Below are 72,089 nucleotides of genomic sequence, written 5' to 3' on the forward strand. Positions count from 1 at the left end.
ACTTTGCGGTGGTGGACAAAGATTATGTGGCAACAGATGCTACAATCCGTTTACGCAGGGATGTTACGTAAATGGAGTTGTCTGTGGCGGTGGAGAAAGAGCTTGTGGCAACAGATGCTATAGTCCGTTTTCTCAGACTTGTAATCCAGGAGGAATCGTTTGTGGCGGTGGACAAAGAGTTTGTGGTAATACTTGTTACAATCCGTTTATCCAAAATTGTAATGTGTAATATGAAGGAGTACAGTGTACATTGTTCACGTTTCTTAAGTTTCATTTTGCTATTAAAACGATCATTCAATGTTTGTTTGTGTTTTGGTAATATCAACGCACCATGCAGTTCCGTATCCAGATTTCAAAGATACAAATTCACGCCGTAAGTGCGGTCGAAATTCAAAATGGAAAGCACGGGATTTACATGATGACGGGGAGAGGATACAAAGAATCACAGAGTCTGTGTTTCGTGATTGGGTTTACCGGTTTACCCGATCGTCAAAAACTGATACATCTAATAAATCTAATGACCACGAATGATATCATCAGCCTTATGCATTACAAGGTAAATTATCAACAGGATCCTTGCTATATTCAGTGGAAAGCTGATCAGAATGCAAAATTATTTGGATTATTGAAACAAAGAGATCAACTAGAAAGTATTATTAGAACCAAATCAAAAGGGAAAATCAGGCAAGGGAACGAGTCAATGGAGCAGTTAATGTTCTCAGTAGTGGTAAATTAAAGAAAGAAAAGCCAAAAAAATCGAGTCAGTCCGTTATCTTACCCGATTTATTTTCAGCGCTCCATTTTTTTCTGAACCAACTTCACTCACAACATTTTCCGAATGCTTACCAGAGAGAAGTGATCACCAAAAACTATGGCCGGTGCCAACGAAGGTTGCCTAATTGCCTCTAGCTTGATATATATGGCGTGTAACTTCCGGTGTACATAAGCTCAAGGCCAGGTTATTCCGTTATGCATCGCTTAATGTTGAAATGTAAAGCGCCTTAACCTGGCCTTACCCGGGTAAAAAAAAAGTGAATGTGAGACCCCTTTTGAGACCGTTTTTTTTGTATGGAGGTGAGACGTCTCTTTTCGAACCTTTGAGACTGGTTTCTTCTCATATACTGATGAATTGATGATGATGATTATTGCGAAACCGATGAGAAGTCTCGTTTTAAATGTTTTAATAGACTGTATGAGACTGACTGAGTGGTCTCTTCTTCTGTATTTTACGAGACTGACCGAGTGGTCTCTTCTACTGTATTTTACGAGACCGACCGAGTGGTCTCTTCTTCTGTATTTTGCGAGACTGACCGAGTGGTCTCTTCTTCTGTATTTTACGAGACTGATCGAGTGGTCTCTTCTCCTGTATTTTACGAGACCGACCGAGTGGTCTCTTCTTCTGTATTTTACGAGACCGACCGAGTGGTCTCTTCTTCTATATTTTACGAGACCGACCGAATGGTCTCTTCTTCTGTATTTTACGAGACTGTCCGAGGAGTCTCTTCTTCTGTATTTTACGAGACTGACCGAGTGGTCTCTTCTTCTGTATTTTACGAGACCGACCGAGTGGTCTCTTCTTCTGTTTTTTACGAGACTGTCCGAGGAGTCTCCTCTTCTGTATTTTACGAGACCGACCGAGTGGTCTCTTTTTTAATAATTTGCGAGACCGACTGAGTGGTCTCTTTTCAAAATAGTTTACGAGACCGACTGAGTGGTCTCTTTTTTAGATTTGACTATGTTTGAGACTCAAAATATTTTTGAGACTCTTTGAGAAGTCTTATTTCAGTTTTTTTCCATATCCTTTTAGAGGCCATCTGAGAACTCTCACTTTCTTTTCGACGTCTTTTGAGACTATCTGAGAACTCTCACTTTCTTTTCGAAATTTTTTGAAGTTATTTGAGACGTCTTATTTTAATTTTTTTCGAGATCCTTTTGAGGCCATCTGAGAACTATCACTTTCTTTTCGACATTTTCTGAGACCATCTGAGAACTCTCATTTCCATTTTCCATCTGTGAGATATTTCATTGTCTTTATTTCGAACCGTTGTTACAAAAACTTTGAGACCGACCGAGTGGTCTTTCTTGAATTATTTTTCGTAGGACTTTAGGAGACTGACCGAGAAGTCTCGTTTTGAATATTTTACGAGAATGTAAGAGAGCGACCGAGTGGTCTTTCCTGGATTGTTTTTCGTTAGACTTTGGGAGACTGACGTCTCGTTTTGAATATTTTACGAGAATGTAAGAGACCGACCGAGTGGTCTTTCTTGGATTATTTTTCGTTGGACTTTGGGAGACTGACCGAGAAGTCTCGTTTATGAACATTTTACGAGAATGAAATAGACCGACCGAGTGGTCTTTCCTGGATTATTTTTCGTTGGACTTTGGGAGACTGATCGAGAAGTCTCGTTTTGAATATTTTACGAGAATGTAAGAGACCGACCGAGTGGTCTTTCTTGGATTATTTTTCGTTGGACTTTAGGAGACTGACCGAGAAGTCTCGTTTTGAATATTTTACGAGAATGTAAGAGAGCGACCGAGTGGTCTTTCCTGGATTATTTTTCGTTAGACTTTGGGAGACTGACCGAGTGGTCTCGTTTTGAATATTTTACGAGAATGTAAGAGACCGACCGAGTGGTCTTTCTTGGATTATTTTTCGTTGGACTTTGGGAGACTGACCGAGAAGTCTCGTTTATGAACATTTTACGAGAATGAAAGAGACCGACCGAGTGGTCTTTCCTGGATTATTTTTCGTTGGACTTTGGGAGACTGATCGAGAAGTCTCGTTTTGAATATTTTACGAGAATGTAAGAGACCGACCGAGTGGTCTTTCTTGGATTATTTTTCGTTGGACTTTAGGAGACTGACCGAGATGTCTCGTTTATGAACATTTTACGAGAATGTAAGAGACCGAACGAGTGGTCTTTCTTGTATTATTTTCGTTGGACTTGAGGAGACTGACCGAGAAGTCTCCTTTTTGAACATTTACGAGAATATAAGAGACCGAACGAGTAGTCTTTTCGGATTATTTTTCATTGGACTTTATGAGACTGGCGGAGTAGTCTCGTTTTTGAATATTTTATGAGAATGTAAGAGACCGAACGAATGGTCTTTCTTGGATTTTTTTTCGTTGGACTTTATGAGACTGACCGAGTGGTCTCATTTCAAGAACATATTTTTTCGAAATGCAGAGACCAACTGAGTGGTCTCATTTCAAGAACATATTTTTTCGAAATGCAGTGACCAACTGCTCTCATTTCAAGAACATATTTTTTCGAAATGCAGAGACCGACTGAGTGGTCTCATTTCAAGAACATATTTTTTCGAAATAAAGGGACCAACTGTTTCAATTTTTGACATTCGTTGACTCTGACCCACTGCAGAGACCTTTGAGAGTTCTCCTTAGAACTAAACTTTTGTTTTATCTAATTATTTAAATTATTTGTGAGACTAATGATACAGTAATGATGAGAGTAATAAAGTTTTTTAGAAAATAGTTACGAAACCAATACCAGCTGATCAAAATAAATACGCCGTCGAAATGGCTACTTGTTCAAAGAACTCGATGCAAACACAGCAGCAAAACTTGATAGAAACAAAATTGCGTTTATAATTAAAAGTTAAGTTCAAAAGAGAACCCTCATAGGTCTCTGCAGTCGGTCAGAGTCAAAGTATGTCAAATATTGAAAAAGAGACCGCTCAGTTGTTTTCTATTTCAAAAAAAATGAGACCGCTGATTTGGTCTCTGTATTTCAAAAAAATATTTTCTGAAGTGAGACCACTCGGTCAGTCTCCCAAAGTCCAACGAAAAATAATCCAGGAAAGACCACTCGGTCGGTCTCTTACATTCTCGTAAAATATTCAAAACGAGACCACTCGGTCAGTCTCCCAAAGTCCAACGAAAAATAATCCAGGAAAGACCACTCGTTCGGTCTCTTACATTCTCGTAAAATGTTCAAAAACGAGACTTCTCGGTCAGTCTCCTAAAGTCCAGCGGAAAATAATCCAAGAAAGACCACTCGTTCGGTCTCTTACATTCTCGTAAAATGTTCAAAAACGAGACTTCTCGGTCAGTCTCCCAAAGTCCAACGAAAAATAATCCAGGAAAGACCACTCGGTCGGTCTCTTTCATTCTCGTAAAATATTCAAAACGAGACCACTCGGTCAGTCTCCCAAAGTCCAACGAAAAATGATCCAGGAAAGACCACTCATTCGGTCTCTTACATTCTCGTAAAATGTTCATAAACGAGACTTCTCGGTGAGTCTCCCAAAGTCCAACGAAAAATAATCCAGGAAAGACCACTCGTTCGGTCTCTTACATTCTCGTAAAATGTTCAAAAACGAGACTTCTCGGTCAGTCTCCTAAAGTCCAGCGGAAAATAATCCAAGAAAGACCACTCGGTCGGTCTCTTACATTCTCGTAAAATATTCAAAACGAGACCACTCGGTCAGTCTCCCAAAGTCCAACGAAAAATGATCCAGGAAAGACCACTCGTTCGGTCTTTTACATTCTCGTAAAATGTTCATAAACGAGACTTCTCGGTCAGTCTCCTAAAGTCCAACGAAAAATAATCCAGGAAAGACCACTCGTTCGGTCTCTTACATTCTCGTAAAATGTTCAAAACGAGACTTCTCGGTCAGTCTCCTCAAGTCCAACGAAAATAATCCAAGAAAGACCACTCGTTCGGTCTCTTACATTCTCGTAAAATGTTCAAAAACGAGACTTCTCGGTCAGTCTCCTAAAGTCCAGCGGAAAATAATCCAAGAAAGACCACTCGGTCGGTCTCTTACATTCTCGTAAAATATTCAAAACGAGACCACTCGGTCAGTCTCCCAAAGTCCAACGAAAAATAATCCAGGAAAGACCACTCGGTCGCTCTCTTACATTCTCGTAAAATATTCAAAACGAGACTTCTCGGTCAGTCTCCCAAAGTCCAAAGAAAAATAATCCAGGAAAGACCACTCGGTCGCTCTCTTACATTCTCGTAAAATATTCAAAACGAGACCACTCGGTCAGTCTCCCAAAGTCCAACGAAAAATGATCCAGGAAAGACCACTCGTTCGGTCTTTTACATTCTCGTAAAATGTTCATAAACGAGACTTCTCGGTCAGTCTCCTAAAGTCCAACGAAAAATAATCCAGGAAAGACCACTCGTTCGGTCTCTTACATTCTCGTAAAATGTTCAAAACGAGACTTCTCGGTCAGTCTCCTCAAGTCCAACGAAAATAATCCAAGAAAGACCACTCGTTCGGTCTCTTACATTCTCGTAAAATGTTCAAAAACGAGACTTCTCGGTCAGTCTCCTAAAGTCCAGCGGAAAATAATCCAAGAAAGACCACTCGGTCGGTCTCTTACATTCTCGTAAAATATTCAAAACGAGACCACTCGGTCAGTCTCCCAAAGTCCAACGAAAAATAATCCAGGAAAGACCACTCGGTCGGTCTCTTACATTCTCGTAAAATATTCAAAACGAGACCACTCGGTCAGTCTCCCAAAGTCCAACGAAAAATAATCCAGGAAAGACCACTCGGTCGCTCTCTTACATTCTCGTAAAATATTCAAAACGAGACCACTCGGTCAGTCTCCCAAAGTCCAACGAAAAATAATCCAGGAAAGACCACTCGGTCGCTCTCTTACATTCTCGTAAAATATTCAAAACGAGACTTCTCGGTCAGTCTCCCAAAGTCCAAAGAAAAATAATCCAAGAAAGACCACTCGGTCGGTCTCAAAAATCTGATAAAATATTGAAAAAGAGACCACTCGGTCAGTCTCCTAAAGTCCTACGAAAAATAATCCAAGGAAGACCACTCGGTCGGTCTCAAAAATCTCATAAAATATTGAAAAAGAGACCACTCGGTCAGTCTCGTTCAGCCAAAGTTCAACAATCATCAAAGAAATAAAATATTGAGAATGAAATGAGACTGAAAACGTAATGAGACTGAAATGAGACCGTTGATCATGCTCATTTTACAGTCTCACTGAGACCTTAATTTTCACCCGGGTAAATAGACTAAAAATTAAAATGAAATGGAGTTCGATCAATTCGAATGAAGTAATCGATTTTCTCTTGTATAGCTTGTTCAATTACCGATGAATTTTTGATTACATTGTTTCTTATACATCCACGCAAAATACTTCATCTGCGGGTAAGCCAATCCCATCATCAAAGATCAAAAATTGAATTGAGTCAACGTTTCTCAATAGAATACATTCGCGGTTGGTTACCATCTCAGTGAATTAAAATAATAATTTTTTCCCTTCCATTGTTCGTTCCCAAATGCGATACATTCAGATAAAAGTTTCTGGAATTAACACTCTCGGCGGCGGTATTTTATATTTATACATCAACAAATCGTGCTTCGAATTCAAAACGAAATATATTTAATTTATCCATTCAAGTATATCGGTTGAGGTTTTTCTGGATATTGTTTGCGTTTAAAATGATTTTGTAACAAGACAAAAACGACAACGATTCATTAATCAATAAAAATGTATTTAATACAAATGTATCTTTACCCTGGCTGGCGCAAGAGGAAAAAAGCTATTCACTATATAACCGAAAAATTAATTAATGATATCTTTGATCAGGCATCAAACATTTTCTGTGTGTAGAATGAAACTGAGGCACACACACACACACCCACCAAATAATATTATACAGCGCTAACTATTCCACGCACAGTCGAGTAATTTTTCAACATTACTTTCAGAAAATTATTTTCGATATCTTTTTAAAAGGAACATTAATCATGTAATGTCTAAATAAAAGATATTTTATAACGTGTATTCGGCTTCTGGATTTTGATTTTTAATGAAAAAAAAAATATGCGCAACCATCAAAAGGCATCCATCATTTTGGCTGTGACGTGCTCCACATATAGGTATATATATATCGGGTCTATATATATACGAAAAGTATTTTACGTATTCCATTTTAGCCTCCACTCTCGGAGCACTCTGTGCACTGTGTGGTTCTAACAAAACTTTTCTGCTTTTTTTTAGGATAGTCTTTTTAAAAACGCTTTAAAAAAGTATGACATACATCGATTGATCTTGAAACGTTAATAAATTCCACTAACATAATGAATTTCAGTATAACGAAAAAAAAAAAAAATTGAACAAAAATGTTCATCCATCGTTATATTTTGTGCTTTGATCTTTTTGGTAAGGAAACCGTTTAATATGAATCAATAAATGAATGTAAATTTTTGTTTCGTTCGGTTGACATTTTATCTTTTAACAATAAGTGGCAATAAATTAAAGACTTTTTTTTTGTGTACGCCAGCATAATAGCAATATATACCTTTTGCCAAAATAGTCAATTGTTTATTTTATTATAAATGAATAATATGGCAACATAACACCGATCTCTTTCCGACCGCCTATTGCCATTTTTCTAACTTCTAAGAATTATTTTTTTTACGGTTTTCTTATACACTCCTTTTTGACTCAAAAACGTTTCGTGCCGTTTTGGTTGTTTCAATAGAAATGACACACAGAAATATTGTTGGCTCAATGGATTTGCAGTGATTAATGAACTTTGGACTAAGGGTTTTTGAACAATAGAGAAATTATTCACTAAGTATCATACCGTGAATTGTGATTATTGGGTGTATGTATATACACAAATGAACGTTACAATGTAACACTAATGGACGTGTGTAATCGGTTACATCGACTTTGCTATCTGGAAGCAAAAAAAAACTCGAAAAACCTATTTTCCTAACGAAAAACGAAAGTTAATATCCTTCATAGAAACTGCACGCACACTCTACGGTTCGCTTCTGATTTTTTCTTATGAACTGACCTTCTGTTACCTTAACCATCAATAGAATTCAGAATTGAGCCATTAAACCCAGCTGAATTTCATGATCTATAGTTCTAGTATAAGGACGATAGTGGACTATGTTGATGTCACTTTTTTAGGAACTGACCTCTGGTGACCTCAAACTTATTAAAAGTCAGAAAAAAATGGCCAAAAAGTTTTTGGCAAAAACTTAAGAAATATCTTGTGACCAGAACTAAGAAGTAGAAGGAACGTCAAGATTGTACAATATTTTGAATGAGTTTCACCTTAAACCGTCGAAGAAATAATTTCATTGAGGAACCAGATCAATGAAGTATTTACTATATCACACGAAAAAGCTTTCGTCAAAGTACATTGCAAGGAAAATTGTCAGTAAAGTCCCAAAAATGGAACTTTCCATAATCCTTGAACAGAAATGAAAAAAAAGGGAATTAGTAATTAGCAAGAAACACTAAAAACAGTATCCTAAATTATGGCTATACATCTCTTATTGATTAAGGAAAAACTTTCGGCTAATCATCTGTTGTCGACAGCAGTGATACAAATGACTGATATCCTCTGCAAAATGTGGTTTTATTTAACAAAATGAACGTTAAAACAAATTAGTAAAAGATTTTTGTATCGAAAGCTTTAACAATAGAAGTAGCAGATTTAATGATTTTATCATGCCGGCCGGGCCATAACGTGAATTCAGGCGATTTCTGTAGGAACTTTGTGATTTTTGTATGATTTTTTTTTAATCTCTTTCTAACCAGTGCTGCACTGCTGAATAGAAATCAACAATAGATCTGTCGACAGAAAATAAGGTTACGATATAATGGAAGCGGTCACTGTAGTAAATCACTTTTGACATTAATTTCAGATTATGTTATCACGTCAAGCTATCTAGTATCTCTACATCTACACAAGCTATAAGTAGAGATAGAAAAACGTGTGCGAGTGTATTCCATACAGTGACATAATATTATGTCATTGATTCCATATCACAGATACAACTCCGCTCCATCCAGTTCGAATAACCGAACAACAATAATCACATTGGATTAACGCCGAACCGATCAGTTCGATCAATATTTCAAACTTGATAATGAAGCAATAAAAAATTAACGAATGAAGATCTAGTGGTCATTTCTCTGCCTCTGAAATTGAAAAAAATAGTATCAGTAACGCCATCTAAGTTTGTCCTTTACAATCGGAGACGACAGATTCTTGACGTCATTTCGATGGAGCTTTGTTGACAGAATAGAATTACAGAACCTCAATTTGTGCTGCTAAAAAAAGTGAAACGAAATTACACACATACTCCGACTCCCTCAATTGATCATAGAAACATGGTAATTGCAAATTGTCTTAGTCAACCATCAAAACAGTTTTTATTAAATGGCAAACGAGCTTTTGCACCGGGGCCAACATTCTTTCTAACATTCCTGACATTTTCATTCGATTACAGCGTGACAAGCGAAAGAGAAATCACTCAAAAACAGCGGGCTGTTCGGAGTTCAAGAAAATCATAGGCCATCGAACAAGAGGCGACAGGGTAACCCAATCCCCGAAAGTTTATTTTGTCCTGGAAATCAAAAGTTAATTTGCCAAATTTCCTAGACGTATTACAAGGTGCAATGGGAAGGGCAACAATTGCACACATGGGAATTGGAAAAAAACCTGGATGCTGACAAAGTTGCCGAATACAAACGAAAAACAGCTTCTGGTGAACAATCTCCTCCAGAAACGAAAGAAAAACCGAGGATTGGCTTTCAACGTGGTCTGGAGCCGAAACGCATTGTTGGTAATGAGAAGCGTACAATTTCGTTCCAATTCGACCAAATTCTAAACAGTTGCTTTCAGGTATGTACGAAGTGGGTGAGACCAATGCACTTATGTTCAAAATTGAATGGAACGGATGCAAGACACGTGATTTGGTTACTGTGGACGAGGCGAAGGAGAAATGTCCACAACTTGTGATCGAATTCTACGAGAAACGGATCTCTTGGGTCTGAACGTACATCAACGACTGTTGTGGCATCCGCATTGCCCTTTACTTATTTTATTTTTGAATTTATGAACTTGTCCTAGAAGAGAAATGAACTAGTTTTGTGTCAATCAATTGTTGGCTTCATTCGTGATGCAGATGAAGATAAGGCTAACTGTGAGCGAGTAAGTACTGACAGTGATTTAGGACGTTTCTAGGAAATGTTTACAAACAATTCGATCAATTCGTTCAACATATTTCCGTGCGGAATAGTATCCGCTATTCACAACATACATTTCGAGAGTTGTCGCTTCATCTACGGATCTTATATCCCTGATATTAATAGTAATTTCGCTTCAATATTCTTTGATGAACTTCGGAAGAAATGAAGAAAGATGTTTGAGTTATGCGAAGCTTTACTATCCAGTTTTCATTGAAATCGAGGTCTGAGCACACTGTCATATGCAATTGAGAAGATTAGCTTAGTTTCACATTGACTTCAAGCTTTATTAAAGACTCAGTCTTCTTTCAGTTCACAATTAATGTATTCGTGTGGGACTGGTAATCACATCTAACTGCTGTTTAGATCACAATGTACCACCTTCCTATTACCTCCCTTCGGTTTCGAGTTAAATTGAAGAGAAAGGCAATTTAACGATAAATTGTCTCGGTGAAAATGCTTATATCAATGCTTATTTCAGTGTTCTACTAGAATACTTTTTTGTAATTTTTGTACCACTAGTTCCATCCAGCAAGCATAGTAACAGTTTTACTATTCAAACTATTATTTCATTTGATCGAAGATTTTCAGAAACTGATTTCAGAAATCTTTTACTTCATTTGTTTTGCACATTATTTTTGCTATAAAACCTCATTCGTCAGAACTTGTCGTTTATTATTGCTGTCGTTGACGATAACAGATGACAACAGTCTGTAATATGTCCTTGCTTTGTGAAGATTTTCAAATTTTCAGAAAGGTCAATTTAAGGATTCAATGGGATCTGAGATCTCCCATTAGTACTTTTAAGGATTATGGTTAAATAATAAAGAAAATATAATAAATTGCTCTTAGATAACACAACATTCGTTAGAGCTAATCGCTTACCTCTGATGCGGTTGTAGATAACAGATGACAAAGTTGTCAACCTATCACTATCACTATCACTATCACTATCACTTCCAGCCGCTTTCAGCAATTTGATGTTTAAAATTTTTCTAAAAATTCCATTCAGTTTCTAAAATGTTCGTTTTGAAATTTCACTTTACCCTGTGAAATCATTTATTCGATTCGTCTCCCCCCTCGACATTTCCGCAAACCGCAAATTTCTATTCTATTCAAAAGGGGTTCAATCTGCCCTGAGCATACAGACCCGTACTTTCTTCAGGATTTTAAAAATGCTTCAGGTAGAGTGGCAATCAAGTGTTTGAACTCCTCCACGAATCAATGAATTTTGCGAGGATTTTTTTTTTAAACAATATACCGAATGCCGATGAATTTAACATGAATGAAGTAGGCCATTTATGATATGGAATAACCTCGGATTCAGTTTGTATATGTAGATCGCACTATTAATTATACAATTACAATTCAGCACCCATCATCGAAAACACTGAAATATTGGTGAGTCTCTCAGGAGATCGGATGACTTATTGGTGAATCTCTCAGGGGATCTTTTGAATATGTACTCTGAACATAAATGTTGTAGTTAGTCGGACTGTACGCCAATTGAGGGTCAGCTCCTTTTGTGATTGTCCTTTACCACTTACCTGGTTGGCCTAGCGTAATCTAGGATGCATAGTGATTGAAATCGCTCGCTGGGTATAGTGAAGTCGGAGTCGGAGGTAGAGTGTCAATCAAGTGTAGGAGAATAGTACATTGAATGACAAGGGGCGAAAGTAAAAAAATTCAACCGTGTGCGAGAGTTGGAGCCCGCGCCGAAGGCAAGGGCTCTAATCGCACAGGTTGAATTTTTTTACTTTTGCCCCGAGTCGTTCATACTATTTTTTTTGATACCAACATTGAAAATTGATACGTATCGCAAACATCGCAACAAAATGTTGAAATAAAAAGGCATTTAGCCAGAAAATGCGGAGGTCCAGGGGGCGGCAGCCCCCTGGTATATGAAAAATTTAATAATTTAGCCATCACAACAATAACACACACAAAAATTAAGATATAACTAACAAATCATTCAGTAACAAAAAGTATCAACTTTGTATGCTAATTTCAATAAGAACACTGGCGCACAGTGTTTTACAATTTTGATCAAAGTATTCTGCATAATATGAGCGGATTTTGTTGACAACTCGACTCATTTCTCTCATTTTCTGTGACGTCAGTCACTTTCGCTGTTCGTTCAGTTGCGTTCGCTCTTCGTTAAGTACTTTCTCCCCGTGGGATGCATTTTTTTACTTTCGCCCCTCATATGCGGGGCGAAAGTATCATTTTTCAATGTTGGTATCAAAAAAGTACGTTAGAGCGGTTCGAACATACTGACATATACGTCTGTCTAGCTCTTACCAACTTGTTCATACATTTGAATGAATGTCACCCTCTCGACCCGTAAAATTCCGAGAATTAAATCCGGATACAATACTTTAGCACTTCGTTACGTTTAAGCCCCTATCGAGCCGAAAACAGCAGATATGTCACCGCAAAATCCTTGACTATCTGCTATTGCTGTTGATTAGGCTAGACTAAGCTAAATATTATTTAGTAAATAATCGCTTATATCTGCTGTCAATGTCAATAGCAGACCAGTAATCAGTCGTTTATAATCGTGTATCAATAAATGTATCATACGACGGCTCATAGGCTTAGGCTAAAAACACACGAGGAGTTTTGCACTGATGCGATTAAAATTAGGTTGTGTTTTCTTTTGTAGTCCAATATTCAACACAGGCTAAACAATGGAACACTCAGCATAATTGGCGATCCCATCAACTCAAAATTGCTAGTGTGTCTTAGGCTTTAAATTACAAGCCTGTCTTTCTGATGATTGGTGAATAAATCTCTTCTTTCTAAATTTCTTGGATTAACCTGTTCGTTGCACGAGCAGCAGATCCAATTATTACCAAAAAATATATATTTTTATAGAATGTTTGAATATGGTAATCGAATGCAATAAATTTTCATTTAGCAATTTAGCAGTCTAACGGTTTACTCTCTCATTCAGCCTTGAAAAAAGCGCCGTTTTGCAAATAAATAAATTTTACGATTACGATCAAAACGAACGCCAAACAGTTTAGAAATGAGCACTCCAGACAATAGAAAAACCACCGTCCCATTCAGATATATTATAAAAAATTTGAAATAAAAAATAATAATAAAACAGTCAAATGGTCAAGCAGCCGTGTCTATAGAGACACAGGATGAACATAATTTGTATTAAAAATATAAAAATGTAAAAATAATTACATGAAAAGAATGAAAAATAACTTGAAAAGCTAAATTTATGGTGTGCAATAAAAATTATTACATTAACTGACTTTGAATAACTAACAAAAATTCGAAATTTATAGCGGCTTAAGCATTTTAACCATTTTAAATGTACACCTCAATATTTGGAAAATATTTATGAATATGACACAGAGTGAGAGAGTGGCTAATACAGTGTTTACAGTAGGGTGTTCCCGCAATTGTTACACGTAAAATGTTCTTGTTGGCTAGCTAAACAAAATATTTTTGTTGAGAAAGAAATCCTAGAAAAATGTTTTTAAAATTAAAAATTCTAAAAATGACCATAACAATGCTTTAACTTGTATGGCCTACGCCGCGGCGTGTAGGTGAATTTTTTGAGCTTGGATCCTTCCCCTTTAGAATGACACCAAACACTCATTTTTTAAAACCTAATTGGATTTTTGGCAAATCTAATCAGTGCTTATTACCCGGAAGTTAAATTTTTAAATTCTAAAAAAAATCTGAAAATTCTTAAATTTTGAAATTTTAGAAAATTTAAGAGTGTTCGAGAATTAATTCTCAAAAATCCTTAAGAATTCCCGGAAAAAATCAGAATAATAATCCCCGATATAAGCACCAGAATGCTGGTTAAGAGTAGCTGAGGCTGTGTCTTGCCACAACCTTATATTTGCCAAAAATCCAATTCCTGTTTAAGGTGCGTTTGGTGTCATTTAAAATGGGAAGAATTTTTTTTTGTTAGTTTAGTCGTGGAGCCAAGCCCAAAAAATTCACCAATGGGTCCGACGAAGATCATAAAAATTTTTGAATTTTAAATTTCAAAAACAATTTTCTAGAGCTTCATTTAGAACAACAACATGTTGTGGCTAGCTAAAGACAAGTATATTTCGCGTGTATTAATTGCGGGAACACCCTAGCATACACAGGCCATACGTGCTCGCTTAGATATGATAATATTTCGTAGATTTTTTTTTTTTATTATTTTTTCAAATAATTAAATTAGAGATTGTGTGGCATTAAATTTTGATTAATTGACATAAGACGTCGTAAAAATTGGCTTAACATGTTTCAAAGTACATAAAAATGGCTGCAGAGAGACCATAAAATGACTATAATAATGCCAGTCGCTCCCAGATATTTTATGGGGCGATGATTATAATGCCAAGTATGATGTGTGTGTATTTTATGGTGATAAAAAGTGAGCTTATTTTCAGGCAAACCCAGAACTAAAAACACCAGATCTTATTTTGGCTGAACAAATACCAAATGAGAGCTGAGACGACGAGAATTAAAAAATATTCAAAGTTTTGTTTACACACGGGGAAGATTATAAAGAAATAAAAACGGAGAATTTTTAAATTTCGTGAACATTTTTTAAGATCTTAATTTCGTCGAATTATTCAGAGTTTATCACTTGTGTTTTAAAGCTGGCTGCTGAATGCTCGTTCATTAAATATACAAAAAATTTATTACAATTTTGTTCTATTCATCTTAATGAATATTTAATGGCCCTGGGTATACAAGCAATTGTCTTATAATTTAGTCTGACATTTTTATTGCGATTTTATTAATACGACGTTCCATATAATTAGGCCATTTTTTGAAAAATAAAATAAAATTCAAAATCACTTGGTACACACAAGTACCGCTCATTCCGTATATCCGTTTATATCGAGGCCGGCGATCTTCTTAATTTATAATTGGTTTCTTCAGATCTAGTCCGACATAGCGTCTCTACCAAATAGCTCCAAATAACAGATTTACGAATACGCTGCGTTTTAAAGTTAGGATCAAATCTACAGATCTCACGGTCAGATGATTTCTGGAAGCTGTTGAAATCGAATTTTGTCCAATTGATAACTGAATAGTTTGAAATTTTAGAACTTAGTGGAGCTAGGTAGATTCTTCCGTCATAAATTCCAGATGTACGGACGTGAATATCATAATCCTTAAACTCACATCCGCATGAACTCTCCAAACATTACCATTCCGTAGAGGTATAGATAATAACCTCGTATACTGGCTCTGTTATTACCATAGTCTGGCAACTATTTACCTCAATAAAACCATGCAGATTGAGAGACATGATCCATGCACACATGAATAGGAAAACACTCGTCTTTGTACTTTGTTTTGTTTTGTTTTTTTAAGCTACACCGTACAGCCGCACATAGATCCATTTCTTAAATTTTACACTATTTTAAGATATTCTATTCATCGAAATTGTGGTCAAATATATCGTTAAAGCTACCGGGCAGCTCAAAGACAGTTTATCTTATCGCTGCTTACAAAAGGCCACAGTCAAGTTTTGAGCGGCTGACAAAATGTGGTGTATTGAGGTTGTTATGACTATAATATTTATTGAGCAACTTGGCGCTTAGAATAACGTTGTGTGTCGAAAAGATTGAATCACGATATACAGAACCAAGGCTGTAAACTTGGGGAGGTCACGCAGATCGCCGTTTTATTAGATACGCGGCAACACACCACTTCTGATGATTTCACATGTAAAAAAGATTCACCACATCATCAAGGCGACGAGAATCATCACAGGAGATGAATTTTTGTATGAAATCTGCCATTTTATCATCAACTGTGGTGTGTCACCCGCGTATCTGTATCTGCGTGACCTCCCCAAAGTTTACAGCCTTGAACAGAACTTAAGTAAAACAGTGCGATTTAACGCACTTCAAGCATGAGTGGTTCTCTAAATAGGGTACTGAAACTTGACAGTGTGTCACATAACTGTAAAACACTGTAAAAATATGTTCATGCAAAATAGAGTACTTTCTGCAGCAACATATCATCAATTGTCGGCAGTTACGCTAAAAATAAAGGAGTAGCGCTGGCTCATTTCCTATTGTAAACGGTATGACAAGATTATTGAAGTACAAGATTTACAAGAGCTTAAAGATGCTTAGATTAGAAGTAACAGATTCGGCGATTACGTCGTAGATATGCTTGTCGTTTGTAACAAGCTACTTCATTTAGAGAAATTAAACCTTTAACGTCTATAATACTGCTTTGCTCACGTAAAAAATCTCATTTTCGTATCACTTACGCATATAAACTGATCCTCTCCGTTTCTCTGATTTCTCTCATTTCAAATATTTCAAAATAATTCAAATAACAAATTTGAGAAATCAGAGAAACCAAGAATAGCAGTTTAGATACGAAAATGGGATTTTTTATCGGTGCAAAACAGTAGAAAGGATTTTAATTAAATTGAAGCAATCATAACCATTGACACCAAATTAAATGAAAAAAGATACTCAGACTTACGGTGAATAAATGAAAAAGCATGTAAAGAGAAACCATCCGCTTTTTTTCTTAACATCTGATGCCCCAAAATCACCAGAAATCTCAACGCAAATTAAAGTCACGTTTATCAAAATAAATAAACGCAAGGTCAAGCCTTAACAATGACTGTAGCGCTATATATTTATCTAAATTGGACCGTCTATAATTATAGATAGCTCAATGGATAGTTTAAGCAATGTGGACGAAATAACATTTTTTACTGAATAAAGCGTTTCTTTCAAACACACATTAATCTATTGTATAACCAATTTTTATAAACCGCAATTAAAATCAAATTTACCTTCATTATGGTTCATATATTCATTATGGTTATCCACTGTCTAATAATAATTTTTGTTCTTGTTGTTGTTGTTCAGCTCCATTCTCAGTTTTCTGCGCAAAAAAAAACTATTTCTCAGCAAAATGTGTTTAAAGGCAGACCTAATAAATATAAATATTGCATGTTAGGTAGTTCGGTTGTGTGTTCCCTATTATTTTCCATACTTTGCTGCTTTACGTTTGCTGATGTTCAGTTCAGTTTTTATTTCTCCTTTTCATGGCCCGTTTTTCTAAACTCTAGATTTTATAACATAATTATAAATTAGCGAACCATTCATTATTCTGTCTGTTCGATTTCATTAATGGACGGTTCGGGCGCCACTTGTTATTATTATTTTATAATAGGAAATTGATGCATAGAAAACATCAATATACCTACGTTATGTCCGTGACTGCATGTGTTTGATCGAAAGGAAATCAGCGGCCTTATGTTCACGAGAGGGTTTTTGGCCTAATAATATACATAGATGAAATCTTCGCAATAATATCGTTATAATTTGGATCTACGGAACAGGATAAGCATATAAATAGACGAGGTTTGTGTACAAAAAAAAATTGTTGAGACTGCTGAAGCTTTCGGTTATTAATGTAAACTTAACCCAGATTTTTTTAAGACAAAATTATAGAGGAACTATATAGATGAAGGTTAACACGTAATTAAAGACTGTTTCATAGAAGTTAAAAATCCTTTGAAGATCACGAACAAGCGTATGATACTATGTAATGACACAAAACCGTTAAAAATGGTAACATTTGTTTGAGGCATGTTTCTGAACTATCAGCTTTACAGATAAGACAAATTTTTCCAATGATCCTGGAATCAGTTGATTGAACTCTATGTCACTTTAAACCTCACACCTCACATACATCTACCAATAATTTTACTGAATACGATGAGACTGAGAGTGTATTGGTGAAAAATTAATGAATCGGTTGGTTATAGGAATAGTAGATGAGATAGAATAATTGCCACATATTGTGTCGTGTCAGGTATGGTGAAAAATTCAATTCCTCCTAGTAAAGTAATAGTTATTTACATGCTACATGCGTCGAAAACCGTACTTTTCATGTTTGAAGCACGTCTTTCGACGCCCTCAGCATGTAATAAATATCGGCAAGCCTCGACCGCTTTGTCATACGTGCATATTCTTTTTTATCGCATAAGCGAAAACGAGACAACAAGATATGCGAATAACACTTTGACAATTGACAGAAGTATAATGTTTGTTTACATATCCTAGGTGAATAATTTTTTCGGGGAATCACACCGCGTATGCGATAATATATATTATGCACCTGTTGCCAAGATTGGTATTTTGACGTGTAGGACATTATTGCCCTAGCCGAAGGCGTGGACCATAATGCCTATACGTCAAAATAACAGTCTGGCAATAGGTGCATATCATATTTTATCTGTCGAGAACAGATATATCGAGATAAACAAAAACTACCTGGAGGTATAAGCTCGAAATTATCGTTCTAGACAGATAAAATCCATTACATAACTCGGGATAAAAGTGAAAAGTCTCGTTTTCGTGTGTTTATTGACCTCGGCTTCGCACGACAACGATTCTTGACAGCGTTCGTTTTTGAAGAGAGAGAAGTCTCTCAGTTTGCTATGTCTACTACAATATGATCAATATGTATCATATACACGGCGCTTTCCAGTTTGTTAACTCTAGGTGAACAATTTCCAAAATTAAATCCTTAGAGATTACAAATTTGTCTATGTGTTAGCGGGGAACATTTTGACATTTTCTAAATATGCGAATTCGAATAAAAGTCGTGTTTTCGATGAAAGTCGAATGTAAAATACTATTACATAACAAGGGATTGAAAAGTAGAGCTTTGGTGTGAATTTTGTTGATCCGAGGCGAAGCCGAGGTCAATAAACACACGAAAACGAGACTTTTTAACTTTTATCCCGCGTTATGTAATGGATTTTACATAGTTTGAAGCTTAAACTATTGGTTTAGTAAACCAAATTTCTTGTTTTCCCTAGGTGTGTAATAAGCCCCTTTCGACCCTAGGAAAACCTAAAACATGTAAATGACTATTACAACAAGCGTTATCAAGTGCGACTGTTCTCAGTACTGTATTGAATCAGATTACAATATGTATGGCATGGCACATAGTTTACACTGTGTAATCACAATCAAATCTTTCACCTACCACATATTGTCTCGTCCCTTGCTTGGCCTTTAAAAGAGCACTACTTTAAGAGACCCGAACAACAAACAATTATGAAAAATTCTCCGAAACTTTTCTTTCAAAAAAAAAGTTCTTCCATCATGATTAATGATAGCTTCAAATGAATGATCGGACGACAATGAAAACAATTGTGAAAGAACTCCGACTAACAAAAAAGTAGAAATTGAAATTCGCCTGTACAATTCTTCGTTCAATAGTTTGTTGATTCATTAAATCATTTTCCGATAGCATTGTGTCCCATATCTTCCATTTATGAATTACGCTATTATTGTTCCACGTTCCATTGACAAATCCAAATTGAATATCATCGATGACCTAATTGCTTCAATTCCTCAAAAGGGAAAAAAAATCGTTTATTATCGAACCATCATCTCTCACTCTACGGTTCTAAACAAAATAATTTATTGTGTGCTTTTTTTTCTCCGTAGGTTTCATGTTACGCACCCATATGCCAATTTATCATTTAAGTCGATTACAAAACACACACATTTCGGTCACAATACAACATATAGTCGTATTACCAAACCCGATTTTTAGGATACATAAATCATTAGCTCATTGAATTTCTACGACATTTTCGTTCCCCAAAAAATCATTATCCTGTTTATCAGCTTTGCTACACAACAAAAGCATTCAAAGAATGTTTTTCTTTACAATCGTAAATGACATATTATTGTCAGACAGCAATAATTCCCTGTAATCTGAGAACAAAATCCTTATTTGTAGACCATAAAAAACCGACATTATTTAGAGAAGAACATTTTTATTTAAACCGGCTTGCCAGTCGTCAATCATATTACTTTTATTTTTGCTTAATGGGAATATGTCTATAATGTGGACATGAATCATGTTTTAAAAGTATATTACTTAAGCGTTTCCTGAGTATGTTTATGGAAGAGAGAGGAGATGTTTCAAAAAAAAACTCGTAAAACTTCAAACAATACATGATCTGCCATCCACTTACTTAAAATTCAATTAACAATTACGTGTATGCAGAGAGAGCATAAAAAAAACGAAATCCCTTGAGGATGTAATTTTGAGAAAAACAAGATATTTTCAGTCAAGCCGAGCCATCAATCTATGAATATTCAATCACCAATATGGTGGTTGTTAAAAATTTCTCGTTTCACAACGTCACATTACGTTGCAACTGCTCACCGTTCATATATATTGGAGTGTAACGGCAAACATTTTCATTGGAAAATCTGTTTGCTCAGCCTAATGAAAAAATATTACCGATTTACATAATCCGATGGGCTAGAATAAATGGAAGAGGTGTGTTATTTTGTGGGTGAAGAGAATGTGATTGGGTCGGGGTTGAATATTCAACGACAGGCGTTTGTTGAATGTCGGACTTAACGATTTACATAATTTGTTATCGTTAAGAAAATAGTGGGAGAAATGATGTCAGCCTTCCAATTAAGTTGAAATAGAGAACCCAATGTCGACATTTCAAGTGAGTAACTCTAGTCACAACTAAACAGCCTCCACTCCATACACTTCCCCGTTGAGTGTTGGCCGAAGTGTATGGAGGCTGTTTAGTCACAACTACAAATAGGCTTTCCTAAAGGAAACGACTGTGCTCAGAACTTAATTTCCATCCGGTGTTAAGGAATCTCGCGCCGCGTGATTCACAATAATTCACAAAGTGACATCTTCCTTATACAAAATGTGAATTATTGGGAATGACGCGGCGGGAGATTCCTAGCAACCGACGTACCACCACTTGAGTAACTTATACCCCACCGTAAGCCATAATAACAACAATTAGCCGCATCGACTACGCTCACCAATAAAAAAGGCTAGAAAAACTGAAACTTTCATAGAAAAAGCCATTAGGCGATACCTGGCAGTCACTGCAGGGGCTGTTTTTGGTAAATTTATTTAGAGAAATTTGTCCAACTTTTAACGAAAATTTTTGTTAAATTTGCGAAATTTTTCTAAATAAATTTACCAAAAATAGCCTAGATGTCCAATTAGCGAATTATGAGAAAAAGGAAATTTCGATGATTTAACTTTGTTTCGATTAGTCTGACGATGTCAATGGAAGCTTTTTGATCCTGCAGAAGAAACAGCATCGTCAGCCATTTGGGAATATAATGTAATCAAGAGATTTCACTTTTCTTATAATTCGCTAAATGTATTTAAGGAACCGTCCATAAATTTCGTCCTCATATTTTGCCGAATTTTCGACCCACTCCTATTTGAGCACTAGAATGTGAACAAAATAAGTAAAAGATTTTTTATCGCAATTATTCGATTCAAAGAAGCGATATGCCTGCCATCTGCAAAATGACCTGTGTTATATAATATCCCGCAGCAACCAAGTAACAGCTAACAACGTTGCGAAATTCGAATCTATAGGTACCAGCCCCATTCACAGTAATCGATAGCCAGAAAAAGACATTCAACAATAAAAGACAACAAGCATCTGATGACCTTACACTTGTCGAAATTAAGAAAACCGTCATACCGTCATCAATGTAAAATCAAAATTAAATTTCCTATTCTATTGACAAGTCCTCTTTCATGTATAATAGCATCGACATTTCCAAAAACCATCCAACTGAACAATTTAATTAAAATATTTAAAAAGTTAATTCAGTATGTTAATTATGACAGATGTAAAACATGATGTTCCTCATTTTTCCATCTCTCATCTCTCATCATATTTTTATTGTTGTAAACAGTCAAAGACAGGCATATCATCATCTAACATCGCGCCACCATCATATCCATCAGAGAGCATATTTTCTCGTTTTTATTCAAAGGCATTCAAGCGCACAAAAGCAAACCCATCTTCTTGTCTTGGCTTGTACAAACTCTTGTCAAGAAGAATGAAGTTTAGTCGCTTGGTTATTTATAAAAGCAAAAATAATATTTAATATAAAGCCAAAGCGTATATCCATACGTATTATATATAGAAAGAAACGCATAGCATAGTAGTGTGCCTGCAGCGAAGAAGAAAATTGAAGAATAATGACAGGCAATTAATTTGAAGAGGTCCATTGTCAATAACACCCATCCATTTCGGAGTTGTTTTTTTTTCATAATTCATTCATTCAACGTTGGTTTCATGTAGAATGTAGAGTGTGTTAGTTGTTTCTCTACTGACTGTGTTATTTGTTGGCTCGGAGCCGTCAACTATTATTATGATAAATATGTCTGATGATAATATGAACCGAATCAGAATGAAAAAAAAAATCGAATTGAAAAAAGATGAAAATGATAAAAGAATCGATTTGAATGGAGAAGATGAATTAGTTTCGGGTACGAGAATCATGTCGATTGTAGATGGTTAATTATTTAAGAAGAATGAACCACTTTTTATAGATGAGACTTTTTTCCCTGCATTTTTTATTTGGCTTCATTCGTATATTAACGTATGACGGTGTGGAATTGAATTATAAATGGTGAATTAGTCTTGGACAGTTTGGATGATGATGAGAATCTTAATAATTTTTTTTTTCTTATTTTAAAATGAAACGGAAATACGAATCAAATGTTGATAATTAATTTTTCTCGAATCATGGTTTTTTTTAGTAGCTCGCTCACCAAGATGTCATTAATTTTAGAGATAGATTTTGGCATCTACACACAATGGTTGGTGTGATCCGTATCTTTGTTCTTTTAAAAGGATTTTTTTTACCATTTATTGAGCCTAAACATAGCACTGATCCTAGCATTAACATAGGAAATATTCGGAGGCTGATGAAATCACGGTATGTTCTGTTTTGCTTGTAAAAATAGATGAATTTTATATCCAAAACAAATAATCTTAGGCAGTAGCTCTCATGTAACGCACTCCAAGAAAAAGTCATCACAGTCGACTCGACAGTTGCCAAATAAAGTTCTATTTTTAATGAAATAACTTTTTACAGTATCTACAGCTGTCTATAGTATCTACATTAGGATCATGCTTGAAGTGCGTTGTCTCATCGAAATTTGACGCTCGTTAATTCAGTGTTAACGCTAGGTAGTAGTGCTATGGCTTAAAAGAGGTATTTTAGACTTCTTTATGCCTCAAGCACGATTGAGACTTTATTTTTATGATCAGTTCTGAACACGGTCGGGCTCGAAATCTATTCATTTGTAAAGAGTCCAAAAATTCACAGTATGACCAGTCAGGACCAGGTTATGTTAAAAGTGAACAGTTTGCTTAACCTGTCACATACGGCTATTCATCTGTTATCGATAACGATGACAAAAATAATGACAAGCTCTGGGAAAGGTAATCGGTTCTTTATAGTTAAATGCATGTTAAAAAATTTGAAGTACAAGATTTGAAATCAACAGATCAAAAATATTTTCATCTATGGAAGTAATAGACCCGATAATAATACTTGTCATATGATTGCCTGCTGACATTTGTCCAGAGTTCGAGAAACTTCTGAACGAAAGCTAACACAGTTATGCACGGTGTGCCTTAACCAACTTTAAATGGAAGTGTCGCACCACATCGGATTTTTTTTGCTAATTCAATAGGGGGAGGTAGACTGGTTACAAAAATAGCAATAATAAGAAAAACGGCTGGGAGAATTTTTTTTGCGACCACTTTGAAGTCATTTTTCCATACATTTTCATGTATTTTATGAAAATGACAAAAATGTTTTTTTCGCCAAAATACGCATTCACAATTTTTATCATTAAAGAACATTATTTTTAGCAAAAAATTCTTCTATAGTATGCATCTAAACATTGAGATTTCGTTTATACAGCTATTTGGATATATCAAATTCTGCTGGACATGAAAAATAAATTGGGTGTATAAACGAAATCTCAGTGTTTAGAGGCATACTGTAGAAGAATTTTTTGCTAAAAATAATGTTTTTTAATGATAAAAATTGTGAATGCGTATTTTGGCGAAAAAAACATTTTTGTCATTTTCATAAAATACATGAAAATGTATGGAAAAATGACTTCAAAGTGGTCGCAAAAAAAATTCTCCCAGCCGTTTTTCTTATTATTGCTATTTTTGTAACCAGTCTACCTCCCCCTATTGAATTAGCAAAAAAAATCCGATGTGGTGCGACACTTCCATTTAAAGTTGGTTAAGGCACACCGTGTATGGTTATCATTGTTGTCCTACAATTATTAAACAGAATCAGAATCAGCTACAGTTGAACATCTTCAGCTGGTCGACAAAGACAATACTTTTGTATCGGAAACAATTCAAAGACCAGCTACATACTGTGCATACATACGTTAAGGTCATCTATGTGCGCGCATAACACGTATTAGAATGTGTTTTGATTGTGTATTATACGAGTGAAATGAAGGAAAACACACATGTTTGCTATTACTTTCAGCGAACCAGCAATGGCTGACATAAAACCACCAGAATGTGGCTTGAAGAGGTGCCACAATTTCAGTACTTCATTCTTTGCGCTCTATTTTCATGTGATATAACTTCACTCTTGCAAAATACCGGATGAAATGTACTAAAAATGTAATAGAATTATACGAAGATCTATATTACGTTTGAGCTCTAGTGTCCTAACAGCAATATCTCTGATATCAATGTAAGAAATGCAATTCAAATTTGCTTTGGTTCTGGCTGAATAACAGGCGTCCAATGGAACGTAAACCCGCTTAGGCAAACTTTTACACATAAAATTGTGCCGACAGATCTATGCGGGTAAAACGATTTCAATCTTACACTGTCTATGTCAATGAGCAAGCCAGTATCGAATCTATCTCTTCTTTTCGATCTAACAGCAATTTCAGAATCAGAATCTTGTACTTCATTTGTTCTGAAAGACATTTCGGTGATATAATGTAAGACCACTTTGATCATCGCTTAATTTTGTCATGTCTATATCGATAGCAGATGACATAGTCGTATTGACGAGGTTCGGTTATTGTGTTGTTCGGTCATTGTCGACATTAACTTAAAGAAATTATCAAGAATATCATGACGAATAAACAACTTTCCTTCCATATAGAAAGTAAAGAAAAGGCTCTACCCAAAAAAGGGTATTTTGTCAGTTACGAGTTACTTTTTGGACAAACGTCTTCCACTTTTTTTTGCTGTATCATTGGCCTCTACTTAGTAGAATGAGACTAATGAAGCTAACAAATATATCCAAGAGAATTTTTGATAGAGCTCGAAATAGCTGAGAGACTGAAAACTCGCAAATTTATCTTCAGTATTTTGCGAAAGTTGTAAATGAATTTACAAAAGAAAATTAAAATCGATCTTTGACATCTAGGGATGATAGCAATTTTTTTGTGGACTACCACAGTCTCGATCCTTTGTCCATCACTCACCCCTACTACGCATAGCGCCAACACAAAAAGCTCATCACAACATTGTGAATTCGAATATTTAAGCTAGACATCCGCCAAAATCCAATTTGTAATTTATTAAATTGAAGAAGAAAAAATTGAATTTATTATAGAAAAGTTCAATTCACAGTTACCCCAACTGCGAGTTCTTATGCTTTACACAATTGCTTTTTTATTATTTTTATTATTTACAAATGGTTTGAGCGCATACAACTATTCTCTATCTATTTACATAAATTAATTATCGATATTTTTAAAAGCAACAAACACAAATCCCCAAGGCATTAAAATTGGTTATTTATTCTCGGATAAAGAAAAAACGAAAAAGAAGAAATAACCAGCGGAGATGGTCAAATATGATAAATAGCAACTTAATACAAACAAGTAATTATTATGTTTAATTCAACTCTGATATTTCAATAATAAATGAACCTATGTGTATGATAGCAGTTATAAATCATTTTGGGAAAATATGTGGTTAGACCTCACGCAGAGAACAGGCCAGCAATCATAACTACTACAAACCTACGCATCGGTCGACCGCATTATGTTAATTTTGGGCAACATCATCATATTCTAACAGTGGGATTTGTTGAATTGTTTTTTTTTGGCAAGTACGAACGATTTCAATTCAATTTATATGCTGGTTGAATCAAATGATTTTGTGTTTGAGGAGTTTATTTGATGATGAAGTCTGTACGGTGTCTGGAAGTAGTTTATCATTTAGCAACTTCATTACTCGAGTAAACAAAATTATATTGTACAATGGATGGTATACTTCTTTCAAGACTGTGTCAAGCTAAATTGTCATTACATTCGTCCTTAATTCGAAATACTGTGGCAGGTAAGAGCCTGATATGATTAGGACAAAAAATATTCATTAATCAGTTAGTAACTCAATTTTGCCTCTACAGGCCAACCGACAAGGCGAATGGACGACAAGCATATCAATATCGAATCTGTTACTTCATCTGAACAAATTATTTTCAATACATTGATTCGAAATCTATTACTTCATTGGTTTTATCATCGATTTGACTATAAGCGACCGTATCAGCCGGATAAAATCGTTCACTTTTATCGTCACTCTCGATAACAAATGATATAAATAAATCATATTTATTATTTCGACCCTTTGTTGCAAATCACCAATACCGGTCTTATGTTATGTATTTTTTGGTGGTAATTTTATGTATTGCTCGTAATTAACTGTGTATCACCACCTGGGTAGGTCAGGTAGATCTTTAATTTTTTTTTAAACAATCAAAGGGACCACAAGCCGTGAGTTTTACATTTATGTCAGTCCCATCTTTTTCTGAATTAATTCCTTTAAGTTTAAGGTCAGACCTAAAGTTTTTTTTGTCTTCTAAAAAGTGAGGAAAGGACAGGGTACCTACCATCTCTAATTGTAAAAAATGAAATTATTGTGGCCGCAAATTTCCCACCTCTTATTATTTGAAGCATTAATTACTGAAACTATCGTGTCATTACAAAATAGGAATAACTTTTTTCCAGTTCATTAGACTTCGTCGAATAATGTTGGTCGGTTTATGCCTTTTTAGCGAATTCGATTCCAGAACTCGCCTTCAGGTCGTGCTTGATGCTGAGAACCTAAATTTTTTCTACATTACGCAACGATGTAACAAAGAAGAAATTATTCACAAAATACTACCATGACTCTACTTCAATGTGATACATCTGCGAAATCAACGTTAGATGCTTACATCCTCGTCGACTCAATCAATAATTTTGAAAATCTTGTAAGAATTTACGCAATGTATTTATTTATTTATTTAGCGTATGGTTTTACACCTTTGTAATTCTGATATTACATATCCATAGGACTCTTATATCTAATACTGGCTGAGTTAACCTTTAACAGTTAGTTGTTTTATCCAAGTCTGCCGGGAGGATGGCCTAGCCAACTGATTCGGCAGCCGAATATAGATGACATTTTCGTCTTTGTACAGACATCGTGAAGACCCATTTCGTAAGTGCATACTGGGCATAAGCAAGGTAATTAGGAATTACTCTCATCTCAGTGTTCCAATATTATCTATCTACGAGCTCAACCCCAAGAATTTCGATCTTCGTCGTAAGAATTACTTGAGTTACCGTGGAGATAATCGGCACAAAAGTTTTTTTATATTTGAGGTTTTTACCAATGATGAACATAAAATCGACGTGATGGACATTTCAAGTCATTTTCTGTCGTAAGACCTTGACTTTCAGTCAAGTCAAGGGAATGACCTACAGTCAAGGGAATGACATTCAGTTAAGGGAATGACCTTCAGTCAAGGGAAATGACCTTCAGTCAAGTGAATGACCTTCAGTCAAGTGAATGACATACAGTCAAGGGAATGACCTTCAGTTAAGGGAATGACATTCAGGCAAAGGAATGACCTTCAGCCAAGGGAATGACATTCAGTTAAAAAAATAATCTTCAGTCAAGGGAATGACTTTCAATCGAGGGAACAGTGAGACGACTCACAGAAAGTAAAAGTTCAATCGAAAGTGTAAGGTGGTTAGGACTCCTAACTTAGGAGTATCTAAGTATTTCACCTCAAACATTCTAACATTTTACTTATAACTAAACAAGATGGAAATATACCTGTGCTCCATGTCTGTATGGTTTTGTGATGAATCTGCTTTTACTTGAACACAGATATTATGAAGTTGGATTGATGATGAATGTAACATCTTCACTCAATATTCAGCGACTCAATCAGGTAGTTGATGAGATTTAAAAAAAAATTCTAATTATTCGGTTGAAGCCAACAAAAAAAAAACGATGACAAAATAGTTGCTGAACCAACCAACATTATTACAGCATATGTTACAATATATCACTCTGTTTCAGTTGGAAATTACCCTGCTTGACATTTTACCAAAGGGCTGATTATTTTTCGAAAAAGAATGAAAATGAAACATGATCCTTTTGTAAACAAAGCTATCGCCCATAAACTCCCCTGTTTCTGTTGTTGTTGCTGTTTTTTTATTTCATTTTATTTTTCATTTATTATTTCAACCAACACAACACTCCCCATTCAATGTTATTTTTATGTCTGAATGATTGATTTGTCTATGTTTTCGAGTGCTTATTGGTTTTACCGCTACAAACAACGTGTGGTGAAAAATGAAGGGTATATACCATGTACCACATATATAAGTATAAACGGTACATACTACACACACGTCGGATAAACAATTCGTGTTGTTGTTTATAGGTTATAGAGGGTTGCTATTAAGCAGTGTACATCATCCAATGCTCGCAGGGAAACAAAAAGAATATCAAATTTTCCGAAAATATAAATCACATATTAGTTATTTTGTATGTTATTTCAAATTGTGTTAAGCCAATTTAAGTTCACAGCATCAATTTACAATGCGCTGTATGTGTACATTACGGTTGAACCCAGAACAATTTCAATGTGCATCGAATATGTGTATGAGCTCATAAAATAAACCCATGCAATTCCAAGCACACAACATGATAAATCTTCCCTTAGGACAAATTTCTCTACAATATTTTATCTGGTGTAGCCCTACCCGTTTTGCGATGACTAAATTTTAAATCCTATTATAGATCTTGTTACATTTTCGCCGACGGGCGCTTCTAATTGCAGCATTTTGAGGACGAAAATTTCTATTACAAAATGCCTAAAAATATACTCAATCTAAATGGCTTGAAGCGGTTCGTCCTGGTATATAAACTTCAGCGCACCCCATTTACGTTCCTCTTAAACAGTGCACACATATATAGATGTGTATTATATCACCCAGATATCGTGAAGCCAGCGAAAGCATTTGCAAAATTTATCAGCTGCAATGTTATTATACAAACGAGAATTCAAACGTACGATAGATATTGAGAGTCACTGCCAAACATTAATTCAATGATAATCATCCTCGAGGGCCAAAATTGTAATTTCCTTCTATGCGCGAAATTACCTTTCAAAAAATATTCCGATTCTGCGGTTGAATAAACAATCACAAAAATGCCATCATTATGCATTAATTTTTCATACACACCAGTGGTGGTATGGTGGAGCCGAGAGATGAGAAAACGTATTTTTGGTGGAACGGAATTTCTCGATTTCATTCTTTTTTTTTCAACTTTTGTTTGTTGCCGTGTAGAATTATTCTTTTCTTTCATTTTTATGAGCAGTTGGATGGAATAAATCTAATCGAAATACCTCGGAACAGGTCCGGATTGCACACACTCAGAGCTCGGGAGAAAGTCTTTAGCTAGGCACTATTTGCACTCGAGTGACAATAGTATAATTGATGCTATTCGCACCCGATTGCCAATAGTGTAATTGACACTATTTACACTCGAGTGTGAAATCTTTAGGATCATGTGCGAATAGCTTATCTTAGCTTCGCACTCAGGTGCAATTACACTATTAGAACTCGAGTGCGAATAGTCACTTCGAAATTTTAATTTCTTGATTTTTTTTTGCAAATGAGATGTACGTTGTATGTAGCTTGAAGCCCCTGAGAGGACTTCTTTGAACCAGTTCGGCCCTGCCTTCGAAATACACAAAAGGTTCCTTTGTTCGTCATTGTGACACGAATTTTCTTTTCGGTGGTAGGTTAAAAGTTCGATTAAATTGGATATATGTGCAATTCGGCTAATATTTGGTTACATTGACTGATGCATACCGATTCCTAATGAGGACAGTTCGATGACTGAACCAAAAATTACACAGTAAGATGACGAAGTAAGGAAAGTCGTCTTACAGATGACATGTATTCCTTGAACGTTGAATGTATCCAACAGCTCTCAATGTACATTTATTTTAATTTAGCTGGCCCAAGCGAAAGTTGTTGGAAAGCACATAGTTAATGATTATATTTCCTCTAATGTTAAATAGGCAAACAAACCTGGAAGCATGTTACAAACTTTGCTGATTAAAAATGAAAATTGTGTTCGCTAAATAAAGAATGTACAGTTTTTGGATTGGCTGCACATCCAACCTCGGAATTCAAAAGTTCAGTTTTAGTACTTGAAGCGGGGGATGGAGAATTTTTTCCGAAATTTAATAATTGTATGGCATACCATTACGACTTTATACGCGAAAATTCGCGGTTGGATTACGCCATGAAAATCAAACCAAACCAATTTCAAATTGATGATTCTCTGAAGGGGAATAAAGGATGAATTTGAATATACTGAATTCTTTTCATTAGTTTCAAGTACGCCCATACGTAACGTCCTTTTCGACTCCAAAGTGTTGGCTCAAACAAACAAAACCCACACTTCCACGTATGTGGAATACACACGTATTCCATTCTAACTTATCTTACTGGCCTCTCTTGCGTTTTAATTGAAATTTCCATATTGCTGCGTTTTTAGACATAATCTTTCCTTGTACCGCCCTAAGCGCCGTTTCAAAGCTAAAGCTTTTGTCTAATGTTCAATGGCTCGCGTTTGGATATAAAATCCCTTATGAATGAAGTCTTTACTATATACGACGGGATGTGCAGCATTATGAATATATTTTGACGGTAGTTAATTTAGAAGTCTGCTGGAATTTCGAAACTTTGAACTTTACCTTTGCCGAAATCTGTTATTGTCAACAACGAGCAATGGTGTACGGTTCATTCGGTTATTTCATCGTAAAAATATAGGTTAAACAAACGAAGTACTAGAATTTGTATCAAACATTCAGGTGATACTTTGAACAACAGATTTAATGATTATACCTCGATGCGTTTTCCGCAATGTTGCCGCGACAGTAATACGGAAATGGAGCAAATCATCCGACGGCTACGAAGTTCATGAGTCCAATGTGTTGCACAAATCGAAAGATTACCACTATAAAGCAGGTAAGCATCTTCAGACCTTCTCCTGATTTTTTGATTATCTTCAATTGGTTTTAACATTATGAAATTTGACTACAGGATTCGCTAGACGTCAACGAAAAGGCAAGAAACTGCATGGAGAATTCGATGAACGTTACCAGAAGGATAGACAAAGCCAACCCATAGAGCCATCGCAACGATCACCTGATTATATCAAATTTCTGGATTCCAGACTGAAATGGTTCAACGAGGGCACAGCCACATGTATGCAACGAGTGGTAACAAACGTAAAGTTCGATAAGTTTCGTTCGACGCAAAAGCAAATGATGGCAATGGCAAAGGAGATTGTTGGCGACATAAACGTTCACGACAAAGCAACGACACAACCGAGCAAAATACGTGTAGTCTTCGTGGGCAACTGTTCAACACCGGCAAATTCAACAATCAAAGGTCATAGGCGGTCACCCGGAAATGCACCAATCGTCCGTTATTTGAAGCAGATTCCGCAAACGTATGTTGACGCCACCATCGATGAATATTGTACAACGAAGAAGTGTAGTCGATGCTACGAAACGCTCGACGATGTAGTTTTCTAAAGAACGGCTTAAATTATGCCATAATTGTAAGCTGGCTGAGAATTCCACGTCAACGAATCTAGTATCGACATACCAACGGAAAAAAGTTATCGCAGAAGCAATGATTCCGATCACAGAAGATTATCCCAAACCGACACAGTTCGAGAGGGCGCAACGAGTTGCAATGGAACGAACAAAACGATGGTCGTTTGGCGATAAGATGAGAATGGCTGCGCGTATTAAACTAAAATCAACCACCTACACAGTTAATACAACGGCAACGCTAAAGCATTTGTATTGGAACCGAGACGGCAACGCAGCACGCAATATAATGCAGTTGGGTCTGTGCCAATACAACGATTGTCTCCCCATTGAATTCAACAAAGACGAGGCATTCCAGCGACCGAAAAAGAAAGATTAACTCAATAAAGAACACCGCGTTCTTCTTGTTCTACGGAACGGAAATGGCCGTAAACGAGGTCGAGAAAAATAATATACATTAGGGGTCTTTCATATGTATACGACGGGATAGTTCCCTGAACTTCCACAATAAATGATCCGTGATTCATTCCCATATATCAGACAATTCCACATGTGTTTGGTGGCTGCTATAATGTGCACACTGAGTGACTCGTACGAAGTAACTCAACGCACTTCAAGCAAAAGCGATTCGAGTGACAGCTGTCAAATAGAGTACTATTTTGTGAAGTACATAACCCAAATACGATCAATTTGTGGGCATACATTCACGCGAGATATCAGTTTAGCACCTATCTTTTTTACATAATTCCCGCCTAATACGTCTCCGAGTCTGCAAATGAAAGATTTGGTTTGAATCTGTTTGTACCTACATCAAACAGTGTAAGACATTCGGTAATATTTGTGATCCGACGAAAGATTAAATACGTTAAAAGGTTCTCTTGTTTCCTTTACTGTGGTAAGCAAGAAAAGCTTAAATTTCGAACAATTTCTTCTTTTGTAAAAATGAGCTACAAATTTTGCCACATAATGCATAAAATGTCTGTGTTGTCATCAACGACATTCCGAAAAGTATTTACCGGCGCCGAATTAACGAAATTATTTATTTTATAAGCCACCAAAGTATGTATATACATGCAAAACTTGATAAATTTCGAAAACAGACGGCGTGAAAAATGGAAATGATACAGCCCATCGCTTTTCCGACCTAGCATTTTATATAAAGTGACGGGTATCTCTCTACGTACGCCATATTATGCCAAAGTGGAAAGCATAAAAAACGGAATACACAAAATTGCAACCTGTCGTGTTAATCTCATGTCATGCTGATGTGTCATGATGACATTGGGCTGTAATTCATGAACGCAAAATGAAAATTTTTTCCTTTTTTTTGTTAGAGACACAGTCTTTTGCGATACAATGCGTTGGCTTTTTATTTTTGGTAGAAATATATCGTCAGATTATAAACTGTTGAAGGATGGGCCTCGTATAATTACAAGATTCTTTTGACTTTTTATTACTTCCGTAAATGGATTATTATTATTTCGTATGGCATTATAAACAGCTGATTATCACATCGCAAATATTAAAACAAAAAAGATCAAGAAAAGTTTAAAAAAAAAAACGAAATGAAAAGAAAAAAAAAATTTCAACAAAGCAACAAAAAAAAATCAACGTCGGGAAAGCATACTATCGTCACACTTGAACATCCAATTGATTGAGCCATTGAATAGCGTTAGGCGTCAGTTCGTGTAATTCGACTAGGCCACCAGTGAACTTTCTTGCTGGGCAAACGTCGACAATATGATTGGTGGTTTGAACGTCTGAGTTGCAGTCGCAGTTCGGTGATGTGATCACATTCCACTTGTAAAGTAAATCGGCGCAACGGCCGTGGCCAGTCCTAAACCTGTTTAATCGACACCAGGTTTTCCGATCTGCGTCAAAACCATTGATCTTTTCTGTCGGGTCAGTGATCAGGTGTTCGTTGTGAAGATTTTCCGCACGCCAAGCTTCTCGCCACTTTTCCTTAATGTCGAATTCATAATTTTCGTCTGTGTTATAAAATGGTTCGCACCAGATTGGCTTTCTGGACTTTAACCTTGAGATGATCGGTGCAAGAATAAGGTCCTGGTGGATCGGGAGGCTTTCGTTTTTAGCGATTTTTGACCATTCTCGATGTAGTGCGGCTTCGCGACGAATAGTCGATGGGATAATGTTCGCCAGTACTGGTAACCATGCCGTTGGTGTTGAACGTATCGTTCCGGTGACAATTCGTAGAGCAGCGTTAATTTGCGTATCTACTTTGCTTGTGTGCGAGCTTCTTAACCACACAGGGCAACAATATTCCGCAGTCGGATAGACCATCGATAGAGCCGCAGTCCGCAATGTGTTGGCATCACATCCCCACGTTGAGCCTGCCAGCTTTTGGATGATATTGTTTCTCGACTTTAGTTTCTGTGCCGTTTTTTCCAGATGTGGTTTATGTGTTTGGGTTCTGTCCATGGTATAGCCAAGGTACTTCGGATTGGAGTTGAATTTCAACGTCTTTCCACAAAATTTGGCTGTCAGCTGCGTCGACGCTTCTCTGTTGTTTAAGTGGAAGTAACCAATTTCCGTTTTATCTGGATTTGGGCACAATCGCCAATCTCGATAGTACTTTTCGAGTGTTGCCAGGTCCACATTGAGAATTTGTTCAATGTACTTTGGGTTCCGGTGTTGAGCGGCTTGTGCATTGTCATCGGCGTAGCTGAACTTTCGGGAAATAGTCTGTGGCATATCGTAGATGTACAAATTGAAAAGAAGCGGCGCCAGTACAGAGCCCTGTGGTAGGCCGTTGTTCAAAAATTTAGTCTTGCTGCAGTTTCCATTCATAAATACTTTGATTTGTCTGTTCGACAACATGTTCTGCAGTAGTTGTGTGAGTACAGAGCATTTTACAACATCGACAAATTTCAATAACAGTCCATCCTTCCATACCGTATCGTATGCCGACGATAGGTCTACGAATGCAACACCGGTTTTCAGCTTTAATTCGAAACCAGATTCGATATGCGTTGACAAGGCGAGAATTTGGTCACAACAACTCCGGTCTTTCCTGAACCCGGCAAATTCTGGTGGAAGGACTTCCTCAATCGTATCGTAAATCCTGTTGTATATTAAGCGTTCCAATGTCTTATAGCATACGCTCAAGAGTGAGATAGGACGGTAGCTGGCAGGATCGTCTTCGGGTTTGTTGGGTTTGAGTATGGCGATTACTTTACTTTTCCGAAATTCTCTGGGGATGTTCTTCGTCAGTAGAATATCATTCATGAATTTTGTTAACCAATTTCTCGCTGATTTGCCAAGATTTTTGACGAATTCTGGGTAAATCATATCGGCGCCTGCAGCTTTCCCTAGTTTGAGAGAATCAATTGCCTGATTGATTTCTTCAATTTCAAACATTCGTGACAACTGCGGGTTGGCGGAAAGGTTTTTCTTCTTCACTTTCAAGGCGCTCTTAACGTACTTTTTCCTGCCCTTACTGACTTTAACGGCAGACGATATTTTTGCTATTCTTATTGCCATCGCGTCTGGGGTGACTGAGCAGTTTTGGGACTTTCTTTTTATCATGTTCTTGGCTGTACCAAGCTTTCGGAGAGTATTCCAAGCCTTTCTGGTGGACCGTGTGAAGTCCATATTTTCAGTCGTTTTGGCCCATTTTTCTTTCCTATTCGCGTTCAGCGCATCCAAAAGTTCTTCAGAGATATCGGGGTCGCCGGATTCTTCGTACTCTTTGTACAAGCGCTCCAGATCGTTACTCCAGCCTGGAATGTATTGTTTTCGGTAACCTCTTGGAATATTACGCTTTGCTGATGAATTTACAACTCCCACAAATCGTTCATAATTATTTCGCTTAGGTGCGAACCAGCGGATGTTGGCGTCAACTTCTCGTTGAAAATTTAACCAATTTGCCTTCTGAAAGTTCCAGCGTGGTTTTCGAATTGAATCGACAATCGGTATGGTTATACCGACAGAAATTTTGACCGGACGATGTTGGCTTTTTGGAAAGTTGTGTAGTACTGATCGCGAGGCTGAAATCGGCTGGTTTCGATCGTTGGATGAGACAAAACAGAGGTCCGTAAATGGATGACATAGAGCGATTACATGCAAATTTATAGAAACGTAAAGGGCAGTCAAAAGAAAAAGTTTTTATTTTTAATTGTTCGAAATCGAGATTCTCTTTTGATCTAAAATCAAAATTTGAATTCAAGACAGGCTGTCTTCAGCACACAACATGCCTAATTAGGAAAATTCATCGCCGACAAAATTTTTGATTTTTCTGAACCAATTTCAAATGCATTTTTCCAACTGTAAAAGAGTGTGACAAAAGTCGTGACATCAATGGAAGTAAAGTATAATTAGCTAAAGTAGTATAGATCTCTTCGTTTGGTGAAACTGATGACGGAAACGTGAGGAATGGTGGGGAAAAGTGTGCAAACTAATTGAAACCAACTTCACAGTTTCACATAGTAATGCATAAGTGAGTGCGCCCAATTCTTTGAAATGAATGTAAATGAACTAAATACGGGGAATTCCCTTAGAAGCAAAGTTGGTTGTCATTAGTTTGCACACAAAACCGAACCGTCGATCGTCACGCCAGCTGTCATTTTAGTGATCTTATAGAACCATCATAATGTTGTCCGGTTCAATCTGCTACTTCTTTTTATAAAAGCATAATGTTTACTACAAAATCTTGTACTTCATCTGTTTTGACACATAATTTCACTAAGATCACATTAACCAGAAGCCATCGGCTCTGTCGATATCAGATGACTATAACCGTATAACCATCAGTATGCCATCAATTTCATCGATATTGTAACTAGCACGAAATAATAAATGAATTTACATTGGTAACAATTTTCCATTTCTTACAGCAAACAATCAAGAATGATACAAAATGATTATTTAATTTTTACAACACACACAGACACTGTCTGTATATATCGATCAAATGATGAACACGAGAAAATTGAAAGACGAAACTTTAAAGACTACACGTCTTGTATATTTATTTCTCATTGAATTGATTGAGATTTATTCTACGTCAATATTTATGTTACAGAAATCTTTAATCTTTCTAACATCATTCCACATTAAATTGTGACAGTTCGTTTACATCTTCCTCGGTGGAAATTAACAGCTTTGTCGGTCGATCACAAACTGTTTATTTTATGATTTCTTTTGATTGCCTTGTTGAGTTGCTTTCATCATTTTAACATTTATATATACACATAGCGCACTCATGAAGTAAATTCGAATTGACTCTGTTTGGAGCTTGACGGAATAGGGAAATGGAAATGCAATTTTCGTGTCAAAGAATTTTTATGGTTACTTCTGATACAAAGGTTGACGGATAATTTAGTAATCTTAATACAAACAGTTATATCATCGCCATATATACATAAAATCTGTTACTTCTTCTGTTAACTTTTTATACAACGAAATCTTTTACTTCATTTACTTTACAAACATTTCGACGCATAAAAGAATTGAAACGAGAACCAATCCTATGATTTTTGTCGTTGTTGCCGATAGCAGATGATATTTCAAATGATAACGTATTGGTTAAACGTTGGATTTTTTCAAATATTTTATCAATCGACTGTATTATCGAATATGCCCAATAATAAGATCTACTATGGCTCCGGCGGTAACTGATCAAGAACATTATTATTTTAATATTGAAATATGAAAGTTTTCAATCATACCAATCATGAGAAAAAAAGTTTTCGAAAATTGGTTAAGTACGTCCCGAGTCTCGAATCTCGAATCCGAGTCTTCTCGAAGTGAATCAATTGTTTTCTGTTTGTAGTTAACGTTTCTCAGCAATAAAGTCTTCAAAGTAAAATTCTTTCAAAACCTTCCTTCTGTTAACTTGTTACAGACGGCAAGCATTTATGACCAGTATTATAGTATCGGGTCTATAACTTCCACCGATGATCGATCAAAGTATTTTTGATCGGTTGATTTCAAATCTTGTACTTCAATTTTTTCACATGCATTTTATCATATAAATGACCATATTAGCCAGATCTTGTCATTATTTTTGTCTTCTTTATCGATAACAGATAACGGTCGTATGTGACAAGTTAATGTGGCAATTTTCATCGAGAATGCAGTGAATTTCAACGATTTTGTGATAACAGGAAAAAATCGAAAAAAAAAATAAATTTCCAGCGAATTTCATGTTTTTTCACAGATACACGGAGAAATGATAACAGATGGCATTGCTGCAGCCTCACTGGAACGCAGCGCCATCTATTATCATTTCTCTGCAGCCACAATATGTGCAATTTAGAAACTTTTATTTCATTTCAAATTTCAGCACCCTAAGAGTATGGCGGCCCTACTATGGCCGTAAAGAAAATTTCCATATAAAAAATGACTTGCATTTTAACATTAAATTTTTTGCTGCCACATTTGTGTGATACGGTCATACTGGATATACGTTCACCGGATTTTATATTCTTAACCTAAGGTCAGAGAGCTCTCGAGTGCTTGTGTTAGTATATTGTGGACTGCGACATATTAATAATGTCAAAATTGTGGTTTTTCTTAATAATTTTTCATGACTTCATTCCATCCAAGATATCTAATATTAACAACCGATGGTCAACGCGTACGCACCTAAACTCACATAAGAGAATATAAAATTTATCGTCGTCGTCTAACATTGATGTACTGAATGGTAAAATGTCATCTGAACATCTCCACCGTTCACCTATGCCATAAACTATTCAATTTATAATAATGTTATTGTAAAATGTGTATAATGCACGGATAAATGCACGATAATATTGCCTTTTATTTTTGTGTGTAAGCACATATGCAGCAGCATAAAATTAATCGTAAATAACGTTAAGTCGTTCCTTATATTAAATTCTATTTTATTGCATGTTGTCAACGATGGCAGTTATTGTACATATATGAAAACGTGGCTTTTAACACTAAACAAAAACCTATCCACGTTTGGTTGGGTTATATTTGAAAACAAATTGTTTTTAATAAAAAATGGAAACACAGCCTACAACGTGTCTAAGATTTTAATATATTTTATTATACGCATAACACACAGTAGTAGCAGAATGTCAGTTGAAATTGTAATTTGTGTTCGGATTTATAGTGTAGTATGGTGCGTTTAGGATATATATCGAGTATATAAAAATGGTAGATTGTGTGGTGGTTCTTTCTTTTTCCTCTCGGTCGTTTCCTTTCATTTATTTTCGGTTCTCCATTTAATATATGTTAAAAACGAAAGTTAACCATAAAAATTCGTATGAAATTCAAAGATTGTGACAGAAATGAGGCACATGAATCCCAATATTATAGTAAAACAAACGAAATAAATTTACGAACTTTCTGTTTTAATTCATTACAACAAACAAAATGATTTTCCATTTTCATATAGCAATTTACGACTCACATTATTGTAATTTATGGCAGGAAGGTGGAAATTTTTATTGAGAAACGCTGTTAATCCACTCGTAAATTTTGGTATATATGTGTGACATACGCACACACTTAATAATACTATACTTTCTGCTTACGCACCAGCAAAATCCCATGTAGTGGAACGAGAACGTGTGGAGTGTCGTATATATGTTATTATATAGTTTATTGTCGACCACAATATTAAAATGATCCACTGAAATGCAGTCACCCAGCAATTGTTTATATGGAAAAGTCTTGTGTAAAGATCTAATTCTTTGAAGTTATATCAGCCTCTAGCTCTTATTAGAAACATTCTAACAAAACTTAGAATTTTTTGTTCTTTATTCGTAAACTCATTCTTTTGTCGTTGTTACTTAGAATTATAAAATTTTTGAAAATAATATTTATAAACGAAACGGCTGCGTATGCTGATGATAGTAAAGGTTCGCGCTGATCCAAGTCAATTTCAAATTAATTCCACCAACTGACTACACATTATTTTACATCGCAGACACTCATATTTTTGCTTAAATGCGTTCTATAATTAATTTTTCAAGAATAAGAAGCGAAAAAAAATAACATTTCGTAATCAAATACGCATGATACGCACAACGCACAATGTGTGTATATCTTTTATGCTTGTTGTAATACACTCGCTTCGCTCTGGCCGCAAACTTCACCCTCGCTAATTTTTGTTCTATTTATTCGGTTTTGTTTATAAGGAAAAGTCACATAACAAGAAAAATACTATTGAAATAGATTCAAAAATTCTGTTAGCAACATCAGCTTGTTCGTTAGACCAACATAATCTATCTTAGAACCTAGCCTCAGGAATTAATTCCATTCTCCCCCAAACATTTTTTTTAAATCGGTTGAACTTTGCTCCAGTTCAGTTGTTGTATTAACAAAAAGCAGAAAAAGCTTCTTTCGAGAACTACCACCAGATGGTTGAACCGATACCGCCTATTTTGGAACTTGACCTGAGGATTCCAATACTTCGTTGAATAAAAAAAAGTTTTTGAAAATCGGTTGAACTTTGCTCCAGTTATCGTGTTAACAAAGAACAGAAAAGGCTTCTTTCGAGAACTACCACCAGATGGTTGAACCGATACCGCCCATATTCTAATGTGACCTGAGGATTTCATAACTTCGTCGAAAAAAAAAAAAGTTTTCGAAAATCGGTTGAGTGAGATTTACTCAAGTAATCGTGTTAACAAAGAGCACAAAATTGTTATATTTAACGTTTTTTCATCACATTTCCATACATTTTTAATCATAGTGAACTTGTTACCTACTACGGTGTATTTGTTTTTGTAAAACCCATGACTTACAGTCAAGGGAATTAATATCAGGGATATAAGATCCGTAGATGAAGCGACAACTCTCGAAATGTATGTTATGAATAGCGGATACTATTCCGCACGGAAATATGTTGAACGAATTGATCGAATTGTTTGTAAACATTTCCTAGAAACGTCCTAAATCACTGTCAATACTTACTCGCTTACAGTCAGCCTAATCTTCATCTGCATCACGAATGAAGCCAACAATTGATTGACACAAAATTAGTTCATTTCTCTTCTAGGACAAGTTCATAAATTCAAAAATAAAATGAGTAAAGGGCAATGCGAATGCCACAACAGTCGTTGATGTACGTTCAGACCCAAGAGATCCGTTTCTCATAGAATTCGATCACAAGTTGTGGACATTTCTCCTTCGCCTCGTCCACAGTAACCAAATCACGTGTCTTGCATCCGTTCCATTCAATTTTGAACATAAGTGCATTGGTCTCACCCACTTCGTACATACCTGAAAGCAACTGTTTAGAATTTGGTCGAATTGGAACGAAATTGTACGCTTCTCATTACCAACAATGCGTTTCGGCTCCAGACCACGTTGAAAGCCAATCCTCGGTTTTTCTTTCGTTTCTGGAGGAGATTGTTCACCAGAAGCTGTTTTTCGTTTGTATTCGGCAACTTTGTCAGCATCCAGGTTTTTTTCCAATTCCCATGTGTGCAATTGTTGCCCTTCCCATTGCACCTTGTAATACGTCTGGGAAATTTGGCAAATTAACTTTTGATTTCCAGGACAAAATAAACTTTCGGTGATTGGCTTACCCTTTCGCCTCTTGTTCGATGGCCTATGATTTTCTTGAACTCCGAACAGCCCGCTGTTTTTGAGTGATTTCTCTTTCGCTTGTCACGCTGTAATCGAATGAAAATATCAGAAATGTTGGCCCCGGTGCAAAAGCTCGTTTGCCATTTAATAAAAACTGTTTTATTGGTTGACTAGACGTAGATTCTTAAGACAATTTGCAATTACCATGTTTCTATGATCAATTGAGGGAGTCGGAGTATGTGTGTAATTTCGTTTCACTTTTTTCAGCAGCACAAATTGAGGTTCTGTAATTCTATTCTGTCAACAAAGCTCCATCGAAATGACGTCAAGAATCTGTCGTCTCCGATTGTAAAGGACAAACTTAGATGGCGTTACTGGTACTATTTTTTTTCGATTTCAGAGGCAGAGAAATGACCACTAGATCTTCATTCGCTAATTTTTTATTGCTTCATTATCAAGTTTGAAATATTGATCGAACTGATCGGTTCGGCGTTAATCCAATGTGATTATTGTTGTTCGGTTATTCGAACTGGATGGAGCGGAGTTGTATCTGTGATATGGAATCAATGACATAATATTATGTCATTGTATGGAATACACTCGCACACGTTTTTCTCTCTCTACTTATAGCTTGTGTAGATGAAGAGATAACATAATCTGAAATTAATGTCAAAAGTGATTTACTACAGCGACCGCTTCCATTATATCATAACCTTATTTTCTGTCGACAGATTTATTGTTGATTTCTATTCAGCAGTGCAGCACTGGTTAGAAAGAGATTTAAAAAAATTCATACAAAAATCACAAAGTTCCTACATGAATCACCTGAATTCACGTTATGGCCAGGCCTTTTAAAAAGATATCGAAAATAATTTTCTGAAAGTAATGTTGAAAAATTACTCGACTGTGCGTGGAATAGTTAGCGCTGTATAATATTATTTTGTGGCTGTGTGTGTGCGCGCCTTAGTTTCATTCTACACACACAGAAAATGTTTGATGCCTGATCAAAGATATCATTAATTAATTTTTCGGTTATATAGTGAATAGTGAATAGTGAATATAGTGAATAATATGTCGTCGAACATTATATTTCCGATAAACAAAGTCTTATTGTAGTTAACTAGTTACAATCAAAAATGATTGCATCTCTCTGGATTCTAAATTTCTCTTCTAACATGTACATGTACTCAGCCAGTAGCGTTTGATTCGATTTCATAATCGAAATTATTGATGCAACCCTGCACTCTTCGAATGTTTTTTTAGCAACTTTTGTAGGTGACTCGGCCATTTCATATTGATTTGTCAAACATCAAAGAACATCATAGAACATCAAATACGATCGGAGGTTTGTATCAAGTTTTAATTTAATTTTTCTTTTCTTTTTCAGGTCTGGCGAACGAATTTTTGCAATAAATTCATTGAATTCAGTGAATTTATTGCAAAATTGTGAAAATATGAATCGAAGACAACGGTTTAAAAAAAAAGAAGAAATTTTTCGTTTCAATCGGCCATTTTCGACGCGTTCCAAAAAATTCTATTTGAGAATTTCTTCGATTTATATTTTCACATTTCGAATGGAAAATCAATTTTAATTCAAAAACTTTGTTCTCGTTGTCTTCAATTTTTCCTTACGGTAACTGATCACAACGAGAACAATGTTTTTGAATTAAGATTGATTTTCCCTTCCATGTGCATACCCGACATGATGAAGGTATGCGCCAACGGTGTTAGTCTAAGAGATTAACCGCCTCATTCCTTTTAGTTACCCCCCCAACTCTTTTTCATTCCCTTTTAAACTCATGGCCTAAATGTGCACCCGACCGATCTTTAGGGCGACCACTAGCTCCCCTCCACCTGCACCGGCGGAACAATGGTCAAGGTTTTTAACCTTGGCTACCGTTACGGTGGAGGCTGCCATATCTCAAATCATTGGTTTCAGGAAACCAATTCTGAAGTTTCCACCGCCTTTAGGTGGAAGCAGAGCAGGGCAGGGAAACATGCACATTACAGTTTTCCCCATTTAGCAAATTCCATGTATGCCATGCATACATTAGGGTATTAGGGATGTAAATTGCATTCGATTTGGTGATGTAAATATGTTTCATTAGTGTGTGGTAATGGAACATATTGACATTGCTAAATCAAATGCAATTTACCTGTAGGGTATGCTAGGCAAGGTAAAAGAAGTAGGAGGTACTGCCTTCAATTTTTTTTTTCCAATTTCTAAATTCAGTCTCAGTTTCAGTAGTTCATAGTGAACTGATTTCAAGTTTTAGCTTCACACTGAAACAAAAACGGAATACGAACGTGTGTAGCTTTCATTTGTAAATAATATTGAATTGAACATCGTACCTCCTACATTACCTTATAGTGATAGCGTTAGGCGTATCGCTAACAATAATAAGACAAAACCAAATCATTCCATAAATGAACAGTACACACATTTTGATCGAGTAAAATTTATTTCATTTAACGTTCCATTGACTGGATGGTTCATTTGTCACTTTATTGTTAGCGATTCAGGGAATTAGGATTGAATATGGTCAAAGAAGGTAAGCATAAATTTGATAAAATGCATTGATAAAAACAAAAACAAATCACGTCATCCAATACTTTTTGTCAAGTTACGAATTCTTAAAGTTTCAAGAATCGGCGTCCAAACATCTAATTCCATACAAAATGTGACAAAAATTTGTGGTGAATGTTGTAGCTAATTTCGCCATCTATATGGTTCGAGCGCGTAATCCACATTCATCCCAAATTTAACGCATTTTCTAGTGTGAAAAAGTATTCGTGACGCAATCGATTTCAGTTATAGGTCAGTCACTTATAAGTTATAAGTCACATTGGTTCGTGGACGTATAACACATCATGTTTTGTGTCAACCGAGAATTGAAGTAGGCAAATGCACAAAATTCTTAATTTTCATTATAAACAATCACTTATTGTGCACTTTTCAATCTAGTTATCGACGTGGAAATCCGTCGTATTTCAATTCTCGGTGGCACAATAGTTATTTACCAAACTAGTGATGACTGGTTTCGTAAAAAAAAACAATTATTACATGTTAAGGCAGTTGAAAGTCTCGACTAAGTGTGAAAAAGTGTTTGTGAAGTGATCATATTCAGTTTCTTACAGTCTTCAACTTTTACAAAGTATCTAAAACATTGTGCCATAGATTTTCTATTGGCTTTAAATTAACAATAATTGTCAATTTTTCGGCAAAAGTGAATTAAGTCATTGATCTAATTGATACTTTGTAAAAGTTTGGAAAGTTTGAAACTGAATATTGAATATAACATCAATATAATGAAAAAACTAATAAAAAAGCAAAAAAAAAGAAATTATCGGCAAAATACTGTAGCCGTATAAAAAAAGGCATAAAAAACAGCCAGCCAAAAATATTAGGCAAAAAACTTTAGCCGAAAAAAAAGGCATAAAAAACAGCCAGCCAAAAATATTAGGCAAAAAACTGTAGCCGTATAAAAAAAGGCATAAAAAACAGCCAGCCAAAAATATTAGGCAAAAAACTTTAGCCGAAAAAAAAAGGCATAAAAAACAGCCAGCCAAAAATATTAGGCAAAAAACTGTAGCCGTATAAAAAAAGGCATAAAAAACAGCCAGCCAAAAATATTAGGCAAAAAACTTTAGCCGAAAAAAAAAGGCATAAAAAACAGCCAGCCAAAAATGTTAGGCAAAAAACTATAGCCTAAACAATAAACCTCAAATTCATCGCTTAATTTAATAATTGTGTCTATGTTTACAGAAATAAATTAACATGAAAAACACAAAGGAATTAAGTTCGGACTCGGACACAGACATTGAGAAACGGCAAAGAAAATGGCAACATCAACGCCAGCAAAAAGGCAATAAAAAACCGAAGAAACGAGGTAAGAAAATCTGTTCACAATGTGCAATTGAAATTGCTAAAAATTCGTAACTTTTTCTTATCAGGTCAAAGCAACGGTAACGGTAACGGCAAAGATTCAGACGATGATTTCGTGTCAACGAAAAAAGTTTTCAGTAATTGGAAATAATCTTGATAATGCAAATCCGAAAACTAACAAAAACCATTTAACATTCTAGATTCGCCGCCAAAGCTTCCGAATGTGGCTGCAGTAGGCCGACGAAAGAACGTCATTCTGAAGAAACCACCCGTCAGTAGCAACGTTAACGTTCTAGATTCGCCGCCGAAGCTTCCGAATGTGGCTGCAGCTCCGAAGAAACCACCCGTCAGTAGTGCTGCCATAAATGCCGCTCTCCTAATTGCAACGACAAACGATCGCTCCTCATCGCCAAGTAATGCTACAGCTGCATCTAATCCAGCCATCAATATTACCTCTCACCGAAATACCACGTCCAGCATCATTGGTAGCGGTCGAACAGGTAGTACGCAAGAAGTGGCACATCCATTACCCATTCGACAGTCGCCTCCCCCTATGGAATACGGATCCGAATGGGACACGGATGGAGAAGCAACTATTGCGCAACTAAAACAGATGCAACGGAAACGACCGAGCAAAAAGGCTCACTCCACTTCAACGAAACCTGAAGTGAAGCAGACGCCAGTTCAGTCCAACCGTAAACGTGCTGCATCCACTGATGAGGCTAGTGATGCTGTTGAAGCAACTACGAAACGGTCAACGTCAACGAAACGGTCAAAGGCATCGAAACGGTCAAAGGCAACGAAAACGCAGCAAGACAGTGCAGATGAGGCTGGTGATGCTGATGAAGAAACTACGAAACGGTCAACGTCAACAAAACGGTCAAAGGCATCGAAGCGGTCAAAGGTAACGAAAACGCAGCAAGACAGTGCTGATGAGGCTGGTGATGCTGATGAAGCAACTACGAAACGGTCAACGTCAACGAAACGGTCAAAGGCATCGAAAGCTCAGCAAAGAAAAGACGACGATGAAAATGGAAACCGGGCCGTGATACAAACGCAACTCGAAGAAATCATTTTTCTCGGAAACGTTTTCGATAAATCGATACGCCGATTTACGTGTCCATTTGCCACTTGTAACGTCAATTATTCAACGTTCCTCAATCTAAAGAATCACGTCAAGAAGACTCACGAAGAAACTTTGCAAAAACCCATCGAGACGGACACGAACAATTGGCGACGAATACAGAATGCAAACAACAGATTCGACATCACTACGGTCAAGCAAAAACTGCGTCCTTTAATTATCGACGGTGAAACGATAATTAAGAAGCAAAGAGTACTGGAACCACTAGCGACGGAAAAGACGGAAGTTGCGACGAAAGTGTTCGATATAATGAACAAACAGGCTGTAGAATTGTCCAAACTGGCAATTTTGTTTTCCAGCCTCGTTTACTTCGACGTCTACAACACAATCAGCGACCCAGAAAACGGCAACGAAATCGATCGTATATTCGAAGAAGAGTTCAATTGGAAAGAAATGATTTTGGAATTTAAGCAATTTCAAAGAAATACTGCTAAAGCAAAGAAATCTCGACCGGATAAACACAATACGTTCTTCGATCTCTGCAGAAAGTACGATGTGGAAACGTATTTCACGGAAACGTCCCAAAATGCGTGGAACTCGATTGTGGATACATTTGCGACCAATTTCAAAACGAATATAACCACTCATTTATATTCACGAATAAGGAAATGGTTAGCTTTCAAGCTACGAGATGGGAAAAAGAAGAAGGACGTATGTGGCAAAGAGAATCGAAAGGATATCAACAACAAAATCTACCACACCATCAAATTCCTATTCGATTCGGAAAAATGCACTCAAGCAGAGGAAGTGCAGCACGAGCTAATATGCGAATTGCAGAAAATTTGCCAATTTCCCAATTTCAATCATGGCGGCAGATCGTATTTTGAACGACTTCGATACGATTTTAAAGAGGATGGTGATGACGACTTAGGAAAACCGAAACGGAAACGGAAATGTGCAGCTCCAAAGAAAACCACAAAGAAATCGAAGAAAAAGAAAAAGAAGACACAAAACAATGGCCCACGTCTTAACTGGTTTCAAATGGTTCCAGCAATGGTAAGGTTGCAACGTCGTATATACGAGATCAATTTGTCACGAAAACAAACTTTGATTGATGCCGGCATAATAAAGGAAAAAAAGAAACGGAAACGCAAACGGAAACGCAAACGAAAAAGAAAAAACGAGTCGAAACCAGAACCATCTTCTACTGAAAACAAACGTCAGGCTGGTGGGACGAAAAAGAAACGTGAAATCGATCCAGAGGCAACACATTATGCAAAGCTACCTAATTTCATAGTCGTGCCACAAAACAGCTTCCACACTATGCACTTTCCAATTGACACGAAAGCATTGTTCGACATCCTGAAAAACCTTCCACAATTCAAGGCTATCCTGAATCAGGCCGAATTTTTGGAACTCCAAATCGACGACGATCCAAATAGAAAAACCACGAATCCGTTCTGGTATTTCCTGTTCAACATTCAGAAAATGGAAACGGCAACGAAGAAATTTGGAGGAAGGATTACGACCAACGGCAGCGACGTGTCAATCCAATATTGCAAGCTACGGAAAGAAAAAGAACTCACCAAAGCTGAAATTCTCGAAATGGCAAGCAATAGGAAACGGAAACACGATGTGATTGATTCAGATTCAGAGTCTGAATCGGAAGACGATGATGATGATGATGATGATGATAACGCAAAGACCATAAAGTAAGTTTACCACATTTAGTCTATGAAATCGCCGAAATACTCACAAAATGATTTTCTGTTTCAACCAGAACCGATCCAGCAATTGTCTCCGCTTTGACGAACATCACCAATATGGAAGATTTGAGTGTTTCTGGTGTCGACTTAGGCGTCCGCAATGTTGCCGCGACAGTAATACGGAAATGGAGCAAATCATCCGACGGCTACGAAGTTCATGAGTCCAATGTGTTGCACAAATCGAAAGATTACCACTATAAAGCAGGTAAGCATCTTCAGACCTTCTCCTGATTTTTTGATTATCTTCAATTGGTTTTAACATTATGAAATTTGACTACAGGATTCGCTAGACGTCAACGAAAAGGCAAGAAACTGCATGGAGAATTCGATGAACGTTACCAGAAGGATAGACAAAGCCAACCCATAGAGCCATCGCAACGATCACCTGATTATATCAAATTTCTGGATTCCAGACTGAAATGGTTCAACGAGGGCACAGCCACATATATGCAACGAGTGGTAACAAACGTAAAGTTCGATAAGTTTCGTTCGACGCAAAAGCAAATGATGGCAATGGCAAAGGAGATTGTTGGCGACATAAACGTTCACGACAAAGCAACGACACAACCGAGCAAAATACGTGTAGTCTTCGTGGGCAACTGTTCAACACCGGCAAATTCAACAATCAAAGGTCATAGGCGGTCACCCGGAAATGCACCAATCGTCCGTTATTTGAAGCAGATCCCGCAAACGTATGTTGACGCCACCATCGATGAATATTGTACAACGAAGAAGTGTAGTCGATGCTACGAAACGCTCGACGATGTAGAGTTTTCTAAAGAACGGCTTAAATTATGCCATAATTGTAAGCTGGCTGAGAATTCCACGTCAACGAATCTAGTATCGACATACCAACGGAAACAAGTTATCGCAGAAGCAATGATTCCGATCACAGAAGATTATCCCAAACCGACACAGTTCGAGAGGGCGCAACGAGTTGCAATGGAACGAACAAAACGATGGTCGTTTGGCGATAAGATGAGAATGGCTGCGCGTATTAAACTAAAATCAACCACCTACACAGTTAATACAACGGCAACGCTAAAGCATTTGTATTGGAACCGAGACGGCAACGCAGCACGCAATATAATGCAGTTGGGTCTGTGCCAATACAACGATTGTCTCCCCATTGAATTCAACAAGGACGAGGCATTCCAGCGACCGAAAAAGAAAGATTAACTCAATAAAGAACACCGCGTTCTTCTTGTTCTACGGAACGGAAATGGCCGTAAACGAGGTCGAGAAAAATAATATACATTAGGGGTCTTTCATATGTATAGTTTATTGTACACACATGCTTTTATATCAAGTGATTTATTAATTAAATTACTAAGATAATGTAGACAAGCCATATAACAAATTTGCAAATGTCCAATTTTCGCCAATGTTGTCGTAATTGCATTTATGATAATAACAGTCTGTATATACATTATATTCACTGGAGGTGTTCACATAACACTGTTGAATCATTTATTAGCTTCGAGCTGCTACATATTGATTTAAGAAGCGGTCGTTAAGAGATTGTGGTGTTAATTGTAAGGTAATCTCTCAGTAAGATGTTATCAGTGATGCAGGTAATTTTATGTAAATTTTTGTCGGATGATTTTTCGATAATGTTTTGACTATTGACATCAATATTGTCCAAACAGAATGTTGAATTTTTCCAGGTCGATAAGTTCCGCCAGTAAGGATAACTTGAGAGAACTAACACATTCTGCTACTTAACTAGTGTGTTAAAACGCTATTTAACGAAATGCCTTCGCTGGGCATGGCGAGGGTCATGGTTACTGATTTTAGTCAATAGTCAAAAATGCAAAGTATTTTTGGGAAAAGTCAGAATTCCCGAGGTATGGCCAGCCCGGCATTGACTGTACTGACAAGTATTGCAAATTAAAAGACCCAAGTTAGACAAGGATATCTTCATTCAAGGAACGACTTATTCAAAATACCTTTTACCGCAAAGTAGATTGAAAAAACACTAACAGACTACTAAGCCTAATTGTAAGGTCAAGGTATATGGGAATTGCACGACCAAAAATAGTCACTAATTAAATCCATATGGAAAACCTAACGCAGACATAGGATTTTTTTTGTGACAGGCTATTACAAGTTTAAAGATCGAAAACTTGTCTTGTTATCCGCTACGACCCTCAGCATTTTTTTTTAAATTCGTTTTTCAGTTTGCACTAATTCACACCAACTTGTTCCCCCTACGTTGAATCCTCCATAGAACTCAGCAACAGGTGAGCTGCGCAAATATTTTTGGCTCTGAGTAGCGGTCAATGTCATATGTTATCGACAACAATGACATGAATAAGTGGTGAGCCTTATCTAACGTAATATTATATAGAAAATCGCATGTTAAAAGTAATGAAGTAGTAAATTTTGTATCACTCTGTCGAAAATACTTAAATCATAATGATATGACAGATTCGGTAATTACACAATGAATGTCATGAAAGATTAACTGGAAAAAAAGAAAATAGAAGTTCACGCTAAAACGTCAGCCGGTTATTTCTCTCTTCGTATTTCAAGATGTTCCAGTTTCTATTCTTAATCGGTTCTTGGTGACGACGATTTTGAGGAGGCTTTCACATTTGATTTTTGTGTGTGTAAATATGTTCCTTACCAAAATGGAATACATTAGATTGGTAATCTGTTAAAAGCTCCCATTCGATTCCCATACACTTAATCCGGAGATACGGCATCGCCTATTGTACAAAGCTACTGAATCGTACCACATTGTATCGGTGGTGGTCTGAAAATAATATTCACCGTTCAATAGTTTCCTATTCGTATACATAATATCCCACATATTGCCGACTTAATGTCTCTAAAAATGTCGTATAACATTGTCGACCACATTAACATTATATGACATCCTTACACCATATCGTTCTACTTAATCGTCTCAATTGATTTAATGGCGGTAAGAACGTTAGCATGGATCTAACAACAATTTTGAATTATTTTCACCCCATAGCACAATAACTCAATAAGTTATTTAGATAAAAACAGGCACTGGCATTTAATGATCGTTGATGTTATATAAAGGCAACAAATTATTGAAATTACTCTTAGACTTTGTTATTTATGATTATGGATTTTTTTCTACTCTCGCTCTCTGCTTTATGGTCGCGTTTTTGTGACTATATGTGCTAGTTATTGATAAAAGTGGAATTGGTGCTTTGCGACGAAATTAAGCATATGGTTCAGCATTGGGAAAAAAAAGCTTTATTGCGTGTAGTTCATACTCATACAATGGATATAAATTTGCTGGATTTTATGTTCTCTTGTGCCATAGTTCCTCCGCATAATGAAAGTTCGTTTGATTAATAGCGTAACGAAAATACCCCTGATCAATTTCTGATTTTAAAAATGAAGAAATTTTTGTCGGAAACACTGGGACAGAGACAAAAGCGGAAGCTTGCAGCGAGGTGCATTTTATTAATGAACAAGTTGGCCCGTCTTGGCTTGGCCCTTCAATTCATACAAATCTTATCCTTACACAAGTACCAACTCTCGACTTAAAGGTAAGGGATCTTTCATAAAGTATGTCGCCCTTTCAAAAGAGATGTAAAATATGGTTGATTATGTGATAGAAAGAGACGCAAAGTTCTTTTAATGGTCTTTTTCCATGCTTATTGCAGTGAGGATAGTTTAGGAATTGTCTAAGTGTCTAAGTGTCATTTCGAAGGTCCTCTGTTATCGACCGCAACGGCAAAAATAAGTGTTGAGCTGTGGCATATGTTTTCTTATATAGCAAATTATATTTTAAACTAATGAAGTAAAAGACTTATCACTTTTCTATATTTTCTATAAAACAATTGATACAGCCATTGTATGTAGCATAATACTAGAAACAATGTGAAAATGTGAAATTACATGGTACACTGCCAAAATTTGTCAAGATTTAACTTTTTCTACAATAGTCAGTGAAATTGAGACATGAATTTGCTTCAGCTGTTTTTCAGCTGTTCACTCACACAAACAAAACTGCTGATACAACTTTTTTTTGGTGTACCACTACCAAACGCTTGTGTGTAGCTATTTCACCCGGTGGTTTAATTTCGGAGCTGACCGTAACCTTTCACATATGGCAAGAACATCACCATCATCATCAGGGCCCACTTTTTAGAAACTAATTTCCTGAATTTCTTGAAATTTCTTGAATTTCTCGAATTTCTTGAATTTTCTTGAATTTCTTGAAATTTCTCTAATTCGAGAAATTCGAGAAACTTCAAGAAACTCGAGAAATTAGTTTCTTGAAATTTCTTGAATTTCTCGAAGTTTCTTGAATTTCTCGATTTTCTCTAAAAGTTTCTAAAAAGTAGGCCCTGATCATCATGGTGGCATGTATTACTATTTTCCTTATTTGAGTAATCTGCTACTTCACTAGTCTTAACATTAGTGTTACTACATAAGGTGCGAATGACCAGGGTGTATTGCTTTTTCTTATCGTACTTAATGGTAACAGAAGGTATAGAAAATGGACGATTAGTGCATTCCATAAGTAGTAAGTATAACGGTTTTAAACATCGTAACGGTGTAAATAAAGTAAAAATTTTCAATTTTTCTGGAATGATTTAAAGAACAAAGTAAATTTCCCTCGCAGTTTCCTTCACCAGATTTTCCGATTTTGATCCAAAAATTGGTCGACCAATCAAAATCTGATTTCTTTTTTAACTGGAATTGGAAAGTCAAAGACATGTTCCAATAAACAAACGAAAAGGCGTTTCCTCAAAAGAATTAAATATTTCGAAACCAATGGTTTTTTCTCTCGACGCAACTTCATTTGACTACCCAAGGTAAAGAAATCTGACAATTTATGGAAGTTCGAACATCAAACAATTTTTCAATTTGTATTTTCATTTAAATTCAAGTCAATCATGTACAATATTTTCTACGCTTTAATAATAACAAAAACACAGGAGAATGTGAAGTTAAAGACGAAAGAAAAAAAAAACTGTGAAAACAAAAAATATCTCCTGTCAAGTCACGCCATTGGCGATCAAAATTATTCTTTGAAGTTCCGATATGAATAAAACAAGCAAGTCATTTCGATGTTTATATGAAATTGAATCAAAGACTTCCGATGTAAAGTCATTCTCTGTCTCGGATTTTCAGTTCTTGTAAATTACTTTATGGGAAGCTTTGTATTTCGTCTCTGTATATACCTAGGCATGCATAAATATACACAACACACATCGTTTTTCTGCTACCGAGAAATCATATTTCTGCGTCTTTCATGCAACATTTGGTAAATGTAAAATAATCTTTTAATAATGATGAAGATAAACGAGTATTATGCATATATACCATACATACATCCACGTATAGCATGTTTTATAATAATGGCAACGGATTTAGATCAGCGCCAGTAACTTCTTGTTTATGTCAGTTATAATCGCTGTACGCTGAAATTAACATACACTTTATTAGGTGCACTTTTCACTCACATTCCTCTTCCACTCTACCGTTGTCAGGTAAAATATGCCAACCACTCTCTGCTGTATACATCCACGGCACATTAGAAAATTTATATTCAACGAGGTGCAGTAATCGATTTCGTATAGTTTGTCTGGTGTCAGATATAAACCTTAACAAAATTTCATTTCGTGGCAGTACACACATCTGCTTGAAATATCTGTAAAGATCTCTTGGTCTGAAAACAATAAACAATGGAGTTGCAATCATTTCGGAAGAGGAGAGCACTAAGGTGTAAATGTTTTGGGTTAGGTTCGTTAGACTCTAAATTGATTACAATAGAACCACAATTTTCAATTACTGTGAAAGCAATAACTGTTTGTCTGGCTAATTTGACCTGAAATTTAGCTATTGTGATGGAAATCTCTTTATGTGACTCTGTTAGTGAGCATATCTTAGAAATTTTCAGTTAACTTTTCATATACGGCAAGTTTATCACCAATACGGTAATTGAATAATTAGATAATCTACTACTTCTTTAGAGCATGATCGATCCAAACGGAGGCCTCCGTTCGTGTTCGGGTCGCTACAGCCGGATAACTATTATATTTATAAAAATCTATTTCTTTCCGAGAACCTTTGTCGGTTTCTAGATTAGCACTATCATCGTTGGTCTTATGGCCTTTTGAGATAAGCCGATTACATTGGCATGTTTTTTGTATGATTTACCAGACGCCAAAACATTTGCAAAATTTTGCTGAATTTAATTTTCCAAGATTGGCTCTGATATAAAATCTAGTACTTTATTAGCTTTCTGCTTCCTCACATTATGTTCTTAGCTAATTTTTGTTCTTCCTCTCATTAACATTATGTAAGTTTTACCTTAAAAGGTTTCATGGAAGTAGCTCCTCAGTGAATCGACTAAAAGGAGGTCTTACAAATGAGAAGTTTCAACCATTGAAACTCAATGTGTGCCCACTATTACCAAATTGAGTTGATTAATCGACAATGTCGATTCGACATGCTATATGTGCAGTACTCAATTTTTTAGTTCGAAACAAAATGATATCGCGATGTCCTTCTATTGAGCTTGATGTTGATGTCCCTTGAAGAGACCGCCAATAGCATATCTGTCACTTTTGTTGTTCAAAAATCTAATAATGTTTCTAGACAGAATCTTTTACTTCATTTGATCGAAGTATTATCAAGAGATTGGCTTCAAATCTTTTACTTCATCTGCTTTGACGTACGTTTTCTTTTATAGGACAATATTCAGTGGAGATGCCTTTATTTTTGTCGTCGTTGTCGATAACAGATGATTACTAGTGTCATCTATCAAATCTGAATGTTTTTTAATTCTAATTTTCTTAATTTTCTTGATGAGTCATTTTTTCATGCAATTTCATAACAACGACGATAAATTACATATCCACTATTTATGAATTGAAATTTCATTTCCTTTATGATTCGCTAGACTTATTGATGTGAAAATTGGTATAGTGTTCTTAGAACATTGTATCAAGTACCACTGTATCAGCCATGGCCTGATGAGAAATGGTGTTTTTGAATTGCATAAAACGTCGAATGACGCACTTAATTGTTTCTCAGATCTTCACTAAGACTACTTTTCAGAATAAGTAGTTTTTAGTAAATTCCAAGAAAATACACGTTGGTAAACCGCTCTTTTGCGAGAAATTTCAGAAATTTTTACTGCACTTCAAGTCCAATTCCCAACGGATGTATAATTCCTAATTTATTCAACAATGCCAAAAAAATAATAAATTTTTTTTCGAAAGTTCATGAGACTTTCAGCTTAAATTAGCACACACCTTGACGAAACTGATGCGTGAAAATTACCTCTATACATTTTTCCTTTCAAACACAAAACATTTAGGCATATTAAACAAATGTTCCCAAACGCATTATTTATTACGAAAATTATCAACGCACCGCACATACATTAAACCGTAATCTGGCATTTATTTATGAGAATTGCATCACGCACATTACGAATGTATAACAGAAAGAGCCGTGCATGATGAAGATTTTCCTACCTTTCGGGGCAATAAATATAAAAACCGTAACAATAAAACGTGAAGCTAGGGACTTAATCAAATCTGACTTTGTGTCACTTTTCCTGGTGACATTGTGAACAAACAGCGTCACACACACACACAAGGGGTCGTCAGTTTTATATATTGCACATAAATCTAAAACTGGATTTGCAATTTCATAAATAGAAAAGAAAGTTTTTACGGGGATTTTAAACGACTGAATGGGAAATTATGTTTGTTTTTAAATAAATAAGGATTTATTTTTGACACATTGAATGAGAAGAAGCGAACAGAACATTAGGGAGTTGAGAGACTGAAGGAAGCAAGAGCAAAAAAAATATTATTAATTTATCCTATTGACCATAAACCAATAAATTTTGATAATATAGTGAGTTATGGAGCGTGGTAATTGTTTGTGAAAGGAACTGTTCGCAGTAAGAAAAGGTGTGCGTTTCTACCATTCGATATGCTTCATTGTACACCTCAAAATTTATTGCATTTTATTGTTATAAAATGTTTCTCGGTTGTTGTATCCTTTCAATGTGGATAGTATAATTGAGAGTTTATTTATGGCCGGTTTTTGTTGGCTTGGAATATTTCGTTTTTTCTTTTTTTTCCGTATACAAAACCAAAAAAATTGTATATATTTCACTGGCTGTGACTGTGCGATTTTAAATGAAATTATTTTCCTCCAAAGATCTATATTTTATTTGGTTCGTCTATTGTTTCTATAAATAACGGAACCGAATGAGAAAATACACATCCACACAGAGAGAGAACGTTTGTTACACAGATTTATTGAAACATTCCGACACCACTATGTGGAAGTGGCACATTATTTTTTGTTTCCATCGTCTCTTCTCCGAAAAACTGCTAAAACTCTTTTTTCTGCTGTTAAAACCATTGAATGCATAGTATATGTTTGTTCGTACGTACGTACGTTCCAACCTCCAATATAACACACTCTATATTGCCACCTATTTCGGGGTGAAAATGTATATATATATGGGCTGTTGGGTAGTTGTTTTATGTTTTGGCCTGGTGGGACAATAAAGAGGATCGTATATTTGGATTAGAGAGACTATTTTCGAAAGCTTCAAATGACACAGACTATTATTCTTGTGTTTCATGAACGTTTGATGGAAATTTGTGTCAATGGCGATAAAGAACAAACCCCCGGGTTTGGATTTGTACAGATGTAAGATAAGATGTTTGACCTGATAAATCAACTTTGAAATTGAAGACTTTTTTTCAGCGATGGTAGAATGCTCGAATTTAATGATATGCTTAGCAACACAAAGGGGAAGGAGCTTCTATTTCGAATTAAGGATGGTTCAGAAATTACTTAGAAATTGCAGGATGTCGTAATCGCTGTAATTTGTTTATTACGAGACCAACTATAGGTAGCCTTTCCTAATGCTTTCTTGTAACTCACAACAATTTTCGTATGCTTAGACATCTGTTATAATAAACAATGCTTAAAAAATGGATGAGTTGTGATCGATGTCCTATTATAACGCAAAGTTTATGTTATAACAAACGAAGTAAAAGATTTTGTATCACATAGTGATACTTTCAACAAAGTAGCAGTAGGTTCAATGAATACAAAGTTTGAATAACTCAAAACTAAGCCCTTGTGGATTCAATTCCTTTGGGTATTGAGAAGTCCAATATGAGGAGTTGTATTCTTTAGATGTAACGCCTTAACAACTCATTGCTAAGAACTGAGAGGTTCCAGAGATAAAATGGATCGATCACAGTAAATTAATATTTTTTCACTAAGGATCGAATTCGGAGTTGGCAAGTGTTTTCGAATAACTGAAGCTTACACTCTTTCTATAACATTAGACTATTACATTAAATGAATGTTGATCGTTAAATGTTAATATTTTACAATCAATTATTTTGATAAGCTTATTATAATCAATCAGATCAGGGCCTATTTCAGAAATTGTCTTCTACAACTTTCAAGAATTTTCTAGATTTTCGAGAACTTTCAAAAATTTCAACAATTCAACAATTTTCGTGAAATTCGATAAATTTTTAAAATTTCGAGAATTTTCAATTATTCTAAATTCAAGCACTGTAATCGTTTAATGATAAAGATCAGAGGTACCAATCCACCAATAAGAAACATATATATAATCTATTACTTCAGTTATTGAAAGTATGGCCTAGTGTTTGATGCAAAATCTTTTACTTCATTTAGTGTTGGAATCCTTTTTCCGTTATAAAAACAACACCAAATCAAAAGATACTGCAATGGTCATGTGATGAAGCCAAGCCAAGGTCTACTAAAATTTACCAAAATTTTTAACAAAGTTTTCCAAATTAATTTGTTAAAAAGAGGCCGAATGGTCATGAATTCGAGCGCAGCGTTATTTCCTCTTACCATCCCTGCTATCTGATAAACGATTAGAGAAAAAATGGCTCTCCCTAAAAGCTAATTAAATTTCCTGTTCTCTGAAAATGTGATAATATTTCACCTCACCTCGCCAATAAAATCATTGAACTGGATTATTCGACGTATATAGAGATCCCTGAAATCAATTTAGAAAGCAAAAATGGAAAGATTAATATTTTTCAGAGTTGTATTAATATAATTGCCGTTCCAGAGGTACACCCGATATAATAAACTTATTTCGAATAAAATTCCGGTGTAGAGGGAACCAAAATATTCTTTTTTTTTCATAAAAAGCATGAACATAAAAAAACAAAATTATTAATTTACATTGTGCCTTTTGTGTAACATGGGTGATAAATTGATAAACGTTGACACAAACTACGCCCCTAAGCATTATGTTTTCTGGGGTGCCAAAAATTTCAAGGATAAATAATTGATTTTGTGTAAAATAAATAAAAACTAAATGGCTCCGAATGTGTTTTTGTTCATAATGACTCTGTCAATATTACACAATGGAATTTCAGATGCACATTTTATTATACAGGACGATAGAGGAGAGCCCATACACAAAAAAAAAGTTATTATGGGGAGAAAATGTATGGCAGAACATAATAAAATTTATGGTAATGTTTTTGTGTGACAGCTGAATTTTATAAATCGTTTAGGAAATTTATTGACCGCAATAAATTTCGGGTAGAATATTTTGACGGAAATAATGAAAAGACTAATAAGTAGAAAAGTCGTTTGAGCCAAATGTCATATTTTTTAGGTTGAATTAATGAAGATGAGGGTTAAGTGTGGCGGAAATCTATATATTCTTGATAACTTATCAATTATACGATACCATTTCCTCTGTTTGTCACTTCGTTTTTTTTATGTATTCATTTAACATGCAGACCAATATCCCGGCGGTCATAACATTTAAAAATTATTTTTATTTTTTTTTCTCGGGGTTCTCATTTCATTAAATTATTATTCAAGCCCATAATCATAATCAAAGTTGTCGTTCAACTCGTTCATTAAACCGGCAACAAAAAACGATACTTAGAATACATAAAAAAAAACTTTCTCTCGCTCACACATAATTTGCACGTCAGACACATTTATTCGTCCCTTGCCTCAACATTTTCATTATAATTATTTTATAACAACATAAATTTATCGTCCACAGTTGAAAAAAAAGAAAGAACAGGAAAGAGATGTGCAACCGAATAGCCCCAGTGGCAATCGGACGGACCCGTACGATTTGCATATATAAAGTAGCAAATTACCCGTTGAATGTCTTTTCATCTCCTTAGTAAGATTCTTATCTATCTATGATTTGTATTATTACAGCAGTCAAACTGTGAAAATTCGTGAAAATTCACTGTTGATCAAATCGTGTATTTTTGGTGGCAAAAGGATTTTCTAAAAGAAGATCCTAATAGGATTTTCCTTTCATTTCCAAAGGATTTTCTTTGATTTTCAAGGGTTTTTCTTTGATTGAAAGAAGAATTTCCTACGAATTTAAGGATTTTCTTAACAAATGATTTTTTAAGTGCAAAAGAATTTCTATGTTTATTGCATCCCGTGTCCCGGTTATTTAACCATTTGGAAGCGATAGGCGTTTTTACGTGATAAACAAAAAATCTGTTACTTCTTTTGTTGGAAAAGTCGCAAAGTATTTGATACAAAATCCTGTACTTCGCCAGCTTTATCAAATGCTTTGCTACTTAAGAAAGTTTCGACCGGAGTTCATCGTTTATTTTTGTCGGTGTTGTCGATAGCAAATGACATTCCATTTTTTTGCTTGTACTAAGCCCTATTTGCTGTTTCAAATAATTAGTATTGCCTGACAAATCTTAATTAGTACTTCTAAGGGATTGGTGAAGTTGGCCAAAACAATCTTTCCCTTCTCTCGATTGAATTCGTGCACTCAAGAATTCGTTCATCTACAACACCTAAAACTTCCGATACTTAATTTGTTCTTCTTTCTATTTTCAAGCGTTATCTGATTAACCATTCACAGCCGTAAAGCATATCATCAGTTTTACAATCGGATTTATTATTTCATTTGATCTACCAAATTTCGATAGATTGATGCAAAATCTTTTACTTCATTCTTTTGAACATACTTTTTGTTATATATATGGCTTCATTAGTGAGAGCTTGTCCTTTATTTCTGTAATCTTTATCGTGATAACAGATGGTAGTCCGTAAAATTAAATCAACAGTGGTTGTTTGAAGTCTGGCTACGGTCCTGTTGGTGCTCATCCATAATACGGACATAATTTTTGCCACACAGACGTACAATTATCCTAACTGTTTGTTTAATGAAAGTGAACTGTCTAAGAGTTACAGGTGTTCTCCTCCTTTCTGAATATTCTGCTCGCACACGCAACGCAACCGCTGCGCCACTTAATTCCAACAATTCCGTATCTATTGTCACAAAACTTTTACCATCCATTTAACGTCGTACAGGTCTCAAAAAAGCATACCACTCAGCCTGACTATACCTTAAGTAAGAAATATGTTTCCCATGTCTCGTATGTTATTTAGGTTGACAACGTAGGGGTGAAAGATGGTTCATTTTTATGTTGATGGGGTATAGTGTAAATTATGTGCATGATATGTAACAGAGTTTTATGAGAATTTATGTACCAAAGATCAAGTTAAATTATCATGACACCACTAACGCCGTAATACATAAATAAAATGAAGGAAAATTTCACTGAAACATTTTAGATTAAGTAATTGAAATTGACGAGTGGAAATCGCAAATTATATACAGATTTAAAGTGTTTACTATGTTGTGTGTGTGGAATGTTTGTTAATTATGTTAATTAATATCACCACTCGCTGTCGCAGCACTTTAACTCCCATTGCAATTGTTGATATATGTGTTGTACGGTTGACAGGAAACCCTTTCTTTATTCTGGACATTCCTTAAACGCAAACACACAAAAACCATTGAACGAAAATTTATGGCTGATATAATAGTCTCTGAAATGTTTCAACCAATTAACATTCAAATATGTGAGTCATATCCAGGCATGTAGAAAATTGCTTTTTAGACAAAAAACGCCTTTGGAATTTTTTGTTATCGGATTTCTTACAATAAATTATTTCGTGGCTTCGTGGAGAGCAACCCTAAAAACGACGATATCAGTAACGGCTGTTGTGACCGAAATTTGTTTTCGATAAAGAAAATTTTTGTTGCCAGTCAATAATAACGAATCAGTGTGTCAACAATTTGGTATGAAGTCATTTCATAACATTGTTGGTGTTAGTGTTATATTACTTTTTCACAGATGGCTAGCGTCAGCAGTAATTATCGAGTCTATTACTTCTTTCGATCCGGCCATTTTCAAAACATTGATTAGAAATCTTTTACTTCATTTCGTTTAATATGCAATCTGCTATAATAAGATCGCATTAGTCAGAGCTAGTCGTTAATTTTTATTCGTCGTTGTCGAAAACAGATGAATTGTCGTTACGGATATTTTTAACATGTCGTTGCAAACTTTTTTTGCAGACAAATGCCGTTTTTACCGTGCAAAATGTACCTTTAGACTAATGAAGTACAAGATTTTGTACTAATTTATTCGAAATACTTAGATTAACAAAAGTTTAAAAGGTTTGATTAGTTATGTAACTGTGAGTGGGCAGCACATTTATTGTTTTAATAACTGATTCTTCTGTGGGGTTACAAAGGTTACAAAATTGTCAGAATATTTGCTTATTGATTATCGTATGAAACCCATCAATTTATCACTTTTATCGCATGCGGTGTGTGTGTATTGTGCGCTATATACACGACGCACATAAGAGTAAACAAATTTACCATAGAAAACTAAAGGTTTTGCAACAAAATTATATCACCCTGAAAAAGAGATGTTCGCCTACTGCGATAAAATGCCTCACTGCTATAAGGCTGTATATAAGAGACACGTATGTTATATACAGCCTTATAGCAGTACCATTAAGGGAAGTCCACCCCTTGCACTTAATTTATCTACGAGGTTAGTTCCTTAGCTGAGTTCATTTTTGTTGAGTTTATTGTTGTTACGAAGACGGAACTTGCGTCTGCATTTACCAAAAGCCTGTATGCGTTGCATGTGCCTATAAACACATTACCGATTCCAGTCAATACACTTTCCAAAAGCAATCTGTCGATGGAGTAGATACAAAAATCACCACAATACTGACCTGACTAACAAGATATATGTACTTCAACTATAAGATCTATTGAAGGAAGCAGGGAGGATCGACATCTTTCAGACAAAGCCATATCTTGTATCTCTTCCACACGCGTGGCATACTCCATGAAAGGTTCCTTATCAGTGCATTAAAATTGAATGGAGGATATCGAGAGACCGAAGAGAAAACGAAGACATGGAAGCACAATTCGCTAAGGACGACTTCAATAAATATTGCTGCAATGATTGACTTTCACACGGGATTTTATTTCTTGAATGCTTTCCTGGTCGTCCAGAAACGTATCAACACAAGACTTTTCGCTTTTAATGGCAAAGGCTTCGACAATCCTGCTCCTGGTTGCATAATTGGTTCGCCCGATCCGGACAACAAGCCGCTAATGGCTTGTTGTCCAGAACCACATCAATGTTTAATTTTCCGTGTTAAAGACGACGGCTTCGACAATCCTGCTCCTGGTTGTATGATTGATTCTTCGTTTGCTGCACGATTTCTTCCTGGAACAACCAGATGAATTTAGATTGTCACAATGCTTGTTCATTACAAAAATCCAGCATTGCAATCCGCTCACCTATTTTCCTCTTCGTCGAGAGTCCCGCCAATGCACGCCATAGGCCGGCTACGACAATCCTGCTCCTGGTTGCATAATTGATTCGTCAATGAATTGACTCCTTTTACAGAAATATCTTCTTGGTGGTACATCTGCCGTTCGGATTCCAGCTTGTTGTCAGTACGCTCATAAATTAGTTTTTCTTGGTTGACAAATATAAACTAGTCGCTGCCAAACAAGTTGTACCATCTATAATGGAAATTTTGGTTGCAGTGTTTGATGACCTAGATAACTAACTGTTTCTCTGTATGTTTTACTCACAATATTCGTTCTCGTTCCGAGACAACGCGCAACACTTCAATCACATGCATTAAATTGAAAGGTTGTATTAAATGTTATTGTCTGAGTAGATCTGTCATTTCAATTGACATCAGATATGGTTAGCATGGTTAGGTTGGTAACTAAAATTTTGGTGGGAATTTACTTCCAAGGTTCTGAAAGAACAGCGAGCTGGTTCCATGAAGGCTGTTGGCATAAAATTTGTTAAACACACTCGTAACATATTGTTAAAGGCGAAGACATCGTTGGCGCCTCATGTCAAACTGATGCCACCCCTTCGTGATCAACTGAAAAGTGCCCCAACCTGTTCTTTCAGAACCTTGTTTACTCATCTACTCATCACTTTTGTTTGTTGTCGCAATCATTAACAGATAAGATGCGTAAGTCCAATTCTGATTTGTGAAGTGAAGAACTTGAAAATTTAGTTAATTATGAATGTACGATACCTTTCAACAAACAACGCCACTAAATTTCCACATAAAAAACATGCAATTCACACTATCGAAGAAAAAAAAAAAGAATTTCAAAGCGTAAACTAAATTCGTTAAAAAGTTTCAGAAACTGTCAGAAAGGCAAAAGGAAGTTTTTTTATAGTCTTCAAAAGACAAGACGTGTATAAATAATGAAGTCTCTCGGTAAAGATATTTCATGTCGTGCGCTTTGCCATTAAAGTTAACACACAAAGCGGTTAACGTAAACAACTTTGATTTTTATGCCAGTTTATGATTATGACGAACAAACATTGCGAGAACGTTTTTTCAGTAAATCAATCATAATTTCAGCATTTCGGCTTTTTCAATTACACATTTTTTATGTTTGTCGAATCGATTTTGTGTGATGCATTATTACCTTTCATTTTGTTTTTTCAACCTTTCACACAAGGCTAACGTATATAAATCACCAGCGTAATTATCGAGTCTGTTTGCATCTTTTCATGTAAGAATTTCCAGTAGATTTGATTGCAAAATCTTTTAATTCGTTTATTTTAAACATACACGTTGCCTATATTAGCTAGAGCACATTTATTTTCGCTACTGGACAGTAGCAATGCTCCTGGAGCATACATGTAATACCAACTTTCCGGATGGGACAGCGAATAATAGTAGATTGCATCGGACGCTGTGAAATTAATTCGTTATATGAGGCAACTATTCTGTGAAATCAGCTGTTTTTTGAGCAACACCTCTGAACTGTCTTTTCTACAAGTAGAGAGTTTGTTTTTCCATGCCGAAGGCGAGATATGGAACTCGAAATTTTTGCCATATAATAGCCAAGTTTCACATAGGGAATGGGTAGACAGTATTACTTTGGATTTACATTACAGCGCAAAATTCTGCATTGATATGTGGAACTAGCTTTAAAATTTTAGGATGTTTGTCGACCGAGACGAAGCCGAGTAAACATTTAAGAAGGCAGTTACATCATTTTTTTAATTGAAATGTTCATTTTATCCATGAAGGGTGCAAGGTAGAGTTAAATTTTATTTACGGTGGCCTCAAAGTTCTGAGTAAAATAGCTGGTCAATAAGGCAAATGATTGAAATAGATTTTCTTATGTGTTTATCTACCAGGACTTCGCCTCACACAAGAATTGCCATTTTAGTCATTTGTCCCACTGACAATTGAGCTATTTTACTCAGTAAATTGACTCCTCACACAATAATTGCAAGCTTAGTCATTTGTGCGACGGACAATTGTGACAGTTGGGATCAAAAGTCGGTCTATTCCATCTGTCAAATTGACGTTTTAAACGTCAAACCAAAGTTTCTATACCAAATAGCTACGAAGTCGCTTATTTTTCCTCAATCGTATCAGTGGAATAGACTTATAGACTTATTTTGTGATTATTTGGCCAAAAATTTTTGGTTTGACGTTTAAAACGTCACTTTAACAGATGAAATAGACCGACTTTTGATCCCAACTGTCACAATTAAGCTATTTTGCTGAGCTGCTTCACTCTATCTAGCAAACTCTCAGCTCTCTTTGTCAAATTCACACCTTATTTCTTTGTATTCTACATTTTGACTACGCTGTAATGTACATGTAAATTCCAAAGGCTACTTGATTTATTTCACCACCTTAATAAAAGTAGTTTGGTGGTTGCTATAGAGGGTATTAACCTAGGCAATCTATTCGGAACCAATTCTCCATCTTCCGTGCTTTCTAACATTGACGCTAAATTCCAATGTAGATTAACACGTCCAGATGATTATTGTTGCGTTTCGTGGTTTTTCTTGTGCGGAAATGTCATGGAGGTCATCATTGTTTATCACAAAAAATTCTATATTGATACATAATCTGAGATGAGATAATGAGAAATGGAATTTCCTGGCAAGAAAAACAAAGAAACGAAAACTGTCTTCAATTCTAGTAGGGATTTTTGGTATAAAAACGTGTTGCTCCACACCAATTCACATCAGTTTAATTCGAATCTTCGAGTCAACAATAAATCAAAGTAAGAATTTTTTGACGACACTGAGTCGATAATCGCCGAATCGCTAATCAATGATCCGTTTTGCAGATGCAAATCTTCAAAGTTGCTTTACTTGTCGCAGATGCTGTGTTCGCTGTTTTGGCGGGCGCTCAAACGGAACCACTTCGCGATATTACTAGTCCTGTCAAAACCGACATTGTAGATAATTCAGATAGATCAAAGGATTGTCGAATAAGTGAATGTTATTACTGAAGAAAATGAATTTAATTGTTACATTGATGTCGCAATAAAAAAAATAAAGTCTTTCATAAAGGCTATGACATAACATAAGCACTGAAGATGCTGTGGTTATATGTGCAATTATACCTATAACATTCCTTTTGTGTCGTCAATAATTTGAAATTTTCAGCGAGAAGCATTAATCTATGTCTAGTCTACACCACCTGAGAAATTAATTTCTAGCTCTGAGCTTTTCCCATGGGGACATTCACGCAGGCATCTTAGGGGGTATGAACCTTTTACCTGTAGTTTACCTGCTATTTTGTTATTGTTTCTTCTCGTTTGGCACCAGACTTTCGTTGTTTTTTACTGCTATGTTAGCTTATGTCAAACTTCACTTATTTTCATAATAAAGTATAGGACAGATTTTGTGTGAACTTCGAATCATGGCGCCACATTAGTAAGGCGTTGTGACGTAAGTTCAACATTACCTGCCACAGATAAACTGCAACTAAAACTACCATAGCTATTACAAAACTATTACGTGTTACAGCTGTAACACGTTCTAACTTAACATATTATTCTCAAACGAGTGCTTTCTAAAGTAGGAGGCACTAACGAGTAACTTGTTTTGTCTCATTGCTCATTTCTCTTCCAAAGACTGAATTCGTATTTTCATTATGTAAACTGTCAACTCATTTGCTACATTTAATCGATTTCATTGCCATATTTGCTCGTGGAAGCCCTTTAACATTAACATCAAAACTTTTAGCGTTTCAGCAGTCAAACAGTCATCCATCATCGAAAATTTAAATGTTTTTTTTTCTTCCTTCATATAATTCATTCATCACTTTAATTTCACTTTATCGTATCCTATCAATGAAAGACGAACGAAAGGAAAAACACATTTTTTTTGTCAGGTCCGATATTATAACACTTCTCCTGCTAACATTTTCCCTACGTACGTATGTACGTATACAATGTATATTCCGTACGGAAACCCCATATTTGTATTATGTCGAGTAAATTTCATGTTATACCCGTGTTGTGAGATACTTCATGAATGATTTATTGTATCCTGTCTAACCCTCGTCCTTTCGACAGATTCTGATTTTTGTTATAAAACTTAGATGTATCTGGCCCCCAATCAAACCGGGTTATATGTATGAGGTGTGTGTATCACTTTCATTTTATTATGATTGCATTCCGGGTAGGAGATTGTGATTTAATGACAATTCGGATGGTTTTGCATATCAATTTTTCTCACTGAAATGTTCACAAAATCCATTGAAAATGAAGAAAATAAAAACTGGAAATTCATGGTATATCCAATGATGACGGCTGACCGGATTGAAAGAGACGACAGATGAAATGGAAACGAATAAAAAAAATGTAAATTAGAGGCATAGCCTATATGGTTTGGTTATCTCACATAAAATCAATTTAACGACAATCGGATAAATTAAAATTTATTATATTGTTTGAATAATAATTAAATAAACAAAGAGTCAATGGTTTTTAGTGCTTCTTGAAGAAGCCATTTTCGTCGTTGTCGTTTTTTTTATTATTATATTTCTCGTTTAAATGAAATGTTATTTAAAGTTTTGATGGTGCCGACAAAAGGCGCCATAATTGTAATTCAAAATTAAAAACTTAAAATAAAAACAAAAACCGAAGCGCTTTTTTCTTCCTCTCAGTTATTAAACCATGAAATGGTGTATGTACGATGTAAACGACAATATCATATTTATTCCAACCGTTGCTGTTGGGCGCGGAATTTTATTATTATTTACACATTGAGGAGTGGTAGGTTTTTAAGATTTATTTGATTGAATTGCTCACAACAATAATTGAAGTTTTAAATAATTGAAAATCGGTTTAATGTGACACTCATAGTCATTGCCTGAAAAAAAACTAACCGGCGAAAATTTAATTACACTTCAGATGGAAATTTATGTGGCTCATATGCTCCGAGTAATTAATTGTAAAAAGTTGTCAAGATTGATGATACCCGAAGGTGCTCTAAATTTGTTTTATTAAGAGTAACGACTTATACCGCTTGTACCTTTGTGTGAAGTTTTGTTAATTTATTAAAAAACGGAATCCCATTTTCGGTTCGAATTGCCTGTAGAGGATACACATACATCTGCAAGAAATGGATGTTGTATGGCTATATTTAATAGAATACACACCGTAAGTGCGCCTCAGAAATTGCATTTTCAGTAGGTGGCAGGGCCTATAATGTATAAATGTAATTCCCTAAAATTCTTAAAATAATTTCTTAAAATTCTGAATTTACATTTTAAGGCCAGTTCATACTCGTATACATTTTTGCGATATATGCGACCATGAACTGGCCTTAAGGAATATCTAGGAATTCTTTAAAATTTTTATTGAATTTTTAAGAATTAAATTCCTGGGATGAATAAATGAACCGAAAAATTAACAATCATAAAATTTTAGTGACTTATTATTGGGCAAAACCAAGGTAGATATATAGTGGGGAGGTAATGTCATATACGATCGAATCAGATATGCGATTAGATCTCATTAACTCGGGTCACAGTCAACCATTTTAAAAGAAGGTGCCGTTGACATCAAACTACTCCCCCAACTTATCTACCAACTTATCAAGACATTCTTTAAAATAACTTTGCCTAGTGTTGAAATATCGCTACTTCGTCGCTCATTTCCAGCCCACTATAAACAAAACGTCGTTCCTAACTCATGTTAAGACGCTTTTTTAGCGAACTCGATTCCAGCACTCGCCTCCGGATCTTGCTGGAAACTTCTCGTTCGCTAAAAATGCCTCTTAGCATGCGTTAGGAAAAATACTATTTCTCCATGTCGTAATGATGAAACATTTTTGGCCAAATGATAAAAATGTAGATCTGTTAAATGTCGGTTTAAAGAATGTTCTGGCCAAAACGAGTCACAATTTTTTGACGCTTCCTTATGTAAATTTCGTGAATGGCGGTGATTCAATGCTGCGTAAGTTACACCTTCTTTCCATTTTGGAATCTAACTGTTCTTGACACAGCTCACAACAAAAATTTTTAATGAACAGCAAAAGTACCGCAACGATTTAATCTAGTCATTCGTTTGTTTGACAAATCATCGCCTAATGTCTTATGCAAAATCTTTGATTACATTTGTTTTTGCAAACATTTGACTATTTATATGGAACTCAACAAAGCTCATTCTTCATTTTTATCGATAACAGATGACTGGCCGTTCAGAGATATACATTTCTTATACAGCTTTCGATGAAGACATAGTTGTAGAGTAGGATAATATTACAGGCAATTTGGAAGTGGAATCCTTAGAAATCAAAGAAAATCCTCAAGAGTTAAAAGAGGAAATCCTTAGAAATTCTGAAGACTTCAAGACTCTCGAATCCTTAAAAGTCCAAGAAAAACCTCAAGACTTGAAGAGAAAATTCTAAGAAATCAAAGAAAATCAAGATGAAATCCCGGAGACCGTAAGACATCCGAGGAATCCTAAAGACTTAAAGAGGAAAGCTTTAGATATATAAGAAAAGTCTCAAGACTGAAAGACGAAATTCTTTGAAATCCAAGATAATCTCCAAAACTTCAAGGGGAAATCTTCAAAAATCCAAGAAAATCTTCAAGACTTATAGATAAAATCCTTAAAAATCCTCAAGACTGCGAGAGGAAATCCTTAGATATCAAAAAGAATCATCAAGACTTAAAGACGTAATCGTACGAAATCAAAGAAAATCCTCCAGACTTAAGGTGGAAATCCTAGAAAATCATCTAAAAACCATAGACAATTTTCAGAGGATTTTATTTTTGAAAATCCTTTGTTAACGAAATATCCTTCATGACAGAATTGCTTGTACGAAGCACAAGGTGCTTTGGCTTTTAGCGTACCAGCTCTCATAAAATCTTTGGTAGATTAACTCATGTCATAAAAATTTATAATTTACGTTTTTACGTACGTCTACAATAATTAGGTCTTGTGCTAGAAATTAAATTGAAAGCTTAATGAAAATGTAAATTACACCAGCTGAATAGGGTGCAATAGCCAACAGCATTTAAAGAACCATGGTGTACATGTAAATATCCTCCATAATTTATTTAACTCTATTGCATGGTTACACTGTCTAATTATCCTCTTTAATGCCCACAAAGAACTACCATCTTACACTAGTTTTTTTTCTTCTCGAGTTAAGTTGCTCAACAACAGTGCGGAACAAAATGATATAACACAAAGATGGTCATGCTACGTCACTTTCAACATGCCGAAGCGCATGCCTTGGTTCGCTCCACTTGGTGAGAGAATTTCGAGACTAAGCGATAGCAGAAAAATATACTGAGAAATAACAAAACATGAAAACTCTTTGGGTATCTCAGCTCCTATATGCACACACACAAACCGTCCGTCGTCATAATATACGATGTGTTCTCGAACTTGATATGCCTTTGGTTTTTCTTTTTCGAACCGAAAAAAAAAACAGAAATCGTCGGGTTGATTCGTATATTGCTTTGCACAATGGTTTTAGTTTCTGCCAGTTATTTGTGATGAACGGATGTCCGTTATAGTCGAACATTTATCAAAATCTAACTTTAAATGGTGATTTATTGTTTATGCTGGAAGTAAATAAAGAACATACGGTGTGTTACGGATGTGCAGAATCGATTATATGTCAAAAGGATAAAAGAAATGGATAATTTTCGTGTTAGCTGGTGTTTGTAATAAAAAAAAAAATTATTTCAAATAAAACGATTTCAACCTCGGGGAAATTTAAAAAAAAAACGGTTGTGTGTTCAATCAGTCTCGAACGTTATATTGATACCGTGGAACGGAGGATAAATATTCATACTTTGAGTCGAGTGAAACGTTACGAGAATTTTTCAAAAAAAAAATAATTTTAAATTAATTTGTGAATCACCTTAACATGTGGATTACCGAAGGTGTTTCTAGTGTGCTTCTAATTGATTCGCTGTGAATGTTGAAATATAATGTAAATCAATATAACGAAATTCAAATTTTATCATTGGAAAAAATAAAACGTCACCCGAAGTGGTCTCCATAAAGTGGTTAAAATTATTACACATTTGCATTTGGATATTGCGCAAAGTTTTTCGATCAAAACGAAAATGTTAACGTCAAGCAATCAGTATATCAGACCGGATTATTTAGCACCAATGCCGAATGCAGTAAGTTTATATATTCAATTCATTTCTCAGTTGTTTAATTTTACAATTTTTTTATCGATATAAATTGCACATTTTGATGACTTTGTTAAAAAATTTTGTCTTTTCATTTTCGATGTCGAATCACTTTTATTTAAAAAAAAAAGATTATTTAATAAGCTGTCACTTTACGCTCTGCTACTGTAGTACCCGTTTTAATTGTGAGACCATTTAGCTTAACAGCCAAGAGCCAATAAAATGTCTGCGGTTAATTATCGCAATTTCATCATGTTGAATGTAATTGAAACGTTAAACAACTTTTCGCCGACGGAACTTTATCGTTTTAAGCTTAATGGAAGTGTTAAGTCTCGTCTTGGATATAATTCGAATCGATTAACGGCTACAATGAACCCCGAAGTGGTAGAGATGGTAGAGGAATCAGTTAAAATTGAAGTGAATTTTGTTTCAGTCAATTTACTTTCCTTCAGGAGAAAGTCTTTCAGTTTATTGACTTTTTCGTTTCAAAATGCCTAACTACAAAAACGGATCGCCGGTGTTTTCAGATACTTGTGTCGAAATGATCGCCACTTGAAATGTACGACATTATACGTCATGACATGCGCACAAACGAATGAACTGTCTATGCTCTAACCCCCAGAAAATTAAACTCAATTCAATGTGAATCAAAATTGATCTTCCAAGCTAGTCGTCGCTTTGTTGTTATTGTGTAATAACTATGTAACCAGTTCAGCACAGTGATGAGTTATTGGCAGTGCCTCAACTCAATACGTGCAAATGATTTACAAGAACAGCTTGAAGTCATCACAAACTGCATGAAGTTTGGTGAACTTAAACGTAACACCTGCTGCCGCTGTGTTTAAAATTTGATTTGAGTTTATGCAACGGTGGTACAGAACCTTTTCGAAACGGTTGAATCTGTTACGTCGAATCGCTAAGAGGTCGATGTAAAATCTTTTACTTAATTTGTTTTAACATTTATTTTGCCATATAGAGCCATATATTGATAACAGATGAAAAGTTTGATTTTGATAATACAATATAAAAATAGCAGTAATACACATCAGAAAATCTCTGTCTAAAACCATTTACTTATTCAAATTAATCCCCAGCAACACTCTGCTGCTCTCATGAATTATTTACATTTGCGATTAAACTTTTCGAAAGATTTAACATTCGAAAATTGTTAGGGAATATGCTGACAGTCAAACATTGAATATGTTCTGTTTCAGCAAAGTGATTTCGTTGGTGCATTCGAGGGCGTACAAAGAGC

At 35.6% G+C, this 72,089-nt stretch overlaps 5 protein-coding genes across 6 annotated transcripts in view; 4 read left to right on the top strand and 1 right to left on the bottom strand.

Moving 5' to 3' along the window:
* LOC119070810 (chromobox protein homolog 1-like) overlaps positions 1–9,850 on the top strand; it is a 14,109-nt gene extending 4,259 nt beyond the window's left edge. Inside the window, exons 1-4 of one of the 2 annotated variants that reach the window (XM_037175290.1) lie at positions 9,019–9,139; positions 9,256–9,342; positions 9,408–9,591; positions 9,651–9,850. In XM_037175290.1, coding sequence (XP_037031185.1) covers positions 9,137–9,139; positions 9,256–9,342; positions 9,408–9,591; positions 9,651–9,802 — 426 coding nt within the window. In that variant the 5' untranslated portion in view covers positions 9,019–9,136 and the 3' untranslated portion in view covers positions 9,803–9,850. Of the gene's footprint in view, positions 1–9,018; positions 9,140–9,255; positions 9,343–9,407; positions 9,592–9,650 lie in introns of those variants that run through there. The other variant, XR_005086557.1, reaches the window with a different exon arrangement.
* A 21,179-nt stretch (positions 9,851–31,029) lies between these two features.
* LOC119070704 lies at positions 31,030–31,734 on the top strand. Its single transcript, XM_037175156.1, has 2 exons — positions 31,030–31,162; positions 31,238–31,734. Exons 1-2 carry the CDS (start codon positions 31,030–31,032, stop codon positions 31,732–31,734), a joined length of 630 nt encoding a protein of 209 aa, XP_037031051.1.
* A 9,016-nt stretch (positions 31,735–40,750) lies between these two features.
* Positions 40,751–41,609, bottom strand: LOC119070812 (chromobox protein homolog 1-like). Its single transcript, XM_037175292.1, has 4 exons — positions 41,488–41,609; positions 41,283–41,369; positions 41,034–41,217; positions 40,751–40,974 (listed from the first exon to the last, which is right to left on the bottom strand). The coding sequence occupies exons 1-4, from the start codon at positions 41,488–41,490 to the stop codon at positions 40,823–40,825; spliced, it is 426 nt and encodes a 141-aa protein (XP_037031187.1). The 5' UTR covers positions 41,491–41,609; the 3' UTR covers positions 40,751–40,822.
* Positions 41,610–45,574: 3,965 nt separating this feature from the next.
* On the top strand, positions 45,575–49,270 carry LOC119070811. The gene is made up of 3 exons (XM_037175291.1): positions 45,575–47,965; positions 48,034–48,224; positions 48,300–49,270. Exons 1-3 carry the CDS (start codon positions 45,723–45,725, stop codon positions 49,196–49,198), a joined length of 3,333 nt encoding a protein of 1,110 aa, XP_037031186.1. The 5' UTR covers positions 45,575–45,722; the 3' UTR covers positions 49,199–49,270.
* A 20,844-nt stretch (positions 49,271–70,114) lies between these two features.
* Positions 70,115–72,089, top strand: part of LOC119070813 (zinc finger protein Elbow) — a 21,549-nt gene continuing 19,574 nt past the window's right edge. The window contains exon 1 of the mRNA XM_037175293.1: positions 70,115–70,822. Coding sequence (XP_037031188.1) covers positions 70,763–70,822 — 60 coding nt within the window. The 5' untranslated portion in view covers positions 70,115–70,762. The remainder of the gene's footprint in view (positions 70,823–72,089) is intronic.

Source organism: Bradysia coprophila (genome assembly GCF_014529535.1).
Source record: "Bradysia coprophila strain Holo2 chromosome IV unlocalized genomic scaffold, BU_Bcop_v1 contig_106, whole genome shotgun sequence".
NCBI classification, from domain to species: domain Eukaryota; kingdom Metazoa; phylum Arthropoda; class Insecta; order Diptera; family Sciaridae; genus Bradysia; species Bradysia coprophila.

What these genes read in the sequence shown, in the direction of transcription:
- LOC119070704 (XM_037175156.1), top strand. Translation starts at nt 31,030, where the DNA reads ATGATTATACCTCGATGCGTTTTCCGCAATGTTGCCGCGACAGTAATA. An exon ending in AGATTACCACTATAAAGCAG is followed by an intron (nt 31,163 to 31,237) that starts GTAAGCATCTTC and finishes ATTTGACTACAG; the next exon opens with GATTCGCTAGACGTCAACGA.
- LOC119070812 (XM_037175292.1), bottom strand. An exon ending in ATCGAACAAGAGGCGAAAGG is followed by an intron (nt 41,218 to 41,282) that starts GTAAGCCAATCA and finishes CAAATTTCCCAG; the next exon opens with ACGTATTACAAGGTGCAATG. An exon ending in GGAGCCGAAACGCATTGTTG is followed by an intron (nt 40,975 to 41,033) that starts GTAATGAGAAGC and finishes AGTTGCTTTCAG; the next exon opens with GTATGTACGAAGTGGGTGAG.
- LOC119070811 (XM_037175291.1), top strand. Translation starts at nt 45,723, where the DNA reads ATGGAATACGGATCCGAATGGGACACGGATGGAGAAGCAACTATTGCG. An exon ending in GATAACGCAAAGACCATAAA is followed by an intron (nt 47,966 to 48,033) that starts GTAAGTTTACCA and finishes TGTTTCAACCAG; the next exon opens with AACCGATCCAGCAATTGTCT. An exon ending in AGATTACCACTATAAAGCAG is followed by an intron (nt 48,225 to 48,299) that starts GTAAGCATCTTC and finishes ATTTGACTACAG; the next exon opens with GATTCGCTAGACGTCAACGA.